At 42.9% G+C, this 72,089-nt stretch overlaps 1 protein-coding gene across 1 annotated transcript; it reads left to right on the forward strand.

Moving 5' to 3' along the window:
• The first annotated feature begins 18,368 nt into the window (after positions 1–18,368).
• On the forward strand, positions 18,369–52,084 carry UGCG (UDP-glucose ceramide glucosyltransferase). The gene is made up of 9 exons (XM_069962140.1): positions 18,369–18,790; positions 30,771–30,912; positions 38,033–38,135; positions 40,427–40,528; positions 42,159–42,271; positions 44,049–44,227; positions 46,429–46,515; positions 48,160–48,349; positions 49,270–52,084. The coding sequence occupies exons 1-9, from the start codon at positions 18,693–18,695 to the stop codon at positions 49,438–49,440; spliced, it is 1,185 nt and encodes a 394-aa protein (XP_069818241.1). The 5' UTR covers positions 18,369–18,692; the 3' UTR covers positions 49,441–52,084.
• Positions 52,085–72,089: the final 20,005 nt, after the last annotated feature.

Consider the following 72,089-nt stretch of genomic DNA (forward strand, 5'->3'; position numbering starts at 1 on the left):
CATCGACCTTATTGATGTTATCAACAAAACTAAGGCTTCTGGTCTTCTCCTAGGGCTGGATGCGGAGAAAGCCTTTGATAGGCTCAGCAGGCCGTTTCTTCGGGCTACGCTGGAAGCTTTTGGTATCACAAGGCCGTTTTTATTCACGCTCTGTATTCCAACCCTGGAGCTATGATGCATCTCCCAGATGCAATCTCCTCTAGGCTCACAATTAGTAATGGGACTCAGCAAGGGTGTCCCCTCTTGCCCTTGCTATTTATCCTCTGTACAGAGCTGTTGGCAGCTCTGATCTAGCTTAGCCCAGATGTTCAAGGTATAGTGGTGCAAGACAGAGAGTCTCTGTTCACAGACGACATCCTACTGATGTTGAGGGACCCATTTATCACTCTCCCTAACCTTCTCCCTGAAATACTGAAAGAATATGGTAAACTTTCTGGCTTAATTAATCAGACAAAAAGGAAGCCCTTCTAATTAATCTTCCTGCTGCTGTTGTAGATGAAGGGATAGTTCACTCCGATATCTAAGGACTAATATTACTGCCTCTTATGCGACTCTTTATAAAAATAATTTTACCCCGTTATTTAAAGAAGTGTCCGGTGATTACAGGAGCAAGAGTCGAATCCACACCAGGCATAATAAGTGCAGGAGTATTCAGATTTGCACACAGCGGTGCAACCAGAGATCATCCAGAGGTAGATGGCATAGTAAACATATACTCTTTATTGCAACGCGTTTCAGCCCTATATTGCCTAACATGGGCCTTTATCAAGCTTACAGAGCAGACACTACATGAACAATATATAGGCACATCTTAATGACATCATATTAGGCTTCCGGGTCAGTGACCTCAGGAAGTCCTGGGACAGAGGTAAACAAATATATGCACATGGCAGATTGTCACTATGTAAACAAAGGGCAAAAAAATATATGTAAAGTTCATCAACCCATAAGTCCATGAGATTCCTAAGTTCAAAAGTTCATAAATCATAAGTCCATGAATTCATAACCAGTTATTACCAGTAAATCAATACATAGATAAACAACCGTATATCTCCACATAAATAAATAGATTAATGTATGCGAAGGGATAATTGTACAAACTAATCATAAAGTGTATGTAGTCACTAAAGTACATGGTCTGTTTAGATAAACATGATTGTGTTCTTGTGTGGGTATAATTTATTGCTTACCGTGCTGGAGGACATCTGCATTTGCTTCTCCCACCGTCGGTGGTGACGTCCCCCAGTACAGCTGTGGAGTACACCCCTTTATGCTGCATATAGAGTTGTGCCTAAATTTTGCACCACCTATCCAGGTGAGTGGATCCCTGTAAAACCTACTTACCTGGTCAACTTTTATCACACGAGGAAGCGCCCCCTGTTTCTCTCTTTCTTATTAAAGAAGTGTCGTTATTGGTCTCTAAATGGGCCTCGCTTCCTCTCTCCCTTATTGGAAGGATCACAGCTAGGGATGAGCAAACTTTTGAAAAGTTGGGTTCGATCCGGCGAACTTTCGTGAACTTCGGCTTCATCCGAACCGAGCCTAAAACGAACCTTGCTGTAACGGCTGAATAATTGCAGCTACAATAGTGGGAGTCTGATAGGGTAAAGTTTCGTTTAGCCGCAGTAGCTATTACAATGAAAAAAGTGGAAAAAAATATGAATAAAAAATATAAAAAATAATAATAGTAATAAAAATAATAATAAAATAGTGAATAAAAGTGCAAAAATAGTGAAACAAAAAAGTTGAGGAGGAGGATGCGGCAGCACTTGATTACAATACTGGCCTGGGTGCAAAGAAGAGACAAGTTGAGGAGCAGGAGGAGGCAGCAGTTGATTACTCGCCTCTCAGGCCAGTATTTTTGAGAAGAGACAAGTTGAGGAGCAGGAGGAGGCAGCAGTTGATTGCACCCAGGCCAGTATTGTTGAGAAAAGACAAGTTGAGTTGCAGGAGGAGGCAGCAGTTGATTGCACCCAGGCCAGTATTGCGGCAGCACTTGATTACAATACTGGCCTGGGTGCAAAGAAGAGACAAGTTGAGGAGCAGGAGGAGGCAGCAGTTGATTACTCGCCTCTCAGGCCAGTATTGTTGAGAAGAGACAAGTTGAGGAGCAGGAGGAGGCAGCAGTTGATTGCACCCAGGCCAGTATTGTTGAGAGGAGACAAGTGGAGGAGCAGGAGGAGGCAGCAGTTGTTTGCTCGCCTCTCAGGCCAGTATTAAGAGACAAGTTGAGGAGCAGGAGGAGGCAGCAGTTGATTGCACCTAGGCCAGTATTGCTAAGAGGAGACACGTTGAGGAGCAGGAGGAGGCAGCAGTTGATTGCTCATCTCTCAGGCCAGTATTTTTGAGAAGAAACAAGTTGAGTAGCAGGAGGAGGCAGCAGTTGATAGCACCCAGGCCAGATGAAGACACAAGTTGAGGAGCAAGAGGAGGCAGCAGTTAATTGCTCGCCTCTCAGGCCAGTATTTTTGAGAAGAGACAAGTTGAGGAGCAGGAGAAGGCAGCAGTTGATTGCACCCAGGCCAGTATTGTTGATAGGAGACAAGTTGAGGAGCAGGAGGAGGCAACAGTTGATTGCTCGCCTCTCAGGCCAGTATTTTTGAGAAGAGACAAGTTGAGGAACAGGAGGAGGCAGCAGTAGATTGCTCGCCTCTCAGGCCAGTATTGTTGAGAAGAGACAAGTTGAGTAGCAGGAGGAGGCAGCAGTTGATTGCTCGCCTCTCAGGCCAGTATTGTTGAGGAGAAGGTGGAGGCAGTAGTTGATTGCATTCAGGCCAGTATTGTTGAGAAGAGACAAGTTACGGAGCAAGGAGGAGGCAGCAGTTGATTGCTCTCAGCCCAGTATTGTTGAGAAGAGACAAGTTGAGGAGCAGGAGGAGGCAGCAGTTGATTACTCTCAGGCCAGTATTGTTGAGAACAGACAAGTTGAGGAGGAGTAGGAGGCAGAAGCAGTTGATTGCTCTCAGGCCAGTATTGTTGAGAACAAACAAGTTGAGGAGCAGGAGGAGGCAGCAGTTGATTGCACCCAGGCCAGTATTGTTGAGAAGAGACAAGTTGAGGAGGAGGAGGCAGCAGTTGATTGCTCTCCCAGTATTGTTGAGAACAGACGAGTTGAGGAGCAGGAGGAGGAGGAGGCAGCACTTGATTGCACCCAGGCCAGTATTGTTGAGAACAGACAAGTTGAGGAGGAGGCAGGAGTTGATTGGTCTCAGGCCAGTATTGTTGAGAACAGATAAGGTGAGTAGCAGGAGGAGGCAGCAGCAGTTGATTGCACCCAGGCCAGTACTGTTGAGAAGAGAAAAGTTGAGGAGAAGGAGGAGGCAGCAGCAGTTGATGGCTCTCAGGCCAGTATTGTTGACAACAGACGAGTAGCAGGAGGAGGCAGCAGTTGATTGCACCCAGGCCAGTATTGTTGAGAACAGACAAGTTGAGTAGCAGGAGGAGGCAGCAGTTGATTGCACCCAGGCCACTATTGTTGAGAACAGACAAGTTGAAGAGCAGGAGGAGGCAGCAGTTGATTGCTCTCAGGCCAGTATTTTTAAGAACAAACAAGTTCAAGAGGCAGCTTCAGCAGCTCTTGATTGCACCCAGTATGTTTCCAAATAGACGGTGGGGGCATTAGTAGGAGCAGTATTCTATAAATAGTAGTATTCTATAAAAAGCAGTAAAAATAATTTTTTATACATGACAAAATGTTGATGTAAAGGTCAGCACAGGACAGTCAACGTTAAAAAAAACCCTGTAACATTACAGTTAGTCTAGTAGGATACGGATACTGTTAAATAGACAAACAACCTCACCCACAGAATCCATGAGGTGAAGAAAGGACATTTAAAAAGGCAGATTCAAGAAGGCTTTACCCCAGTTCCATTATCCAAAAATACGTGTCCAATTTTCATGTCAGGACACCGCACTGGCACTTGCTTTACAAATTGATGCAACTACTCTGGTGTCAAACCTGTTGAATCTGGGCCTATGGCTGTTGGCGAGACACATATATATTTTATTTATTTATTTATTTATTTTTTTAACACGAGTTGGATGTCCTAACACTGTGTATCGCCCAATCCAATGGATGTATGCTTTTGTGTTTTTTTAGTGCTGTCACTAGCTGGCTTAAAGGATAAGTCCCGGCTTTATAAGTTTCTGGGTCAAGTAAGGGCACAGAAAGTTATTGATTGCCTGAACTTATCTTTTAAAGTGGGTAGCGGAAAACCCCCTGATGGGGTATGGGAGTGACCTCCCACCCTCCCTTTTGTCACTCCCAAAAAACCTCACCCTATGGGTACCTTCACATATGGCTGCGGGTCTGCTGAGTAAAATCCACAGGGCATTTTTATACCGTTCAGCAAACATCGTTCAGTACTATGGTGCTGTCCGGACATACGCAGTTCGGCGCTGAACTGGGTATTTGCGTCCAGCCCCATAGTACTGAAGGTGGCATAAAATCAGCCAACGATGCGCTGTGGATTTTAGGCAGCAGAGAACCCTAAAAAAAACCTCCCATTGTAAAGGCACCCGTAAATAAGGCAAGTTAACCTGCCTTTTAGCAACTGTTAGTTGCTGTAACTAACTGTGGAGGTTTTTTATATCACAGTTGAAGGACAGCAGCCTCCGTGATATATACCCCATAGACAGCCTTATTCCACGCGTGACTACATGAGAGGCGTGACAGGGATATATATATATTGCATTTATTATGCTTCCAAATATTGCGCTACACACAGTGCATACGGATGGTATGTTGGTGCCTGTATGTATTTTAGCATCCAGTTATGGTCAGTCGGCGTATTCCTTCATTGGCTGGATTGTATACATGTGGTCTGTGGTATTTTTCAATATTCTATATGGGGGTTCTTTTGTATATTTATAGGGTGGATGTAGCGTGTATATTATCCTAGATGATGGCGCATGCGCATAATATTAAGTATTAAGTGGGACGATTTACTATAGGTAGGTTATAAACATTATCTGGATATGAAATGACGCACTGGGTGGTTATTGTGTGGTTTAACCTATTGTACTAATTGGGCATATATAGCATTATATTTTTGTGTGTATATATATTTATTTATCTATATCTTTCTATTGGTTTATGTATATGTGGTAACTGGTGTAGTATTATATATATATAAAAAATTCTTTAGTATATTGTATTTTTAATTATATTGTATATATTATGATACATCTTAGTATATTGCATATCACTTATTATCTATTTATATATTTATATTTCTATAGTATTTATTGGAATTTTTATTTATTTTTCACATTGAATCATGGTTTAAAGTTATATGTTACATCCATAGAACCCACTTCTAAATGTATGAAATATATAGGATTGAGAATGCAGATCATGTGGCTTTGTGTTTGATCCCAATAGGCTGGATTAATGGTTTATTCAATCTGGGGGGTGTTAGGTTCGCTGCCATTTACTCATTGATTTATACATACTACTATATTTAATATTGAAGGGTGACATCTCTCATGTGCGCATGTGCGGTGTAGCCCTGGGACGCGGCGGCGCTGACTAGGCTGTAGTGTTAGTGTTTGGATGGTGTCAATAAAGTTGAATCTCACACGTCACTGACCACATGACTGGGGGGCGGTGCCATCATCCTTAGACATGCGCAGTGGCCGGGGGATGACGTCGCGGCCATGTTGGAGGCACGGATCGAGATCCATACTTGATGAGGGGCATGGCTGTTCATCTATGGACATGGTAATTAACCTATATTGATTGAAAGTGCTATATATATGTCTAATAAGTCACCATACCCTTACCCTTGAGAAAGTCTCGTGACGGAGACGGAACGCGTGGGGTTTCTCGGACCCTGACATGGACTCCCCCCCCTCTGGTGATATTTGATCCTACTTACTGACTCCTCCATATTGTCTTCATATAATTTTTTCCCCTGTACCTATTTGTGTTGTTTTGTGTCCATCGAGCTGAGTTACTTAGAGACATTACTGCTCTAATTAGGACACATCCACATTATTTCATGTTGTGAGTCAGTATTACTTACCTTAGGGGGTTTATTATACAGACACATGTCAGTTCGTCCTGGTTCCATGTCTATTTAACATGGACCTGTGTATGTTGTGGTTTTAAGTGTTTTTAATTTGTATGTTGTGCACTTTTTGACTCTTTGTGTACCAATAAAATAAAATTTGCTATACTTTTCACATTTACATGCAGCTTTCTCTATTTTTTCGGGAAGTGCCACCCTTGTATGTATGACATGGCTTTTTCTTTGGTTGTTTATACCGTTCAGCAAACATCGTTCAGTACTATGGTGCTGTCCGGACATACGCAGTTCGGCGCTGAACTGGGTATTTGCGTCCAGCCCCATAGTACTGAAGGTGGCATAAAATCAGCCAACGATGTGCTGTGGATTTTAGGCAGCAGAGAACCCTAAAAAAAACCTCCCATTGTAAAGGCACCCGTAAATAAGGCAAGTTAACCTGCCTTTTAGCAACTGTTAGTTGCTGTAACTAACTGTGGAGGTTTTTTTATATCACAGTTGAAGGACAGCAGCCTCCGTGATATATACCCCATAGACAGCCTTATTCCACGCGTGACTACATGAGAGGCGTGAAATCATTCGCACACAGAAGAACCCCATCAGGATTTGCGGTGCAAGATTTTACTACTCTCATGATATCAACAAAATACCCCAAGAACAGTTAGTACCTGCTCACAAAACGGTGAGTAGTGTTCCTTGGCATGGGTGCCAGGGATGGAACCCCACAGCTATAGTTCACAAAAGGTGAAATCCCCACTTTGTGAAGCATAGCCGTGGGGATTATTTTAGGGATGGTACTGTTCTTGGGGGATGGGTTGGACGGTGCACCGGTGTTAGGCATTAATCTGGTGTGGAGTTGTTAAATGGCCAATACACCATGGGCATTAAATTTGGAGATGGGGATCTGTTTATTCAAATTTATCCGAATTAAGTAGAGAATTTTTAAGGTGATTTTTTTTTTTTAATTTGGGGTCTAAGGGGGGAACATTACTTAAAAAGTTAAATTATGGATTTTTACGTTGGGCACATATTTAGGATATTAATGACAGTTTCTTGGACACACGGATTGCCATGCAAGACGGGTGACTGATGACTTAGTCATTCACATCAGGCAGGGGGGTGGTATAATCCAATGTAACCCAGGCACAAATTATTTTCACAAAAGTCAGCATCTCAACACTGTGGCAAGAGAACCTCGTTCTTTGCGGTGTTACGATGTTACCTGCTACACTGAACACCCTCTCTGGCTGGGCAGGACAGCAGAGCCAAAGAAAACTCTGCCAGTTGAGGTCAAATCTCCAGTTTCTCTGCCCAGTACTGCACAGGGTCGGTGACACTTTGGGCCAGGGTACAATCCAGGTAGGCAGTGACCTGGTGGGTGAGCTCCTGCTGGTCCACACCATGAGTCCGGTGTTGTGTCCTCTCTTCAGCAGCTGGCTGCATGAAATCGCTCATCAGTAGGCTGTAGCGACTTCTCACACCTCCACTAGTGAAGGTGGTAGTGGAGCGCGCTGGTTCCCCCGAGAGGATGTTGTCGGGGAACCTGGCTGGTCTCGCAAGTAAGTTGAGACCAACTGACTGGTGAGTATGTCCCGATAGTACACCAATTTAACCTCCCTCTGTGATGGCGGGAAAAATTCTGCCATTTTGCGGCGGAAGCGAGGGTCCACCAGGGTGGCCAGTCAGTATTGGTCCCTCTGGTGGATGTCCACAATCCGGCTGTTATTCCGGAGACACTCCCTCAGACACCTTGCCATCTGCACCAAGGACAATGAGCGCCTCTCCTCTCCACTGTCCTCGGTATAGTTCTAGGGTCTGCTGGGTTCTTCCTCTACCATCTCATCCTCCATCTCCTCCTGTGATCAAGAGGCAGAGAAGCCAGGTGGCGGTGTGTGGAATGGCTGGGTGTAGACATCTTCCTCCTCCTCATCCTCCATCTGCACTTCATCCAGCTCTGGGCTCAAGGCGATGTGGGATGATGTCATTGATCCCATAGTCCTGCCTGCTCACAAAGAGAGTTGCGTCCTCAAAAGGGATCAACAATTGGCAGACTTCCCGCATTAACTGCCAGTGTGTGACTTGGAAGTCGCAGTGTGGCGTGAAGCTGCCTGATTGCCCCATAAGGTAGTCTGTAACGGCTGCTTTGTTTGTACAGGCGGTCCAGCATATGGAGGGCAGAATTCCAGCGTGTTCGCACGTCGTAGACTAGCCGATGTTGGGGCATACTGCGCTGTCTCTGGATTCTGAGCAGGGTGTTCCTTGCAGTGTAGAAGTGGCTGAAATGTTTGCACACTCTGCGTGACATCCTCATAAGGTCTTGTAGTGCAGGAAATGATCAGAGAAACCTGTGCACTATGAGGTTTATCACATGTGCCATACAAGGTGTATGAGTCAGCCCTCCCCGCTGCACTGCAGAGACAATGTTCCTTCCATTGTCCGCTACGACACTTCCCACCGTTAGCTGAATGGCTGACCCCACGTCGACTATCTCCTCCCTGATGGTCTGGAGAAGCTCCTGCCCACTGTGGCTCCGTTCACCTAGGCTCACCAAATAGAGGACAACCTGAGAGCGCCGGGCCTGACATCGTTGGTAAGACACCGCGGCAGGTTGGGCTGCAGTGGTGGTCGAGGCTGAACTTGTGCTTCCCAATGCTGGCCCCCTAAAGCACCGTGGAGGTGAGAGTGGCAAGAATGGGCCAACTTCCTGATAGTCTCCTGGGAGGATGTTGACCCAATGGGAAGTAACCGACATGTACTGGCCTTGCCCATAATTAGAGGACCAGACATCAGCACTCAGGTGCACGGTCTTGGACACAGAGAGTACCAATGAGTCGCCAACCTTTTTCTTCACATAACTGTGCAGTGATGGCCAACTTTGCCAAAGATTTAGTGTCGGCTGGGGATTCGCCATCTGGGGTGCGCACACGCCATGAAATCCCTGAAAGGCTGGGCGTCCACAAGGTTGAATGGCAGGGACTGAAGCACCAGCAGCTTAACCAGGTGTCTGGTCAGTTTCTGGGCCATGGGATGGCTGCTGGAGTACACCTGACGTTTAGCCATGGACTCTGTCAGGGATTGCTGCCTCATTAGGGGTGTAGATGGCAGTGACACTGCTGCTGCTGGCACCTGAGGCTGACGAGGCCTCAGTTCCACTGAGAGGATGCTGCATGATGGGATCTGCAGTGTATGGTGCATCCTGACAGGAGGTGGTATGTTGTCCCAAGATTGTCACCCCTACCACGACTGACCCTCTCATTGCACAGCAGGACGACAGAGGACCGTGGTTTGCTGACAGCCACGGGGGGGTCTTGCGGCTTGTTCACTGCCACTGCTGCCTGAGGGTGCCCTCTCAGGACCAAGGCTTAGAGGTAATGATCTCTGCCTGGTAGGTTGTCTTCTACCCCTCCTTCTTGTGCCTCGGTTCCTTGCAACAGTAAGATGTTGCTGCGTCGGTAGCACCTTTATTTCATCCCCTGATGATGCCGAGGATAATGCTGATTGAGGGTGCCACGTCTGATCAGCGACATCATCATCCTCACCAGTGCTACTATTACCAACTATATTGAACTATATCTGAGTGCTTCTTTCAGACATAAACTGCCTACACAGGACTGATCTGCAATCAGAGACACTGGCTGACAGCTGAGCGAGCAGGAGGCTGGGCAGCATTATTTATGAAGAAGAGGGAGAAGGAAGGAGTGGTAAGGTATGCCAGAGTGCAGCACAAACATTGAGCAGCAACTCCTGTCTGATTCATTACAGTAGAAAACCTGATCCACTGCACAGACAAATTACCAAAAAGTACCATACTGACAACTGGAAAAGTAGATTTGTGTGCCATCAGCACAGAAGTGATACTTAAACCTATGGATAGAATCTTGGTGGATGCCAACAGTGAGAAGGGGAGGTGAGGAGGTGGTGTAGGAGTAAAAGAAGCTGAATGTACATTTGGTAAGGTATGAGGAGAGCTAGGTGATGGCCAAGTTTGAAACACCAAGGGATGACAGAATGCGTACGAGGAGAGAATGGTAGACTGTATTAACCCCTTGCCGCAAAATGACGTTCCTGGAACGTCATGTAAAACAGGTAGTTCCCGCAACATGACGTTCCATGAACGTCATGGCTTCCCTGCCTCCCCCCTCTGTCCCTATAGAAGATCGGGCAGCAGGAGGATGCTATGTCACACAGCATCCTCCTGCTGCCTCTGCCCGGAGGGGAGCCGCGCTCCCCCCGGACAGTTAACCCCATAAACGCCGCGGTCAATGCGACCGCAGCGTCTATGGGGAGATCGGGCGGCGGGGGGAGGCTGCAGCACGTTGCCTCCCCCCACCGCCACAACAAGTGTGTCCCTCGGCCCCCTCCCCTTGTCCCCCGATACCGGAGATCACCGCTATTACCGTTATAGCGGTGATCTCCGGTATTGGGAATTACCGGCGCCGCCGATAGCTTTCATCTCCCCCTACCGTGAATCCACGGTGGGGGGAGATGAAAAATGTCCCCTCAGACCCCAGATCAGCCCCCCTAGTAGGGCGATAACTAACCCGCTCCCTCCCCGGGCGGCCATCAGATCCAAGTTGGCCGCCCCCATCCCTGCGAACAAACGATGTTTGTTCGCAGGGATGGAAATGAATAAATGATCAAAGCCCCATGCTCTCCGCCACCGAAAGGTAGGGGAGAGCATGGGGCAGTGATCGGGGACCCCCCCCCTGTGGTCCCGGAGCAGGCGATCGGCGGTATATACTATATACCGCTGATCGCCTGTTCCCAGTGCAAAGAAGCACTTTTTATCCCCTGTCACCATAAATCATTGGTGACAGGGGATAAAAAGTGTCAGTAAGTCGCCCCCCACCCCCCCTGTCACCCCCGTCCCCCAGTTACCCCCCCTTCCCCATATACTCACCTGATCCTGGGAGGTCCTTCCTCCTAGACGTCCTGGCTGGTTATGAAGTGCGCATGCGCTCCACAACCAGCCAACTCTGAAAATTTAAAGTGACAGAGACCAATTTGGTCTCTGTCACTGAACTATGATTACTGAGATAGAAAATATCACAGTAATCATAGTAATACAGTGAAAATGAATGTGTAAAAGTACAAAAAGTGACAAACATACAAAAAAATAAAACACACACTTTTTATTATAGTAATAATTGCAGTTTACTCCCAGATTACCCCTAACCCCCCCAGATTGCCCGTAACCACCGCACATTGCCCGTAACCACCGCACATTGCCCGTAACCACCCCTGGTTTCCCGTAATCACCGCACGTTGCCCGTAACCACTGCACATTGACCTTAACCACCCTCGGTTCCCCGTAATCGCGCCAGATTACACGTAACCACCGCACATTGCCACTGACCACCGCACGCTGCCGCTGACCACCGCATGTTGCCACTGACCACCACATGTTACCTCTGACATCGCACACTGCCTCTAACCACCGCACGTTGCCTCTAACCACCCCACATTGCCTGTAACCAACCCAAATTGCCAATGAGCCCCTCCAGATTGCCCGTAACCACGCCAGATTGCCGTAACCAACCCAAATTACATATAAGCACTTTAGTTTATCCGTAACAAACCCAGATTGTCCATAACCCCCTCACGTTGGCCGTAACCACAGCAGGTTGCCTGTAACCACTGCAGGTTGCCCGTAACCACCTCCAGATTACCCGTAACCACAGCAGGTTGCCCATAACCACCCCAGATTGTCCGTAACCACTTCCAGATTACCCGTAACCACAGCAGGTTGCCCATAACCACCCCAGGTTGCCCTTAACCACAGCAGGTTGCCCATAACCACCCCAGACTGTCCGTAACCCCCCCCCCCCCCCCCGCATTACCTGTAATCTCATTTTTTTTATTGTATTTTAGTAACTGCGCTGTTCTAATAACCATTACTAGCTGCGGTTTTGCTCCAGGAAATTGGCGCTCCCTTCCTTCTGAGCCCTGCTGTGTGCCCATACAGTGGTTTATGCCCACATATGGGGTACCGTTCTACTCAGGAGAACCTGCGTTATAGATTTTGGGGTGAATTTTTTCTCCTTTTCCTCGTGAAATTTAGAAATTTTAAACTAAACCAACATATTATTGGGAAAATTCGAGTTTTTCATTTTTAATGGCCAATTTTGAATACTTTCCTCTAATACCTGTGGGGTCAAAATGCTCACCACACCCCAAGATGAATTCTTTGAAGGATGCACTTTCTAAAATGGGGGGACTTATGTTTTTTTTTTTTTTACTCCGCTTGCGCTACAGGGGCACTGCAAACGCACCTGGCGCTCAGAAACTTCTTCAGCAAAATCTGCACTGAAAATGCTAATTGGCGCTCCTTCCCTTCTGAGCCTCGCTGTGTGCCCATACAGTGGTTTATGCCCACATATGGGGTACCGTTCTACTCAGGAGAACCTGTGTTACAGATTTTGGGGTGAATGTTCTCTCCTGTTCCTCGTGAAATTTAGAAATTTCTAACTAAACAAACATATTGGAAAAATTTTAGTTTTTCATTTTTACTCTCTACTTTTGAATACTTTCCTCTAATACCTGTGAGGTCAAAATGCTCACCACACCCCAAAATGAATTCTTTGAGGGGTGTACTTTCCAAAATGGGGTGACTTATGGGAAGATTTTACTCTGCTGGCATTACAGGGGCGCTGCAAACGCACCTGGCGCTTTGAAACTTCTTCAGCAAAATCTGCACTGAAAATGCTAATTGGCGCTCCTTCCCCTCTGAGCCCCGCTGAGTGCCCATACAGAGGTTTATGCCCACATATAGGGTACCGTTGTATTCAGAAGAACCTGTGTTACAGATTTTTGGGTACTTTTTTTCTCCTGTTCCTCGTGAAATTGAGAAATTTCAAACTAAACTAACATATTATTGGAAAAATTCAGGTTTTTCATTTTAACTGTCTAATTTTGAATACTTTCCTCTAATACCTGTGGGGTCAAAATGCTCACCACACCCCAAAATTAATTCTTTGAGTGGTTTACTTTCCAAAATGGGGTGACTTATGGCGTTTTTTCTCTCTGCTGGCACTACAGGGGCACTGCAAACGCACCTGGTGCTCAGAAACTTCTTCAGCAAAATCTGCATTAAAAAAGCTAATTGGCGCTCCCTTCCTTCTGAGCCCCGCTGTGTGCCCATACAGTGGTTTACCCCCACATATGGGGTACTGTTGTACTCAGGAGAACCTGCGTTACAAATTTTGGCATGCTTTTTTTCTCATGTTCCTTTTGAAAATGAGAAACTTTAATCTAAACGTATATATTATTGGAAAATTTTAATTTTCCATTTTTTACGGCCTAATGGTGAACACTTTCCTCCAGCCCCTGTAGGGTTAAAATGCTCATTATACCCCTAGATTAATTCTTTAAGGTGTCTAGTTTCCAAAAAAATCCATTTTGGAAATTTCATGAAAATTTGATAATTTGCTGATACATTTCTAAGCCCCGTAACACCCTAAAAAAGTAAAATATGTTTACCAAATTATGCCAGAATAAAGAAGACATATTGATAATGTGATTTAGTAACTAATTTATGTGCTATGACTTCCTTTTTTAAGAAGCAGAGAATTTCAAAGTTCATAAAATGCAAATTTTTCCTGATATTTTGATGTTTTTCACAAAAAAAGTGACCAAATTTTGCCACTAACATAAAGTGCCATATGTGATGAAAAAACAATCTCAGAATCGCTAGCATACGTTAAAGCATCACTGAGCTATAAGCGCATAAATTGAGACAGGTCAGATTTTAAAAAATTAGCCTGGTCATTAAGGCCAAAACAGGCTTTAGAGGCAAGGGGTTAAAGACAGAGTATGAGTGAAGGAGAAGGCGCACCGAGTATTGGTGTAATGCTTTGGCAGTTAACAGATCAGTGGCCACTTTAGTGAGGGCAGTTTTGGTGGAGTGGGAAGCCAGGCTGTAGGTCTGCAATGTTTAGCAAAGGGAACATTTCTTCATGGACAAGATGTGGTGGATGATGTCAAGCCCCTGCATTACATAAAGAGTACTATTCCTATTTCATTCAAAACTAAAGTACAGTGTGCTATATGTGTAAAATAATAAACTAAGGCACACCTACTTCTTGCAGTGAAGAAACAGCAGAAGTCCAGTAACTCTGCCAAGTTCAAATCTGAAACGTTTTTATTATATGAACACAATCCGCAAGATGAAGCCATGTGAAACATGTTGGCTTAACCTCTTAAGGACGCATGACGTACCCGTACGCCATGCGTCCGCAAGGGGTGTTCAGAGCGGGGCCACGCGGCGACCCCGCTCTGAACTGCCGCGATCCCGAGTGCCTCGTGTAGCCCGGGACCGCGGCTATTAGCAGGCTCGGTCTGATCGCCTTGCCCGCTAATCAGATGCAGCTGTCACAGTTGACTGCTGCATCCAATTATCTTCTGCAGCTCTTCCCTGGTGTCCCCCCATGGGGGCTTCTAAAAAAAAAAAAGAAAATTGTTTTTATTAGTAAAAAGCCCCCTCCCCTAATAAAAGTTTGAATCACCCCCCTTTTCCCATGTTTTAAATAAAAGTAAATAAATAAATAAATAAACATGTTTGGTATCGCCACGTGCGTAATCGCCCGATTAATCACATTCCTGATCTCGCATTTAAGCGCAAAAAAATCCCAAAGTGCAAAATTGCGCATTTTTGGTCGCATCAAATCCAGAAAATTTTTTTATAAAAAGTGATCAAAAAATCGTATATGCGCAATCAAGGTACCAATAGAAAGAACACCTCATGGCGCAAAAAATGACACCCCATAGACCAAAGGATAAGTATGGGAATGGAGCGATTTTAAGGAACATATATTTGTTAACAATGGTTTGAATTTTTTACAAGTCATCAGATAAAAGAAAAGTTATACATGTTATATATCGTTGTAATCGTAACGACTTGAGGAACATACATAAGTCAGTTTTACCCCAGGGCGAATGGCGTAAAAACAAATACCCCCCAAATAAAAGAAATGCGTTTTTTTTTTGTTCAATTTCACCACACATTGAATTTTTTCCTGGTTTCGCAGTGTACTTTATGCAAAAATTCAGCCTGTCATTGCAAAGTACAATTAGTGACGCAAAAAAATAAGGGCTTATGTGGGTTTCTAGGTGGAAAAATGCAAGTGCTATGGCCTTTTAAACACAAGGAGGAAAAAACGAAAAAGCAAAAATGAAACTTGGCTCCGTCCTTAAGAGGTTAAAGGGGAACTCCGGATAAGAAAAACTTGTTTTCTATTAAAAGTACATTAAAAGTTAAATATATGTGTCTATACAATGTATTACCGTATCTGTACGGTTCTGCCACACTGGTAGCTGATAGAAATAGGAAGTGAAGAATAATGGCATCTGTGCAAATCACATTGTCTCCTGCGCCTTCTGCTCTCCCCCCTTAGGAGACAAATCTTCCATGTCTCTGTCTCACATTGTGTGTGTTTGCTGGAATCAGGCTGATGATGCAGACAGGGGGCAGGGCGTGATGTCCCAGGAGGCTTGGCTGGATCCCCCATTCCCCTGAGTGATTCACCATCTCTGACCAGCCAGAAGCAGGTGTTGCACTGATTTCTCTGTGCACTGAACTTAGGGCTGTGTTCACACAAGTTGGAGTGTCATTGCAGTACTGCAGCGTATTCACAGAAAAATGATGCAGTAACACAAGTAAATGATGCTAAACGGCAGAGAAGATCAGAGCCTTATTGTGGGGCTCAACTTCAAAGAAAACAGATGCTTGATCATAATAAGTGCGTGGAAATGAAAAGAAAAAAAAAAATTCAAAAAGTTCTTTACTTTATTCCAATATCAGCATTACAGGTAGAGAATACAGCGTGCTGTGTGGTGTTACAGGTAGAGAATACAGCGTGCTGTGTGGTGTTACAGGTAGAGAATACAGCGTGGTGTGTGGTGTTACAGGTAGAGAATACAGCGTGCTGTGTGGTGGTTCAGGTAGAGAATACAGCGTGATGTGTGGTGTTACAGGTAGAGAATACAGCGTGCTGTGTGGTGTTACAGGAAGAGAATACAGCGTGCTGTGTGGTGTTACAGGTAGAGAATACAGCCTGCTGTGTGGTGTTACGGATAGAGAATACAGCGTGCTGTGTGGGTGGGACCACAAAGAAATCATAAATTACTGCAAATATTTCAGTAACACAATGAAAACTGCATTCTGTGAACACAGCCTAGATGTTCTGCAACAGCTTTGGGCAGGGAATAGGCGGGGTGGAGGACTGTGATGAACAGCTGAAGGAAAGCATTGCATTCTGGAACCTGTAGTACTGTGTACAACTGATAAACCAGAGAGTGCAGAAACACAAAACAGAACAAAACCCCCCCAAACAAATGGATTTTTGGTAGTTTCAAAAATGGAATAGATAAGTAATGCTTTATGCTTCTGCAGAAGTTTCATTTTTTTAACCTCTACCTGGAGTTCCCCTTTAATCTTGTGGACTGTGGGGGAGATTTATCAAACATGGTGTAAAGTGAAACTGGCTCAGTCGCCCCTAGCAACCAATCAGATTCCACCTTTCATTCCTCACAGACACTTTGGAAAAGGTGGAATCCGATTGGTTGCTAGGGGCAACTGAGCCAGTTTCACTTTACACCATGTTTGATAAATCTCTTCCTATGCTTGTATGATAAATACATTTCAGACTGAAACTTCGTTGCTGGACTTTCCATTTGGGCTGCCTCGCCATGCCCGGAGTGAAGGGGTGAGCTGGGATTTGTTCTATTAACTTCTCCTAGTCCTCCCATCTGTCATGCGCTCCCTGCTCAGCTGATGGTGTGAACACACTACAGCCCCTGTGGTTGGCAGTCTTAAAGGGGTTGTCCGGCGAAAAAAAATTATTCACAGAATAACACACATTACAAAGTTATACAACTTTGTAATGTATGTTATGTCTGTGAATGGCCCCCTTCCCCGTGTCCCCCCACCCCCACCCGTGTACCCGGAAGTGTGGTGCGCTATACATTACCTGTCGCGTGCCGACCACGGTCTCCGATCTTCAGCAGTGACGTCTTCTTCGGGAGCTTGGCGGATCTTCCCGAGTGCCGGCCGCCCTCTGCAGCGTCATCCGAAGCTCAGCCGTGATTGGCTGAGCATAACTGTGCTCAGCCAATCGCGGCTGAGCAGCTGATGACGTGGCCGCGTCATCAGCCGCTCAGCCGCGATTGGCTGAGCACAGTTATGCTCAGCCAATCGCGGCTGAGCTTCGGATGACGCTGCAGAGGGTGGCCGGCACTCGGGAAGATCCGCCAAGCTCCCGAAGAAGACGTCACTGCTGACGATCGGAGACCGTGGACGACACGACATGCGGTGAGTATAATGCACCACACTTCCGGGTCTAGCGTGGGTGGGGGGAAACACGGGGAAGGGGGCCATTCACAGACATAACATACATTACAGAGTTGTATAACTTTGTAATGTGTGTTATTCTGTGAATAATTTTTTTTCGCCGGACAACCCCTTTAATGGGTTCACAGAATGCCATTAGGCGGGCTGAGAAAAGCACCATAAGGGGAGGTAAAGAGGGGCCCCTGGAGGGGCAGAGTGTCAGTGCTGGACTGAGGAGGGTGTGCTTTCTTACACGCTAGGTCACCCCTTGTAACACATAGTACAGATGAGCGCATTAGTCAATAGAGTATACCATCAGTATAAAGGCGACCACCAGGAAGCCCACCACTGACTACAAGCAGCGGCCAAGGCAGGAAGCCGGGCATGAGGCCTGTGGGCCTACAATAAGCCACTGCCATTTTCCAGGGCAGATATGAGGACTATGTCAGCATCTGGATATTTGCCCCAGGTGAGGGAAGACACTGCTGCACCTCCTCCTGCAGGGGGCGCTCAGATACGGCCGCACACTGGGAGAGCCGGGAACAGACTGTGTGTATAGATACAAGGCCAAGGTAACCACATTCACCAGGCAAGGTGTGGCAGCGCCTAGTCACACTGCTATACGTGCACGCCACTGGGCACTGGCCGCCCTCCTTCTGCTACATACAAAGGGCACAATGCGCCTATTCTCTACAACGAGACTTTCCTGTAGGGCGACCACACCGAGAACAGCCAGCTCCGCATCTGCCCCTAGGACGATGACGACACCGTCTCCAGACACGTTCCACACACTTTCCGGCACCGCCTCTCTCGTGACGTCACCGCGCCTGGGTGACAGTAAAGTTTGTAGATCTACCGAGACAACCCCGCCCACTTGCTATCTGCAACGCAAGAAGAGGGGCGTGATCACGGTGAGGCTGGAGGGGCGTGTCCTCTTAGAGCAGCAAACTAGGGAGTGTAGTACGACGGTGGCGCTGAGTGAGCGAGCCGGACATGGGGCGGGCGTGGCGACTGAGGGGGCGTGGTTACGCGTTTGGCTGGGAAGGGTGGTAGAGCTGGAGTGCTGCTCTGGCGCCGGTGTCAGTTATCTCTGTGGGTCGTTGTACGGAGCAGCCGAGCTCTAGGAGCGGTGGGAGTCACCCGGGTAGAGCCGGAGAGAGGGCCACTCCATGTACTGAAGCCTCTGTCGTTCCCTCGTCTGAACAGTCCTTTAGTCTCCTGCTCTGCCGCGTCCATGTCGTGTGCGGTGACACATTACTGACACTCGTCGCTGAGCACCCTGCCCCGACTGCCCCAGCCGCGATACACAGAAACATCTAGTCGGTGTGCTCGCCCCGGTTATGGCCGTCCTGGATCTGGCCCTACAAGGTCTCGCCATCTTCGGCGTCATCCTTTTCGTTGTGCTCTGGTTCATGCATTTCTTATCCATCATCTACACGTAAGTAACGTTATGTATGTGTCTATGTGTACTATGTCTGTATGTATGGTGTATGTATGTATGCTGTATGTATGTATGTATGCTGTGTCTGTGTCCATGTATGTATCTATGTGTGTGTATATGTTTCTGTGTCTATGTATGTGTGTGTGTATGCTGTATCTGTGTGTATGCAGTGTATATGTATGTGTGCTGTATCTGTATATATGCTGTGTATGTAAGCATGTATGGTGTGTGTTTATGTATGTATGTATGTATGTATGGTGTGTCTTTCCATGTATGTATGTGTATATCTATTGTGTCCATGTATGTATGTGTATATCTATTCTATTCTGTGTCCATGTATGTATGGGTATATCTATTCTGTGTCCATGTATGTATGTATGTATGGGTATATCTATTCTGTGTCCATGTATGTATGTATGTATGGGTATATCTATTCTGTGTCCATGTATGTATGTATGTATGGGTATATCTATTCTGTGTCCATGTATGTATGGGTATATCTATTCTGTGTCCATGTATGTATGGGTATATCTATTCTGTGTGTATGTATGTATGGGTATATCTATTCTGTGTCCATGTATGTATGTGTATATCTATTCTATTCTGTGTCCATGTATGTATGGGTATATCTATTCTATTCTGTGTCCATGTATGTATGGGTATATCTATTCTGTGTCCATGTATGTATGGGTATATCTATTGTGTGTCCATGTATGTATGGGTATATCTATTGTGTGTCCATGTATGTATGGGTATATCTATTGTGTGTCCATGTATGTATGGGTATATCTATTGTGTGTCCATGTATGTATGGGTATATCTATTGTGTGTCCATGTATGTATGGGTATATCTATTGTGTGTCCATGTATGTATGGGTATATCTATTGTGTGTCCATGTATGTATGGGTATATCTATTGTGTGTCCATGTATGTATGGGTATATCTATTGTGTGTCCATGTATGTATGGGTATATCTATTGTGTGTCCATGTATGTATGGGTATATCTATTCTGTGTCCATGTATGTATGTGTGCTGTGTGTTTATATATGCTGTGTATATGTGCTGTGTTCCCAGGCTTCACCACCCTCTTATAGTGGGCTCCTGTCAGCTCTGTATACCACTCACACACCTACATGTATGCTCTCAGGTAGCCCCAGTCACATGTACAGGAAGACCCCCCCCCCCCTTCCTAGTGTCACATATAAATCCCCTGTGTGTGGCAACAGATCTGCTATGTGGGGCTCCCTGATGGAGACATAGGGAAGGGGTCCTCGCCCAAACTCTTTCTAGACACATGACAACCGCCTGTGTGGGCGCAGGTGCTCGGCCCTGGGAAGGTGGGCTCCTCTGGATGGTATGGATTATTTTAGTATGGCAGCAGGAGGAAGACGCTGCTTCCAGGAATGGGGAGGGAGCCTTTTCTTGCTGTCATGCTGCTGCTATTGACATTTCAAGTGTCTGCTCAAGCACTTTCCAAGCAGGAACATCTAGGCCTTTTTTACTCAGCTTTAGATTTCCATTTATAGTATGTGTGTGTGATATATATATATATATATATATATATATATATATATATATATATATATATATATATATATATATATATATATATATGTGTCTTTTATTTAAATGGATGGTTCCACATTTGGAGACATTGTTAATGCCAAGTTTCTGTTCTTATACTTGCCCTTGATCTCTAACCACTAGGCCCTGTATCATCTGATAGGTGTACTATTGTATGTACATTGCCCCCCTGGAGTCTATTCTGTGCTCTGCCCATACCCATCACCTGCAGGGACTATAACCTCTATGACACATATGTAACAGACTGTAGAAGAATAGTGACATGGTGTTTGGTGCAGTGTATACTGGTGGGACTTTGATTTAATGTCCAGTAAAGTGCTGAGTGCCCCGGTCGGTTCCTAATTGTCTCCTTAGATAACTCACCATTAACCTGTGGTCTTTGCACATTGAACCAGCAATTGTTGCTTCAATAAGATTATTAAACTTTGTGCTGTATCAACAGATCATGTGATGTGGCTTGGCAGAGGCTGGCACTGGCCGGGCACCAGTGTGTGACCTGGGTATACCTCTTGGGTCTTTTGTGTATATGCCTATAGTCTTCTGTATTAGAGGTGCTCTTCAGGTCACTCCTCAGTGTGACGGGCTCAGTCCCTCAGGCAGTTTTCCTTCCACTTGCTGTCAGCATCATTTCTCGGTGTTTGCACACACACATAGTTCATATGTTTAACACAGTTGCCCCATGGTTCTGCCAGTGGTGGCAATGATGTTGTGTATTACTAAAATGCAGCTGTTTTGTGCTTCTTTGAAAGCTGGGTAGTTATTGATATGGTTGCCTACAATCACTGCATCCAGCTATACGGAGCCTGGAGAATATTGGATGCATCTGTGTGTCACTGTGCAGATGTGGCATTCATAGCATTCTTGGGTGTCACTCGGCTTTCCTCAAACCGGAAAGGTTTGGCTAGATCTTCTTAACAACCTAATAGAGAAGAACAATGGACTTGTAAGCATACGGGAAAATGTTCACATGACCGTCAGGACAGATACAGTATTGTCATACATGTTATGTGATCCAGGAGGATCAGATCTCTGCACAAGTGGGAGAGGAAATTTTCCCCTGTAGTTTCTTATTGTTTCCTTTTACCTTGTGTAAGATGTGATCTTCCCTGTGATGAAAGATGTAGAGTAAGAGTGGATAGTGTAGTGAAAGTGGCGCTTTGAAGACGTCATGTGCACCTGCTCCGTTCAGCCCTGTGGACACAGTATAGGTCTCAGGCGTACCATGTCATTGGGACAGGGCCCGGTTACCAAGGTGCCACCCCCTTTATGTGATTCGGCTGGGTGGCTCCAGTGGCGATGTCCTTGGATACTGCTGACAGCTGTGCTGGGAAGGCTTCCACCTGTACAGGGAGGGCAGAGGCCACAGCTGTGCGGGTCGCCCGGGACCTGACACCATCTCATGGGATCAGCAGCACAGTTAATGGGATTATCCATGTCACTTTGCTATTCTGGCTGACAATCTCCGAGACAGGTTTCCGCTCTAGTATTCTAAGAGCTTTTATTTCATTCTTCACTACTTGTCTTAGCATCTTTTTCCATGCAAAGCTTTTCCTCTACACACAGTCTTTTAGAAGGTTTTCATGCGTCTGTCTGCAGTAGTTGGTGAAGGGGAGATTAACATGTGGGAGATTTGTTGCAGAAATATTCCATTCATCTTAATGTGGCTTGCAGAAATCCATCAGCTTGTGCAGAAACCACCCCATTCAGATAAAATGAGTGGATTTTTCAGTCACTGAAACAATGTGAGGACGTCATAAGATCAGTGTTCTGTTTGAGCAATGTGGTTACTCAGTGTAAAAATGCTCGCACTCAACCCTTAAAGCGATTCTGTAGCCACAATCTGACCCCCCTCCCCCCAAACCACTTGTACCTTCAGATAGCTGCTTTTAATCCAAGACCTGTCCTGGGGTCCGTTCGGCAGGGGATGCAGTTATTGTCAAAAAACAACTTTTAATCCTGCAGCACTGTGTCTTAACGGCCGGGGCTTACATTTGTATATGCATTAGGCTGGCACACCCTCTTCTCCCCACCTTCCTCATCATTAGGACTGCTCCAGGTAGATTGTCTCCTATTCATCAGTTGTGTGTATAATGAACATGGATCGTTAATACACCTTTGCAAAGCTCAAACAGCAGTAAATGTTCCTGGGTTATTCCCGATGATGAGGAGGGTGGGGAGGAAGGACGGAGAGGTGGTGCCAGCCTAATGCATATACAAATGTAAGCCCCGTCCCTTAGATACAGCGCTGCCGGATTAAAAGTTGTTTTTATTACAATAACTGCATCCCCTACCGAACGGACCCCAGGACAGATCTTGGATTAAAAGCAGCTATCTGAAGGTACAAGTCGTTTGGGGGGGGGGGGGGCAGATTGTTGGTACAGAGTCGCTTTAACTTGCTGAGCTCTCCCATTAGTGATCAAGCAGAGCATTTATGAAACATATTGCCTGATCATTAAGCGGTGTGGCTGTACATCTACAGCTCTACAGTCCCCTTTATCCTCTCCATGCACCCATTTCTATGATCATTGTGTAAAGATGTCAGAAAAATAATTACAGTCCAGACATTTCTGGAGTTGTGAATATGTCCCTGGACTAAGGCCTCATTCACACATCTATAGTGCAGCCCGCTTATGCACTATGAATGTGAACCAGTAGTGCTCACTGCTTTACAGATCTGTACAGCAAATCCTGGGCCGCACTTCGGCACTACAACATGTGGCTCGCAGCCCCATACACACGTACAAATGTGTGAACAAGGCCATTGAAAAACATTGGTCCTATGTTCTGTCCGCAACTGCGGACAGAACTACAGGCATGTGAATATGGCCTGAGGCCTTATTCACACGTCTGCAAAATTTGTCTGTAATTGCAGTCCGCAGTTACGGACAAATTTAGAGCCCATAGGTTTCTAGGTGCCTATTCACACAGCCACAATTTTGGAGGGGGTCATTTTCTATAATATAGTAGTCCATGCAGCTGTGAACAGTACTACGGACATGTAAAAATAGCCTTAGGGCTCAGCCACACTAGCGTTTTTCTTTGTTTCTAACGGATCTGTCTATATTAATTAAACGGATGAGCATAAACTGATCAGCAGACTGATGCAAACTGATTGCAAAATGTTCATCTTTTTTTAATGGTCCGTTTGTATTTTGGCTTTAAAAAACTGACTTTTGTACATCAGTTTGCATCAGTCAGCATCTGTTTTCTATCCGTTTATTTTTCTTCTTTGGTTTCTTGCTGCTTCTGCGCATGCTCAGTGCAAAAACGGATGAAAAAAACGGATGTGAACCTTCCGTTTTAGATCCGTCCTCATTGACTACAATGTAAAAAAAAAACGGAAGTGCACTTTCCGTTCGTGATCCGTTTTTTTAAGCGGAAAGAAAAATACTGCAAACACTATTTTTTTCTTCCGTTCAAAAAAACGGATCTTGAACGGATTGCATGCAAACGGAGCACACTAAATATCATGGGAGTCTATGGGGATTTTAACGGATCCGACAGTTTCCGTTTTGCTTACTCCAAAAGGTAGACGGAATGGTACCGGATGGTGCTAATGTGAACGTAGCCTTACTCTTTCTCTGCTCTAGTCGACAGGTATACTTGCATTAACCCCATTCTCTGCCCTAAACCAGCAAAGATGTTGGTGTTAACTACTGTACTGCACTAGATCACCAGCAATTTTAATATTAACTGTTAGGGCCCTATTACACCAACAGATATCTAACCTATTATCTGGCAGATTTTTACAGCCAAAGCCAGGAATGGATTTGAAAAGAGGAGAAATCTAAGGGCCCTATTACACCAACAGATTATCTGACAGATTTTTTTTTTAAGCCTAAGCCAGGAACAGACTAAACAGAGAACGGGTAATAAAGGAAAGACTGAGATTTCTCCTCTTTTCAAATACATTCCTGGCTTTAGCTTACAAAAATCTGTCAGATAATCTGTTGGTGTAATAGGGCCTTTAGTCATTCCTTTTATCACCTGTTGTCTGTTTATAGTCTGTTCCTGGCTTTGGTTGCAAAAACCTGTCAGATGTCTGTTGGTGTAATAGGGCGCTAACTGGCCTTTTACACACACAGGTATCTGACAGATTTTTGAAGCCAAAGACAGGAATGGATTTGAAAAGAAGAGAAATGTTTTTCTGTCTATTGCCTGTTCCCGAGTTTGGCTTAAAAAAATAAGTGAGATATCCGTGCGTGTAAAAGGACCCTTATTCTATCCTAGTTTACCATGCATACTGACAATCACCCCATTCACTGGCTTAGATGACCAGGGGAACTGCCATTAACCTTTTATATGCCCTAAATCACAAACAGTCTGACATTCCCTACTCCTATCCTAGACCCCTGAGAAGGCAGACATTAACCCTTTCCCTGCCCTGGACCTCCAGTTATGCTGTCACTAATATCTTCACTACTCCAGATTACCAGGGAAGCTGACATTACCTCCATAGCTGCCCTAGATCACCAGGGATAGAATCACCAATTGAAATTCATGTTCTAATAACACTGTAAGGGTGCCTTTACACAGAGACTTATCTGACAGATTTTTGAAGCCAAAGCCAGGAATGTATTTAAAAAGAGGAGAAATCTGTCTTTCCTTTATGAACTGTTCTCTGTGTATAGTCTGTTCCTGGCTTTGGTTTCAATAATCTGTCTGTGTAAATACACGATTAGATAGCTGTTAGGTTAGGTTATGGTACCTTTCAGTCTGTCATTCCAGAATGTAGAAAAATGCTTTTATAATTTGGTAAGAAGAGTCCTAGAGGCTTTCCTAGGCTCCTGAAGTGCAGGAAGCTGTAACACCATCCAGCCATTTAGGAGCTTGGAAAAGGCTCTTTGACTCCATGTACCAGAGAATAAAAGCATTTCTGTACATTATGGAAGCACCGCTGAATATATGTAAGGTATCATGTATCTCTTTGACCCAACAACAGCTACATTGTTAGCAGTTTGGAACACGAATTACAGCTGACAGATTCTCTTCAAAGGGGACCTGTCATTCCGGCTGCCGGGGTGAAGCTCGCCCTCTCGAAGTCCCGGTCCTGGACCCCGTCCTGCCGCCGAGAAATCCCCGCTGGAACCGTGCACGCGCTCACCAGAGATGGGTCTGACACCCATAGAGAATGACTGGAGCATTTCTTGGTGGCTGGACGGGGTCCGGGACTTCGAGGAGGGGGTGAGTATAAGGGGCTCCACCCCGGCAGCCGGGGTGACAGGTCCCCTTTAACTATGTCTTCTGATTATCAATAAGGAGCATTGCTAGAACACACAGGGAGATGTGAAGCTGATAGCAGTAGATTATAAAGTCCACAAAAGATGCCATCAGCCTAGGATCAAGGCTGATCACTGTCACTGTTACATGATGGTTATTCGTTGATGGAGCATTTTTAGCAACACTGATAATTGGCCCGTGTAAAAGGGCCTTTACACTTGCATATCATGGATCCCACTTACTGGCATCTGCCATACTTGGGGTACTGAAGTAGAAAGACATATACTGTGCGGTATATGTCCCTCTTACTGCGCCAGCTAAATGAAATGGCAATACATGAAATACAACTGACTATGGTGCAAACATCTTGAACAGAGGCCAAAATTACATACTTTTTGCCTCCATCAGGTATATGAGGGATCTGTTTAACATATGGGTTAGGACCTGTCCGTGAAGCCTAATGCAGTGTGAGGGGAGCCTAACACTTCTCTTCACACTAGGCAAAGTGAGAGTGACCACTTAATTTTTTTTTTTCTATAGGCCACCGATGATACAGACATTAACCTCTTCACTGCCCTAATTCTGTACCCTAGATACCATTTTACTTTCTCACATCAAGTGACCTGGCAACTCCAGAACTCCCTAAGGCGGCATCCTACTTTTGCAGCCGTGGGGAATCTTTGCTTTTGGGTACAAACACACAGGATGTAAATGCAGTGAAACTCGCTGCGTATCCTGTCCCTGTGTTGTCAATGGCAGGCAAAATCGCAGCAGGGATGTTTGTCCCTGCTGCGAGTTTGTCTGCAGCCCGCCCCTTTTGACCCCCCGGCCGCCGGAGCGTATACTTTACCTGGTCCCGGCTCCGGCGGTTCCCGGTGTCTTCAGCAAGCCGGAGCGGGGCCAGGTAAAGTATATGCTCCAGCCAGCCGCCTCCTTAACACATCCGGCAGCCCTGATCGTCCCCACAGCCGCCCGATCAACAACCCCACCCCCCGTAGCCCAGATCGCCCGATCCTCCCCACGCCTGCCCGATGGGGGCTGCCAGGGGGGGGGTGCGATCGGGGCTGTAGGATGAGTTAAGGAGGATGCGGGCGGCTGGCTGGAGCATATACTTTACCTGGTCCCCGCTCCGGCTTGCTGAAGACATCGGGAGCCGGGATCAGGTAAAGTAAAGATTTTGTCTGCCATTGACTACACAGAGACGGGATACGCAGCTGCGTTTACGTCCTGTGTGTTTGTACCCTTAGGGTTCAAATAATGTTGCCAAACCTGAACATTTTTACATATCCCCTCAACACTACTTTCCAGCCATTGGCTGCTGGTTGTAGTTCTCTAGGATTCTAAAGATGCCTTTGCACAGAGTTTTATCTGACAGATGTTTGCCAAAGCCAGGAATGAATTTGAAAAGAGGAGAAATCTCAGTCTTTCCTTTATCACCTGTTCTCTGTTTATAGTCTGTTCCTGGCTTTGGCTTCAAAAATCTGTAAGATAAATCTCTGTCTAAACAGGCCGTAAGTGTTAGAGATTTCAGAACTAGTCCGGACAGAGTAAGGTATGGGCTGACTGCTGTGTCCTTAAGAAGTGCTTTGTTGCGGTTGGTTGGTTTTCCCTTGGTATCAGTTGTCTGATTAATCAGCATCTTGCATGCACCAACACACATGAGTTTTGTAGAGTACAGATTGCTGTGCCCGCTGTGGATAAAAGCTGCCATGTAAGCATGGGAATGTTTTTGCCAAGTCGTAATTCTCAGTCATGCAATTGAGCACCGCATTATGCTTAGAATCTTGGTTAAAATGTTCTTGGTAAAATGTTACGTTCTATTTCTACACATGGCTTCTTTACTATTCGCCTGTAACTACTATCCTGCCCCTGTAGGCCTCAAGCAAACACACAAAAAAATACTGCAGTACCCTGCAAACACGAAGACGTGAAGATTAGATATGTGAATTATTTCAGTCTGCATTACTTCTATATTTGCTGTATGTGTAAAATTGAGGTTCTTGGCTTGTTACCCGTCTACAAGTGACATCATCAGATGCAACCAATGACAAGTCAGCCTTTTATTTTAAAGCATCGCAGTCATCTTTTACATGTCAAAAGTTTTGATCATTAGGGGTTTGGGTGTTTACACCCAACTGATCGTTGACCTAGCTGCAAAAAGCATGCACTTCACTTCCTGGTGTGCCCCTCTGTCCACCTAAGTGCAGTCTATATAAAGTCATTGGTGGGGGTCTGAACACCCAAATTAATGCAACATCAAGTAATTTTTTAAAAGTGACAGTAGTTTTTTTTTTTTTATAAAGTAGGCCTTGTTCCCACAAAGTGGTTTGTAAGCTTAAACTTGTGTAATAGATAAAAAAAGGTTCAATTCTCCCATCAGGCTCTGTGATATGTAAGTAACAGCAGATTTTTTGTGACCTGGTGTTGCGGACATTGAGGCGCTGAAGTTTTACGATTTATCACTTGTTGACATCTATTGCAATAAGTCTTGTTCTGCCAGGCAATAAAATACTGCACACAACTGCTTTTTGTTGGTCTCAGCAAGTCATCTGTGTGCTGGATTAGACCCTACCGAAAAGTGTGAACATCCTACGAGAGTATCGAGACTGGTTTACACAGTGCAGTGTGATTGTGTAAGTTTAGCTCCTGTTCACATTATATTTTTAGATGAAGTTTAGAGTACTGAGTGGGAAATTCTCTTGTAGAGAAGCAGGGATGGATGCTTAAAAGTGGTATGTCACCAATAGTATGGTATAAATATTGTATAGCTCATGACATGCATTTGATTTGATGCTATACAGTGGTCACCCAGAGGCATTTTTTTCATACAATGCACTTTTCTATAGAAGCAGTTCTAAGGGAATTCTGTTAGGGCTGTTTCTTTAACTATGAAGGACCTTCTTGTTGTAGTTTCTGAACTCACATGCTAGAGATTTGTTACAGATACTTAAGTATATAAAAAGTTGTTTTACTTTCCCAGTCCTCGTGATTTATTATCTGTAGAAGTTTTGTGTAACAAATTGGATGTGCTAAGAAAAGCTCCTTACGGAGATTCCAAACTAGAAGATCTCTTTGAAGGAATGTAGAGTCTTGCACTGAACAACCCTCGGGGTCCTGATTTATCACAGAAGTTCCCTGTTGCTTATGGCACTCTTGTAGCAGTCAGTACAGTATGTGTATCCTAAATGAAAGGTTCCCTTTAGGCTGGTTTCACACAAGCGCAATATTTTTGTGTCTGTATTACAACTGCAAGTCCTAGCCCACCCATACATCTAATGGCCTGCACTGACAGCATTGTAGAAAACATAGATTACTGCTATGCTTTCAGTTCTGGTCTGTAGTGCTGCAGTCAGGCAGGGACTTGCAGCCTTAAGGCCCTATTACACGGAACGATTATCGGACGTATTTGGCGGATATTGACCAATAATCTTCCTGTGTAATAGAAGGCAACAGTCAGCCAACATGAACGTGTTGAAAGACAAACGACTGTGATAGCAGCGATCTGCTGCCGTCGCTCCTTGGAACAGGAGTGGCGGCAGCAGACTGCTGCTATCCTCTGTGGGCTGCCGGACAATCTAGCGATCACCCGGGCAGCTCCCTGCGGCCTCCCCTGCCCTTAACCACACGCTGCCGGCACGTGTAATAGGGGCTTAAATACAGACACAAACCAACACTTGTATTATAGCTATCTACATCTGAAAAAAGCCGAAGCTTGCATTAATATGTGGTAGTAAACAGCCTGAGTTGCTAAACATATCCCCTGTATTATCCAGTACCAATACCATTAAGCTACCTGTAACTTACAGACTAAGGGACCATTGACATGGATATTGCAGACGTGTGAATGGCCCATAAGTCTTGTGTGATTGTGATGGTTCTTCCCCTCGTGCCACAGTTTCCTTCACTTGCGTACAGTTTGTCCACTTCCTGACGAGTAAATGTTCTGCTTGCACAGTATCACGCTCCCATGTACAATGATACAATTCAGATACCAAGTGATGATGCACACAGTCAGCTGACTAAAGGAAACAGCCAGTAATGACATCCTCTTGGCTAGGCACCTATGAAAAGCTCATTTTCCCTTTAGGGTATGTGGAAACTCTGTAATAAATTACACAACTAGCAAAATGGATAGCATTTTACTAAACCCACACGCTGTGGAATTCACACGGTGATTTACAACAGAATACGGGTGCTGTGGATTTAGGACACACATGGTCATATTTCTACATGAAAAAAGGCTTTCGCTGGGTGGATGAAGTTTGTAAAATGTCATCTGCCTGCCTGCTAGCTATCAGGAAAGAATTGTGAAAAGACTGTTCCACCCCACATTTTGGAAGTAATATGTAAGTTATACCTTAGAGGACCCATACAGTGGATAGTGAAGTGCCAGTTGGCTAAGATGCATCCAATATGCTCATACATCTAAGAGCTAATTCCAACAATCCGTGAAACCGGAAACCTGCGGACAGGCAATTGCTGTAGTGGACTCTGTCCTCGCCCAACACTATCTATCAGTATTATTCCGGTAGCAAAGAAAGTGTTTGAATCTGTAATGACACAGCAAGGTGGCTGTGTTAAATGAAGCCAGGCAGGGATTGAGTCCACTCCATGCTTTATGCAATGTGGCAATAAGCCCTAACAGTTGTTGGATTGACCTATATGTATGGTGATGACACAATGACATGCCTGATAACTTATTACTATATACCAATAATTTTTACTTATTTTGTTCCCATAGAGCGACAATTCTTCGCTCTGCACTGATGGCCACCCTCATGGGTTATTAAATTGATGTTAGACAAGATATTAGGTGGTTGTGTACCTGCCTGCTACCTTCTCATAAATATTGGGACACCACTCTCCACTGGATAAATATTAATGAGGAGGGGCAGATCAGAGCACTGAGCCCCCAGTGCACCAAAGGGAAGACTATTAAGATTATTAGAACAGAGGAGAGGAGGAATGTTAGATGCATACCTTCATCCTCAGCGCCCTATGTGCTGTGGGAGTGTAACAGCTGATTAGAGTCTTCCAACCTGCTGTTAGTTTCCCTTTAATGATCCTACATGCAGTTGATCTCTGTACATTCTGACCTGGTAGGTATACAGCGAGAAAGAGGTGGATAGCGTGGTTGTGCCACTAAATAACATATATCATTTTCATTGCAGGCAGCGACATCTCAACAAGAAAGCATCCGACAAGCAGCCCTACAGCAAGCTTCCTGGTGTTTCACTTCTTAAACCACTCAAGGGTGTCGATCCTAATCTTATCAACAACCTAGAAACGTTTTTTGAATTGGACTATCCGAAGGTATGTCCACTTGCATTTTATGATAGAATGGCAGACAAAAGCTGGCATAAATATTTTTTTTTTTGTGATTTAGATAAATTGACCCGGATAAGCTCCCAACTATACAGCACAAAATCCTGTGGTATATGGCAGAAACCTATGGCAATGAGTTGCTGATGTATACCACAGCGTGTCCCTGCCATTCCCAACCAATTTGTATGCCAAATGAAGTTCAAAAGTTACTAATATCAGAACTTTTGTAGTTGTATCACAAGAAAATCATATATGCTCCCAAATGTGCCAAATGTAGTCCTTTTAAACTATGTTCAGCACATTTATGTGAATGGATCTGGTGGGAACATGTTGTGGTATATGTTATCAATCCATTCTCCTGGATTTTCACCATATGCCACAAAATTTTCAGCGGTATAGGTGTGAACTTAATACGCATACCTCCATTGTTTGTTACGTAGTTATGTACATAGTACAGTGGGAAAAAAAGACTATCTGTCTAAAAGACTATTGTCTATAAAGCTTAACCAAGGAGGGGATGGTCAAGGGAATGGGGATGGATGATAGGTAGGTTCTGTACATATGCATTTATGTCATTTATGTCTACAAACTTGTCGAAGCCTGTTTTGAAGCCCTCCATGTTTTGCCATTTAGCTTTATTTTCCTTTACTCTTTACTGTTTGAATAGGAGAAATGCGAATATTGATCTTATGCTTTGAAATGTCTGAGGTTTGGGGGGGAAGGGGGTTAGTTTTGTTATCTATGCTGTATATCAGTACCAGGTTTATTTTATATGAAACAATGCTTGCCCTGCCACCATAAATATTCTCGCCACTCCTTAGGCTAACAATACTGCTGCCAGAGTTATAGTTCTGTGCTGCCAAATGTCATTCTAGTTGAATGCAGAGTAATGTCTAGGTTCACACTGCATTTTTGCATGCATTTCATTCTATTTCAGCACATTTAATTTTAACTTACACACTGCACTGGTCTTTGTGTTTGTTAAAAAAAAATGGATCAGGGTTTTTTTTTCTTAATAAGTCAGTAAGTCAATGGAAGACAGACTGTGCAGCATAGCATACATATGCATCCATTTTTGCCATCTGTTTTTTTTTCCCTTTAAACGTATATGTTAAAAATCTGATTTAAGTCACAAAGAAGAAAAGGGCGTATATGTAGGTAGCAGGAAATGACAGTTAAGGCCCTATTCCACGGAACGAATAGCGGCCATATTCAGCCTATAATCGTCCCGTTGAATAGAAGGCAACAATCAGCGGACATTGTTCCTGTCGGCTGATGGTTGCGTCGTTTGTATTTCAAACATGTTGAAAAGCTAACTACTGTAAAAGCAGCGTTATGCTGCTGTCACTCCGTGGAAAAGGAGCAGTAGCAGCAGACCGCCACTATCCTCTATGGGCTGCCCGGACGATCTAGCAATCGCCCAGGCAGCTCTCCGCGGCCCATCCCATCTCCTCACTGTCGGCCCGTGGAGTAGGGCCTTTAGGTATTGCAGTCTGCCGCCTTCTGTTTTTCCAATGCGTTTCCCTTGTACGGTGGTGACAAGTTCCTCAGGGAGTAGGAAGAGAGTTGAAGTAGATTTGTAAGGATAGACCTTAATTATTTTGAAGTTATGGCCATATCCAATAGAGTGCATCGGTTGTCCCAATCTGTAATATATGGGATGGCAGGGTGCAAGATAAGGGTCTCCTAATTTTTGTATTGTATCAAGGTGGCCCAGGTTTCAGATGTGAACTCCTCTGCGTTCTGAGAGGGAGTTAGGTTTAGGAGTGGCTGATGTAGCTGTATGCTGCCGTGTATGCTAATGCTAGGCTTCAGCATCCAGCTCCTGTGGATGTCTTGTCTGCCCATAGTACTTCTCTGAGTTTCGTATTAAGCTGTGGAGTGGTGTCCAGAGCGGGTCTGTGATGGTCCAGCGGATTCAATGATGCCTCGCAGAGGGTACCAGGCTCCGTCCTGGATTATTTAGTACATGACGTTGAGAGCGCGTCCTCGTGTTCTAACCCTGATGATGTCTTAAGGGTTACTCATGACTCCTTAGGGCTGTATCCAGCTTCAGCCACTGGTATTAAAATGCAGAGCGATCAGGTTTGGCCATGCTCGAGTAGTGCTCATATCTAACTTTTTTGCTAAGTGATGGGACCGAACTTTGTAAAGACAGACATCAGTCTGAACGGAGCTGTACTGTAGTGCATTGTAATGGAGCCACATAAGCAACAAGCCAGTATTTTGGTAGGATAGTTGGGGCCCATTAATTGCATTTTGTGTTTCACAGAATTTAGTACCAGAACTATGGATGCATCTTTTTTCCAATAAATGTATTAGAGAAAAGCTCAGATTCATTGTGATGGGCAGTCATACTAGATGATGTCTGCAGTCCTTTCTGGATATGGGGTCCAATGTGTTATTGGTGCTAGGTCTCTTTTTGCATACACAGTATACCATATTGGGTTCTGATTTATTGTAATCTACAGAATATACTATAACTAAAACCCTCTGTGACTCATAAATGCATATCATGTTTGTGGTCATTTAGAATAGAAACATATGTGCAGGAAATGGCTATGGTTAGTTGGAATGTCTGTAGAGGAAAGCTTTTTGCACAGATGCAGAACTATTGTAAAGTACCTTTTATAACAGGGCACATGATCAGTTGTATTTTTATCTGTCTGTACTATTCTCCTGTCATTTGCATCTTCCCATCACACTTTGCTCTGCGGTCATAGCAGCACGTCCTGCTACCTCAATGCTCTTGGTTTACTACACCTCCACTTAGTGCCGGAGAAGTATTGCTTTGCTGAAGCGGCATGTCTTTAAGATGTCTGATAAATAATGAAAGCAAAAGATGCCTACATAGAATACAGGCATACTTATACAGGATATAGGCCAGCTATACTAGGAGCTGTGAGGAGAAAAAAAAATGTCCGGCCCCAGTGAGGCTTGTGCACACTGCAGTGAAGGTTAAATTAAGTAGATAAAGAAAACTTAAATCCCAGCATGTTCCCTCTGAAATAATGTGCTAAACAATTTACAAGTGCATAGCCTTGGGCTGTGTTTCCTTAGGGAGTAGATTCCATTCCAGAAGAAACAAACCACTTGGAAGACCTTTACTTTTCTTGCGGATACCACGTAAGGATGTATGCTAGAGACTGCAAATGGATAGCAGATCAGTCACTAACTTGACTGTGGTGACCATGTCAAGTCCATGAAATGTCTCCTTAAGCTTGCATGCTTGGCCAGGCTGAGCTTGCATGTGTTTTGGATATGGAAAGGGAAAATAAGCTACTGCCAGACACCTTTTGTGGCAGCTTATCTTCCTTTAAAAAACAATTTCCAACTCTGTCACCCGATTCCCATGAAAGCGGCTAATGTGTATGGCCGGCCGGCCACCTTAAAGGGATTATCCTCAGAAAAATAACTAGTCCTTTTAAATCAAGTTGTTGAACATATTTTTTAGGCCTTATTTTTTTTTATTTTTTTTCCTTTCACATAAAGATCAGTAGATACAGTAGAAGATGACCCCAGTATATACATAAGATTGTATCAGACCATTCTCAATAGTTGATGTCTAGAGCTCAGCCTCCTCTCCTTCCTGCAGAGGGACCGCTACCCAAGACGCCTGGCCCAGCTCAGTCCCCTGGCTTTCCTTTCTCCTAGCCCCCCGGTACACCAATGGCGTCACTTTTGCACGCTGGGGGACTGTGCAAGACAGGCTTGTGGGGGCACGTACAGCTTTTTTTTTTTTTTTTGCTTTTTTGCTATCTGGCCCCATGAATTCTAGCTACACCTCTAAGTGTACCTTTTCCTTTTCAAATTTAAGTTAAGGAGTTTCGGATATAACACTGGTCCTTTTTCCTGTCACCTCTATATCTCCTCTGTTGCAGTCTTAAAGCAACATTCATTGCCCTTGCTTTTGTATACAGCCCTTTATGCATGCATTCATGCAGCTAATTGTCTCCTTCTAGCCCATAATCACTTGCAAAGGACATGGCGTGTGAGATGTCCACAATGATGGTGATCACTACTACTAGACCTGTATAAAGTGAAAAAGCCTTATATTCACAGCTATTGCTTTTCTGAAGCTTCTTTTACTGTTCATCTTGCCTTGCAAGCAGTTGTTGTAGTTGGTTCTTCTTTTTCTTTTTTTTTTTTTTATTCGGCTTTGAGGTTTTTTAATACATGAATAATTATTAATTTTTCTTTGCATGTAAGCCATGACGTGTGTAAAAAGGTACAGCCTGTTTAAGCCTTATTTTACAGGTCAGCCTTGCTGAAGACATGAAATCCATAAATCTATAAATGCTGTGGCATAATAAGTTGACTTCATTGATCTCAAGCTAAGGGTGGCACATAGGTGATTGTTGCATGTTGTAGAATTCTTCTCTCCATTGCTGTGGTGTAACAGTTCTCGTTCACAGCTAGTGATGCTAAAGTGTTATCATGTCTGTTTTAAGTTCCGAGAAGTGATGTCTTGGGGTATGATGTTTCCTATATACAGTATGTATAGGCTGACATACAGTGATCTATCACGAGTGTGCTATTGAATAGGGATATACAACTAGACAATAACTTGCAATCTGTCAGTTTGTTGACATTGATCTATGTTCAGCATTGTACAGAAGGTAATCTGATCGCGCCGTTCCATCTGTCAAGAATGGTCTGCAGATAAAGTCATTATCTCCAAGGTTTGATAACCATAGAGACAATGACCATTATCACAGCCAGCATGGGGAAATGTTGCCATGCAATAAGTATAACATATACATTGATCTTTGTTGAGCTAACAGGTTCTCCCTGAGCTTAAGTACAGGTTAAGGAGGTGGTTACTAATACGGCCACACTGTGTGTAATGAAAATAAGGGTGAGCTCACCGGCTTTCAGGTTGATGCGGAGGTAGTGACTTACCCTGACCTCACCTGTAATTTTCACACATCATTCTTATATAGAGTATTTATAGATTGCAGCAGGAAGGGAGGATAACAAGAAGATTACATGCTAGTACTTTGTATCTTTTCCATGACATGGTGCTGCTTTTTTCTAACTCCTATATTAATGTTCTGTAGTTATGTTGGGAACATTGGGTATCGCCTGGTTCCCAATTGTGTATAAGGCTCTTGTTTGTCTATTTATAATAATAAGATATAAATAGGCACTCTTGCTAAAGTGCTGATACATAGCTAACAGTGATTGATATACCATAACTTTATGTGACTGCTTAACATACTTTAGATGAATTGAAGCTACAGAAGTCATGCAGAAAAGTCCCCCAATTTCAGACTGTAAATTATAACTGTAGCCTCTGTGGGCTTCACGGAAATGCTACACATTGACTGAAGCAATGAGCTTGTAGAAGGTTAAGGTGGAGGTGCCCTTTTAAGGGTGCGTTCACACATACAGGATCTGCAGCAGATTTGAAGTTGCAGATTCAAATCAAACGAAACCTGGGCCATCAAACCTGCTGCAGATCTGTAAGTTTATATTAAAGTTTTCCAGTTCTAAGAACCTCAGGATAAAGTAGTGATCATGGGGGCATCCGGTTGTCTAGGCCTTGTATCAGTTATCCCATTAAAGGTCATTACGTTCATTCTCTCTCCAGTCTGCAATGGCAGCATAAAGCATAGCTATCATGTTTCAGGTTTCTGACATGTCTTTTGATTTGGCGGGGTCTGGGTGCGCAGATTCTTGCAGACCACTGAAATGACTTTCTATGAACTTTCTGACACAACACACATGACTTTCTGAGAGGAGCCAAGCAGAAATGAAATGGCACAGAACTCTGCAGAGCTCTTATGTTCCTTTCATTTAGTTTCAGCTTGGGGGTCTTTGCACCCGGATTCAACTTGTCAAAACACCTGATATTTCATGATAACAAGTCATAGGTTTGTAAAAATATCCTTGAAAGAGGACAATAGCTTGCACTTATCAGGAGATAAGGTACAATTTACTGTAGCATTCCATTAGTATATGACATTGCATTGCTGGGTCACTGGAGCCTATACATAGGTGTGGCTTCTTGTTACCCACATAATAGTGACACCAGAACAGTCAGTAGTACCACATATATCGATAAGTAGCGGTGGTTCTTTTTACCAGTGGTGTGATATAAACCGCACTTTGTGTTTCCTGGACTTTGTAACCGCTCTACAAGTTGAGACTGTAAATGAGCAAAGCTGATAATTCGGATACGTAGTTGTGCGTCTCAGGTTACAGAATAATTCACCGTGGCAGGTTATTAGAGATTATTGGCTCCTACCTAGCCTATCCATACACACCCTTGATGAATCAGTAGAATTGCTCTTTGCTACATTTGTGCCTTTCCTCTTGTGAATGCAGGGTAGGACTCCTGAAACTGTGAGCTTCAGACGCTCATGTATTGGGAATGTATGAGAGAACTGGGATTATTGTTCATTCCAATGCTGATGTGCTATCTTCATAAGAATGTGTTTTCTTGTGAGACTTCCGAGATGTGTCACTCTTATTCTTACCTAAGCTGTGGCATGCGTCTAATCCAGTGTTTGATAATCGAGCACATGTGGCCTAGAAGCTGAGAAAACCAACCCGGAAATCCTTCTGGTTACAATGAAATTTAGAGGATTTCACAGTTTTTTCCATTCAGTTTTCAGAAGTGAATGCAGCAGGAAGGAGAATTATAAATCCAGTCTGTATCTTCCTCATTCCTTTTACATCCACTTCTGTATGTGTAACACCCACTTTATAGTAGCAGAATGGGGCTTTTCTAAATTGGGTTTTCCCCACTATGATCATCTCATCTGGCAGCTGCTCCACGTTAAACACATTTCACTGTATATGAATCTTGTATATCCTTTTTTTTTTTAAATGTTATTTTAAAAAAAAACCTGCAGATCTCCTTGTGACTATGTGCAGCAATTTCCAGTTATCCTGTCTAAGTGAATTTCCCCTTGGTTAATCTGTTGTGCCTGACTCTCTTCCATGGTTCACCATGCAGATTGGCACATTTAGTAATTAAATTCCTAGAACCCACAGCTATATGGCGTTGGTAGGGTGATCTTCCCCATGGAGATCAGTTGCTAGGTGCGCATTCACTACTACAATGTAATATATAATGGCTTTTTCCCCCCCTCTTTTCCAGTTTGAAATCCTTCTTTGTGTTCAAGATGTTGATGATCCGGCTGTGGATGTATGTAAAAAACTACTTGGGAAATACCCCAATGTGGATGCCAACTTATTTATAGGTATGCTTTACTGTGATCTTCCAACATTTGCTTTGTTTCCATTTGGATTTTCTTTCTTAGGAATGCTTTGTCAACTATGTTATCCTGCATTAGATATTGTTAAAGAGACTCTGTCACCAAATGTATGCAGTCCTATCTGATGGCAGTGTAAAGTAGTGACAGATAATAGCAGTGTGTCACTTTTCAAATCGCAGTCGATCAGATGCCGTGCCGTGTGAGCCTGGAGTCCTCATGAGCTGCAGGTTACCCTCACCTTCAGATTGCTCACTGACAGCTGTACCCCCATTGGGCAGGGGCATTTTTTACACTCATGTTGTTCTTGCAAGTCCCAGCTAGACCACCAAGGTTAACGACACGAAATGACAGCATCATAGATCACTGTGATACTGCCAATTGTTCTGTCAGACTGTCCAGTCTGTTGATTCATAGTTGGGCTGGGAGTTGTGGCTGTAATATGGACATATACACCTGTTTTGCATGTTTGAAACCAGCCTTTTATAGTTCATAGGGAGAAAGCTGTCAGCTAGTGCAGAGGGGGTGCATTGGTAGCGAGTGGTAGCTTGTAATAACTGAGGACTCCGGCCCTACACTTAGGGTAGAAACACACTGGGCATATCCGCAGCGGATTTCTTGTTGTGAATTTGCAGTGAGATCCGCTGTGGATCCCTGCCCTGTACACTCTATGGGCAGACAAACTCGCAGCAGGATGCCCCGTTAACGCCCAGCCGCTGGAGCGTATACATCACCTGGTCCCCGCTCCGGCTTGCTTCAGGGCTCCCGGCGTCTTCATGTCCCGCTCAGCCAATCAGTGCGCTGCGACGAGGCAGCGCACTGATTGGCCGAGGGGGCCGTGCCGGGAACCCCCGAAGCAAGCCGGATCTGGGACCAGGTGATGTATACGCTCCAGCGGCTGGGGGTTAACGGGGCACCCTGCTGCGAGTTTGTCTGCCCATAGTGTGCAGGGTAAAGTTTGGAGGTTAACTGGCTCATTGGCAGTGGCAGGAAGAATCCTCTTCACTAGATACTCTATACTTCTAAGCTGGTATGGGCAGGATGTGTAACAGAGGCGCTTTGTTCATAAATCACTCTCCTGTGCTTTGTAATCTAATACAGAACAAGCTGAAGCACTATAAAAGCAATTGCTGCAATGCTGTTAGTGCACAATATCTGATATCTGTATTCCAGGATTTCCTTAGCTACCTTTCCAGGAATGGCTGGGGTGGGATATGCTTTGTCATTTTTCTTTCCATCTATAAATCCTTGTATAAAAGGGGTGACTGATTTGGTGGCTCAGCAATTTCACACTGATTCAGAATAATTTTTTTCTACTGGAAAACATAAATATACATATTTTTCTTCCTCCTAACCTCTCACCCCCACTCCTTTCCAAACTGCTTTTGACCCTGGAAGGTAAAGCTGATGAAGGCAAAACTCCTTGGATCTTCTCGGAGATGCATCCCACAGCAGTGTTTGAATTCTCTGGAAATCTGGCTTGTAAGACTCATGCTAACAGCTGAGCTCAGAAAAAACTGCTTATCCTGAATCCGACTGCCTTTTCCTGCCAGCAATGAATATTTAATAGCACTCTCTGCACCCTGCCATTATTTCCTGTCAGTCTTCTCAATATAAACTGGGGCATGCAAAAATATTACACTTGTAGATCAATGCTGCAGATCAGGGACATTAGTATATAGCACCATATGTACATGGCTCAATTTAGTGCTTCTAGAAGAAAACGTGATCAGTGAAACAGAATCTCACTCGCAACTGGGATTGTTTTTTTTGCTGACATGGACATACTAGTATGTATACAGCCTAAGGCCGCATTCACACAAACATAGTTCCGGCGCATTTTTGTGCCCGTACTATGGCTGCAAGTCCTGGCCTGACTATAGGTCTAATGACCCAAACTGACAGACAATATGACTGATTATAGTGAACTGTGATGCTGTCAGTTCAGGTTCTGGGCCTGTGGTCAGGCTAGGACATACACCTATAAAAATGTGCCTGAACTATGCTTGTATAAAAAAAACAGGTATGCAGGTCGCCTTTGTACTTTTAGAAACAACCCCATGAAAATGTGATAGTCCTTGTAATACGAAGATGGCTCAAGTGCACTATTACAGAAGCTGCTCCCACAGAGACCTACTCTCTGTTCTGGCTCCTTGATGAGGGTTTATAGTGGCACCCCACTTCTCTGATGTTCATATGTTGTCATAGTGTTTATGAACAGGACTTGTTTTATTGTGACAACCCCTTAAGGTCTAATTAGATATTTTTTTTCCTCCTAGGGGGTAAAAAGGTTGGCATTAACCCAAAAATAAACAACTTAATGCCAGGATATGAACTTGCCAAATATGATCTCATATGGATATGTGACAGTGGGATTAAAGGTATGTTGATCATTGAATATAGAGTTGAGTTATAGAGAATAAAGAGATATTGAGTATTGCAGACCAAAATATTATGGAGGACACATCATTTCCAGGGATTTCCTTCATTTGTGTGAAAGAAGAAAGTGGTTAATGCGTTAGCAACCTCCAGGTCCCAAGATGCACAGTTTCTCTGGAGGATGCTCAGATCGGCTGCAGTAGCCACCATTATTGTTTATTTAAAGCTTTCCTTTTATATGTAGTCACTTGAGGTCCATGTAGAAGAGATTTTGGCTCTGCTGCACTTTCACAAGTTTTATGAGACCAGCGGGACTTGATAAGATCTGTTTATTCTTCCATATCCTCCTGGTGAATAATGTTAAATATCCCAGACATGACAACAGCAAGCGTCGGCTATGGTCTCATTTAGTCAGGGGCCTGTCAGGACGGAAGGTATGCAGTTTTGCCGATTGACATTCCGCTGTGACTATGTAAGTGACGGCTCTGTTTTCCCCAAATTTGGAAATATAACCAAATTATTCCTATTGCAGAATAAACTTAAAGGGATACTCCGCTTTTTTTTTTCTTCTTTAAATCAACTGGTTTCCAGAAGTTATACAGATTCATAAGTTACTTTTACTAAAAAGCCTTCCAGTCTTTATCAGCTACTGTATGACCTGCAGGAAGTGGTGTATTCTCTCCAGTATTGCACAGTGCTCTCTGCCGCCACTTTTGTCCCTGACAGAAACCGTTCAGAGCCGTAGCAAATGCCCATAGAAAAACTTTCTTACTCTGGACAGTTCTTGACATGGAAAGAGGTGGCAGCAGAGAGCAGTGTGTCATACTGGAGAGAATACACCACTTCCTGCAGGGCATACAGCAGCTAATAAGTACTGAAAGGCTTGGGATTTTTTAATATAAATAGAATTTGACACCAGTTGATTTGGGAAATATATATATTTTTCCTCTGGAGTGCCTGTTTAAACTTATATTCACAAGTTATACATTTTCACAGAAGAGGGCTACATTCATCCACCTGGTTTTTTACCTCTTAGCTGAAAATAAACTTCTATGTGCGTGCTTAAGGTATAAAGAGTGGAGGCCCTTATGTTTATGTTTAATATAAAGATATGTATGGATTTATTTTTAGTTATTATTTCAAGAAATGCACACTACTTCCTTTTTTGTCTAAGCTATAGAATTACGTTTAACATTGTGGGAAATTTTATTTTATATTTACTTCCTTTTGTATATTAAGGAAGGCTGCCTGTCACAGTGTATGTTTTGTCAAGGTGTTTTGTAGGTTCTGTAATTCTTGGCAGGCAAAGCAATTCGTATTCCTTGTTTTATGCTTGTAAAATCTGTTGAATGTATTAATAATTTGCCATTTAAAGAGACAGATCCCTTTAAATGTTTTACATCAGCAATAGTTGGTAACACACCCAAACAATTGTGAGTAATGTGGAAGACCCTTTTTTCTAATTAATGTAGCTCATTCTGGCTATGGGAACTTAGATGATCCAGCTGTCATCAGGTAGCTGCCAGCCTGGCATATTTTCCTGGCAGCATTTCTTTTGGAGTTCTTTTTGCCTGTTACCCTAATTAGATTTTATGTTGGATTGGCTGGTTTATTTATTTTTTAATATTACAGTGAAACCAGACACCCTTACAGATATGGCCAATCAAATGACAGAGAAAGTTGGCCTGGTCCATGGACTCCCTTATGTGGCAGACAGGCAAGGCTTTGCTGCTACGCTAGAACAGGTAAGCTGTGTTTGGAGCATGTGATAATCTCTGAGCTATACTTCACCCAGGAAAGATGAAGAACAAGTTATGTGAGGTAGCTGACATATGTGGGTGTGTTACTGGAATTACACATTCCAAAAGCAGATAAGTTTATTTTTCTTCTCTTGAAACAATGATGTAATGTATGCAAATATGGCTGTGTGCTGGTATTTAGGACGGTGCACCAATGGCTCTCATGAGTTTTTTTTTTTTTTTAACCGTTTTACAGAGTATTAATCCAGCTTTGTCATACCACTGTATATTTAAAAACTTGTGTTAATGGAAAGATTTAAGGCTAGCGACACACAGTTTCACTACACTTTACTAAGAAAAAAACTAGAGATTTTGTGTGTATTGTATAAAATAAAACAAAAATCCCTAAGGCTGGTGTTCACACAAACATACTGTGGTCATGGGTCATCAGAAACATGTTGAGGCTGGGTCCTGCGACCAAAATGTGCCTGTGTGAAGCTGGCCTTAGGCTGGGTTTACATGTTGTAGCTCAATTCAGTATTTTTTAGCCAAAACCTGGAGTGAACGGACCACTGTTTGCAAAATACTTTTATTTTTTTTCTCAAATATATTCTAAGGAATGACATCAGAAGTAAAAAGTAACATGCTTATTGTTAACCCTAATGACCTTACAGTCTCTTCAACACTGTCCTTGCATTGTAGTATGAAGGAATTTGCTCCTCTACACACGTCTTTAGTACAAAAGGCTAGGTGACCTAGTTCAGATAGCTTTTTTTTTTTTAAGAAATACCTTCACGATTTCTTGTCTCCAGCCTGTTTAACAACCTCTGTATCATGTTTCAATACTGTCTTTCTAACCTGGTAATAGAAAAAAGATATGCATATTTATTTTCTTTCTATGTTTCCTGGAGTCATGGTTCCCCATTGATATTAGACCTGCAGGTGGAGTTTTCCCCTTACATTCAGGAGCATTCAATGAAGGACAATGTAAAACACAGTTCTTAGATTCCCCATGACTTCCACATATTACGTATACAGGCAATTGTAAAGGCACGTGGTGTTGCTGAGAGATTACAAATTCCATGTAGTATTGCACACTTTCTGCTGGATCACACCAGGTTGTCAAATGGGCATTTCTAGTAGGTAATATGTATTAGACAATAGCCATTTTCTATTGTAATATCCTGTAGTTTTCATAGACTTCACCTGGGTGTGATCTTTCACAGGATGTGTTAACACTTTATTAATAATGTTTTACACCAGTGCTCCCTATTTCTAGTCCTCATGGCCCACCATCAGATCATGATGTGGGGATATTCCATACAAAGACCACCTGTGATCGTACCTGATGAGTATAATTATATTAACTGTGAAATACTAAGGAAATTCTGAAAACATGACCTTTCAGTGAGCCATGAGGACTAGAAATAAGGACCACTGGTGTAAAACATAATTAATAAAGGACTGCAAATGAGAAGCACTGGTTTGCACATTATGGTTATCACCCCTGAATTAGTAAGAGAGCCATATTCTGTAGGACTTTGTTCACATCTTTGATGCTGAATCCTTCCAGTTGCAATGGTTTCTTTTTATAGCAAGGTAGAGGGAGCAGACAGTAATTATGTAAAGGTGTGAACTAGACCTAAATGCACTAAATATAAATTACATAGACAATGCAATTTGGTTATGTAGTAAGTTCCTTGTTTTAATAAATTGTTCAGTAACCGCATCATTACAGCAGATGTATGTCTAATGCATAAAACATTATTTTCTTATTGTTTAGGTTTATTTTGGGACTTCCCATCCGCGGTCATACATTTCTGCCAATGTTACTGGTTTTAAGTGTGTAACAGGGATGTCATGCTTAATGAGGAAAGAGGTTCTGGACCAGGCTGGTGGGCTTATTGCATTTGCACAGTACATAGCTGAAGATTATTTCATGGCCAAGGCAATAGCAGATCGGTAAGTCGTGTGCAGTGGGTTGACAGGTTACATTGGAAAGGAACATTAAATCTAAAAGGGGATACATTGGTACCCATGTTTATTGGTGTGCAGGATCCAAAAGCCAATATAGATTGAGACCTGGAGTAACGTTTAGGCTATGTTCTTACACAATATTTTTGCTCAGTATTTTGCAACCAAAATCAGGAGTGGATTGGAAACACAGAAAGACTATGTTCACACACTGTTGAAATAGAGTGGATAGGATTGCATACTACTCGCGGTGGAATTGTCACCCCGCGGCGAATATGTAAGAGGCAGTGCTCTTAACCCCCCGCAGCCTGTTGCATACATTACCTGGTCCGCGCTCCAGCTTGTTCTGTGGCTTCTGACATCCGGCTCAACCAATCAGTGCGATGTCCCGCCGCAGCACACTGATTGGCTGAGCCAGATGTCCAGACGCCGGGGGCCACAGCGAAGCGGGGACTGGGTAATGTATGCGATCTGCAGGAGGTTAAGGGGGCCACCCTAAAGCTGTATTCTGTATTCTATCCACCAGCATGATTGACGTATATGTTTGATAAAGACAACATAACTCAAACATTGCACATGTTGGTATCTATGATGAAAAAACACAGCTTATGGGTGCCTTCACACACACTGGATCCGCAGCAAAATCCAGTGCTCGTTCATCCCAATGAGAATACATAATCACAGCGGGATTGACATCCCGCTGCGTTTATGTAGGTTAACCACCGGCCGGAGCCTACATTACCTGCTCCGCAATCTGGCTTGCTTCGGGGGTTCTCTCCAATCAGTGGCTGTGGTGGGGCAGCGCACTGATTTGCTGAGCGGGACGAGCTGACGTCTGGAACCCCTGAAGCAAGCTGGATCGCGGAGCAGGTAATGTATGCTCTGGCCAGCGGGGGGTTAACTTACATACACACAGCGAGATGTCAATTCCGCTCTAAGTATGTATTCTCATTGGGATGAACGGGCACTGGATCCGCAGCGGATTTCGCTGCAAATTCGCATTGTGACATCCGCTGCGGATCCGGTGTGTGTGAAGGCACCCTGAGGCAGCAGATCCGCAGCAGATTTGATGGCCTAGAATTGATTTGCTTTGAATCTGCAGCTTCAAATCTGCTGCAGATCTATGGGTAGCTTCACATGTGCGGTTTTGCAGCGGAATATAAGTTCTATTCTCCTTCCTCTGTTAGAATGTAGCTCCAGCCCACATAACCTAGCAGCTGCTGTGCTAATACATTACCTGTCCGTGTTCCTACCTGCTTCTCCAGCTCCCTCGTGTCCTGCTCAGCCAATCAGTGGCTATAGGAAATACACTATAGGCTATAGGAAATACACTACAGAGTATTGCAGCAAATTTTGATGTTTAACTTGCAGTGTGAAATCTGCTGTTATACTGTACGTGTGAGCATTTCCCCCATTCAAAAACTGCCCTATTTTTACCTGTTCACTTATTTTATTTAGATCAAAATGATGGCCATATTTTGGTAGTATTTTATGGTGTGTGAACATGGCTCATCTTTTTTCTTTAGGAGAGTCTAGTGTGTATGGCCAATGTTTCTAGGCATAAATATGTAGGTCTTTATTGAACAATGTTTTCCTCTGTTGTAAATGTAGCTATGTAAAACGTCAGTCATACCTGTAAATCAAAGTCCATAAGGTAAAATGTAGAATATAGAGAAGAATAACCCTAACAAACCTTGTGTAATTGCCTACTTCTTACTAAATAAGCATTACTTTGTAACATTTAGGGGGATATTTATTAAACTAATGTAAAGTAGAATTGTCTTAGTTGCCCCTAGCAACCAATCATATTCCATCTTTCATTCTTTGGAAAATGAAAGGTGGAATCTGATTGGTTGCTAGGGGCAACTGAGCCAGTTTTACGTTACACCAATTTGATAAATCTCCCCCTAAGTGTACTGGAGGTTTAGAAAGTTTTTAAGGCCATCGAAAACCTATGGAGCGCTGTTGGCGTTGTCTGTGAGCTACTTATTCAAAGCATAATAAAGTTGTGTATTCTGTAAAGCTTGGCCCCTAATCCAGATGTGGCATTAGCCAATATAGGAGGTCCCAAGCTATAGATTAGATAATAAAAGAAGACAGGCCATTTTAATCTTATTTCTGCAACCACTTTCCTATACATTTTCAAGTTTAATAGCATCTTTTTTTCTCTTTTTGTTCCTTTTGTTTAGGGGTTGGAAGTTTGCTATGGCTACACAAGTTGCCATGCAGAATTCTGGTTGTTACTCCATATCTCAGTTTCAGTCTAGAATGATAAGGTAAGTCCATATAACCTTCATAAATTATAAAGGTACTTAAAGTAAACCAGTAACTCAGTCCATTTGGCCTGTAAAATCCCTTTATGGTGCGTTCACACCTACAGGATCTGCAGCTGATTTCAGTTAAATAACTGAACACAGCATTAAATCTGCACCATCAAATCTGCTGCAGATCTTGTAGGTGTGAACGCACCCTTAGGGTGTCTTCACACTTAACGAATCCTCAGTGGATTTCTCGCTGTGGATCCCTTCCCTATAAAGTCTTTGGGCAGACATACTTGCAGCAGGATGGAAATCCTGCTGCCAGTATGTCGGGAGTCCGCCCGTTAACCCTCGGCCGGCCGGAGCATATACATTATCTACTCCACGATCCAGCTTGCTTCGGGGGTTCTCAGTTGCACATCCCGCTCAGCCAATCAATGTGCTGCCCCGAGAAATCCGCTGCGGATCCGTCGTGTGAAGGCACCCTCAAAGTATACTGGGCCATTAGGGCCCTATTACATGGGCTAAGCAGGCTATAAATTACCACATGTAATAGGCCCAATGATCAGTCAATGATCAAGCAAACGCTAGTTTGTCAGCTAATCGCAGTGTTTTGACAGGATGTAAAATCATTCTTCATCAACAGCACGTTGATCACCTCATGTATGTAATGGAGCATGTGCTGCCCATGAATGATGACAGTATATGGCTGCACAAAAGATCCAGACCCAACTGTTCAATACTGAAGCATGTAATAGGAGATTTGAGCTAATATCGGGCTGGTTTATAGAGCTCCAACTGGTAGAGGCAATATAATGGACAAGAAACACAAAAAATTTCTGTAAAAACTAAAAGTAGACAGTCTTCAATAGCAGATTTTTCAACAGCACCAGCTGTTTAAAGACTTTCTACTCTTAAGTTTAGACCTACTACTAGTTTGTATTCCGTGAATTGGTCCGTTTATCTGAGGCACATGCTGACTCACACCCTGAAACTGCTGAAAATCCTCACCTCCTGGTCCACTCTGTTTCCACTCCTCTGTCTTCCCCCTCCCTTCTGAGACAGGTCACATGATCTCTGTCTCTTGCCAGGTAAGCTGTTACCTCATCTTAAACGGCATCCCGTGAGTAGTATACGAAAAAGGATACAATTTTTTTTTTTTTTCATCTCGCTCTCGATAGATATAGATACTGTGTTTACTATGAAATGCAAAAGTGTTGCACTGTAAGCAAGCACCGAACTGTAGATCGGTCCTTTCTTACCGAGTCTATACACAGCTCTATACTCGTGCATGTGGGCTTCTCAGACATTGTTTGCAATGTCCGTGCAGCCCTTGGTTTTTATAACCAAAATAATAAAGTTTAACTTACCTATGCTTCCTGGTTTCCTGCAACCTTTCTCAGCTGATGATTGTCTCTTAATCTTTATTAAGTGAAACGATATCTGCATGAGTCAGCCCAATTCAGCAAATAATTACTCTGTTTAATAGGGCCCTTACTTGTAAATAGGGCACAAGAAAGTATGATGTGTAATTCCATGTAAGCATGAACCTTATAAAGATCTGGTTTCCGTATAAAGCTCCTACATGGTTGCTGCTTTCTCCTAAAGCAGTTTGCTGCACATAGATTTATATAAACTTAAACTGATTTTATTCTTTTGCAGATGGACTAAGCTTAGGATCAATATGGTACCTGCCACAATCGTATGTGAACCTATCTCTGAATGTTTCGTGTCAAGTTTAATTATTGGTTGGGCCGCACACCACATCTTCCGATGGGACATCATGGTGTTCTTCATGTGTCATTGTTTGGCTTGGTTTATATTTGATTACATTCAACTACGTGGTGTACAGGTGCGTCCTGTTTTGTGTTGGATCACTATTTTTTATGCTTTCGCTGTCCTTTTAAGAGGATATACTTTGATCAGCTATAACAATAAAGTACAGACAAGTGGCATAAGTAGATAACACTGGTGACTAGAGATGAGCGAATGTACAGAAACTGCGAAGAGCTTAGTTATCTCTGAAATCCACTCATCAGCCTGCTTCCATTTAACTGACCGCCGCTCCTTCCCGGGTGCTGAGAAAAGCTGGACCCAGTCCAGGGAAACTGGGAGAAGTTTTCCTGGTCTGATTAGGCTTTTCTCAACACCTGGGGAGGAGTGACAGTCATTTTAAAAGGCAGAAGGCTGAGGAGCGGATTTCCGAGATAATCAGTTTGCTTCTTTATTTCTAGAGCTGAGCGAATTTACAGTAATTACTACAGATGAGCGCATTTACATTACAATGTTAATCGATTTGTTTGCTCGGCACTTGGTTTATACGCAGGCTGCCTTTGATCTCTGTGCCGCTCCACCTGGGTGCCTAGAAAAGCTGGATCCAGTCCTGGGAAACCTCTCCCAGTTTCCCAGGACTGGATCCTGCTTTTCCAGGCATCTAGGGTAGAGCGGCATGGAGATTAAAGGCATCCGGCGTATGAGTAGACTGTTGAGCAGGCAAAGCAGTTCATTTGTAATGTAAATTTGCTCATCTCTGGTTACTGTAAATTTGCTCATCTTTACTGGTGATCTCGTCACAATGACACTTGTCAAGAGGTGGGAAGTATGAGCTGCAATGTGTAATCTATATAAAAGTGAAGTTCCATTATTACACATAGTATAATTACTGGTGCCACAGCCCCTGACTTGTTGTTGAGGTTTATGAATCATGTCGTTTTGGAAAGTGACCTTGTCTTTAACATAGAGGAAGTAATGTGTTTTCTTTGTCTCCACCAGGGCGGGCCTCTTCCTTTTTCAAAACTGGACTATGCAGTTGCATGGTTCATCAGAGAGTCTATGACAATATATATCTTTTTATCTGCCCTTTGGGATCCCACCATCAGCTGGAGGACGGGAAGATATAGATTACGATGTGGAGGCACAGCAGAAGAAATCCTAGATGTATAGTTTTGGACCTTTAATTGTATATTTAAAAGAAAAAAAAGGAAGAAAAAAAGTATTATAAATTATGTTTATACGAATGCTTTTAAAGAAAGAAAGAAACTACCTTTTGAATAGTTTTTACATGTATGTTTTGCTCTCTGATCCTTAATTTATTTTGCATGGCACTTGTATCTGTGAAGATGAGATGTTTGTGATCTGGGCCATATAGGGGCTTTTTTGGGTGACAAAAACTGAATGAATATAAGTGCTCTGCAGTAAATGGCATTGAAGGCAGAAGGCTAATAGTGCATTATATCTCAATATGAAGACGTAAGTGGAAAAAGGTTGCACGTTTTGGTTTTTTTTTTTTTTCTGCTTTTCAAGGAACAGTAGGTCAGTAACAGCAATGCATTTGACCTCTAACCTGAGAATATCTGTAAAGGTAGAAAACCTCCACACACTGATTCACTCCTACTTTAACAAAACATGGCTCCATTACTGGACAAATTATTGGGCTACCTCTTAACATAACACCAGTTGTGAAACTGTCAGTATATGAATGGTAATGTGAAAAATGCATTAGCAAAAAGATATTGATTCTACACATTGGAGGCTGCCATTTTGTTTGAGTATTTTTAGAGAATGCAAGCTGTGGAATCGGTGGGAACCAGTGTCCCTGTATCAGTGTTTTATGATCGATGAAATCATAACTTCCCTGCAACGTGGTAGTTTGCATTCTCATAAATATTAGCTTTTTGTTTACACTGTGACTGGTAAATGGAAATGTGGTCGAGATCTGGAAGTGAAAGCTGGGTTCACGCTCTGGGATCATGCTGTGATTTTTAACTGGGAAGTGGGAAAGGTCTGCCTTTTATACTTCTCTTTTCTTTGGGATGTTTTGATCTTGTCCACCCCCACCCTCCCCAAATGACAGCACCACAATATAACAGTGTGTACGTAGCTTTAGTAAGGTTGGATTGTCTTCCTAGCTGTTACTGCACTTAACCAAAAGTAGACTGTTTGATTGCTCCATATGGCTCATCATGCTCTTGAAGGCCATTGCTCAATATTTTTCCCATTTGGGAATCTTGCTAATCTCAATGCTGTAACTAGCCTTAGCCTTTAACTCCAGACTTCCTCCTGGTGAGGTGATTTTTGTTACTTTTTTTCCTTTTTTATTATTTTATTCTTATTCTTGCCTAACTGTTCTGCTTGTTTCTCTTTATACATATGATAAAATGCAGTTTAGTAATTCACTCATTGAAACTATTTTCTTACTCCACATAAAATTGCTAAAACGAGTCATTTTCTGACCTGTATTTAGTATCTTTTTAATGCATGTATAATATTCAAAATGAAATACTCAGTAAATATTGTAAATATATATATATTTAAACCTGTACAAAAAAGTGAGGATGTATTTGACGTACCTGAAAAGCTGTAAACAGTCTTAATTTATTAGCTCTCAAACACGTCTACTGCTGGGTTGTCTGCTTTATACAGTTGGATTGTGTGTGTGTTTGTTTAAATCTAGGCTCTTGTAACAATGTGAATAGATGTAAATGCATGCTGTATATTATTCCTTGCTACTGTAATGTTTGTACTTGGTTGTTTCCAGCTGTTATGTCTGATCTCCTGTATAGCTCTGGTGAACTGGGCATATTTTGGTTGTGTATATGCTCTTGAAAGAAGTGAACAGGAAATGCATAAGCCTTTAAATTGTGTACATGTACGTACGTCTTATGTCACCCCCATCTTGCTTCATGCTATAGATAAGCTGGCTAGTGGTCTCACTCTTTAATAACTTTTTTATATTACTTTTATGTACAGTATATAGCCGGAGAACTTAACCATCTGTTAAAGCAATAATTACCTCTTCTAACATTTGTATCGGCACTTACCTTTCTATTACTGAGCCTATAGATATATATGTTGTAAGATGTATATGTCTGCCCAAATGTCCCTTTCCCTGTAAACTATTCTTTGGCTGAGACCATCCTAGCCAGCTTAATATTTTGCCTTATGACATCATGTTTTTGGTTTGAAGGGCATCTGTTTTGCTTAGGTGGGGTGAGGCTTTTGTTGCATGTTCGCATTCTTTACATGAATCAGGGATGTGATCCCCCGATGAAATGGCACATTGCAAGCCAGTCTAGTTGTGACCCACATGAGCTGTTCATAAAATAAGCTTCTTTATTTGTTATATTTTGTACTTTTTTTGTTTTGTTTTTAATGCTTAGTGAAGTTTGGTTGATGCCATCCAATACGCTGCTAATCCCCATCATACACTGTACTATCTGGAAGCTTATTAGTGTATGCAGTGTATCTACAGACTGAAGGCTGGACAGACTTCTAGGTTTTTTATGTTTTCTACATATAACCATAATGTTTTGCACTTCTCGTACATCTGCTTATGGAAGCAAAAAGAAAAATGAAGCTTCCTTGAAGCGCACAGTTGAAGCTGTTTTCTGTTGGAAATTTGTTGCTTTCAGCAGTATGGGAGTATCACAAGCAGAATTTTTGAATTCCAAATACTGTGTATAATTTAAAATGGTCTTAGTAGATGCAAATGAGAAAACGTGTAGAATATTTTCAATGTTTATTTAAAATAATTGTTTCTTGTTGGTTGTTCAAAACGAAAATAAACTTTCACAATCAAAAGATGAAATGTGGTATTTGGTCATTTGGTCTTTCGAATGATAGCAGTCACCCAGAATTACTTCCAGTAAATTGTTTATCTGCTGTTGCTTTCAAATTAACATGAGCAAGCTCTTAAACTCATTCTTCTACCGCAGGAACATTTTGGTTTATTAAAGGAAATTACTGTTTCCTGTATTTGGGATATTATTAAGCATTACAGAACATATTTTATTACTGTTTGGGAAAACTTTAAAATAATATCTACTATATATAGATCTGGCAAATACAGTGTGTGTGTGTGTGTGTGGGGGGGTTATTCCAAAGAATTGCATTTGTATCTTCACTAGTACTATAACCTAGTACCAAAAAAGGTATAAATTACCAAGTTACCAAATTTCATGCTTTACAGTTCCTAAGGGCCCACTAGAGAAACCAATAAGCAAATTGCCCTGTAGTGAGCTAATAGAGTATGTTCACACCACAGAATACGCGCAGAAATTTTAAGTGAAGGCCACACGGTTGACTCACAAACTCAATCTGCCGTGTGCCCAAAGTATTGATATGTCTTGGCCTCCGCTTGAAATTTCCGCTCTAATTCCGTAGTGTGAACATAGTCCATATACGGCTCTTGACTCTACTGCATTTAGCCCTACTATAGTTTAACCCTCTTCCCGTCAGTAATACGTATATATATACGTTCCTACTGCACATACCCCGTGCAGTAGGAATGTATATATATGTTCTTGACTGAGGGGCTTACTGATGTGTGCAGGACCGCTGCACTGAGAGCGGTCCCGCACACATCAGTGCCTGGAGTCGAAGGTAATGAGAGGCAGCTGTGATCCGTGCATAGTCCGCTCTCAGGCAGGCTCTATACATAGATCGGCGTACATAGATCGGCGATAACACTGAGCTATTGTATCAGTACATACAATCTATTGATTGCATGTTTTACAGTGAAAAAAGTGTAAAAAAAAATGTTTTTTAAAGTATTAAAAAGACCTTATAAACCCCCCTCCCAATAAAAGTTTAAAATAATTCCTTGCCCATTTTAAAGAAATATTAAAATAAATAAATAAACATATTATATATTGTAGCATGCAGAATTGTCCGATCTATTAGAATATAACATTATTGTTCCGGCACGGTGAATGGAAAAAAAAATACCAGGATTGCTGATTTTAATAAATTATATATCAGGAAAAAAATTTATAAAAAGCAGTCTAAATTTTTCTGTTACACGGTACACCAATATATTAAAAACTGGAGATCATGGTGCAAAAAAATGACACCCCAACCAGCCCTGTAGGTGGAAAAATAAAAGCGCTATGGCTCTTAGAAGGCGGGGAGGAACATTGCATTAATTTGACCCGGACATCTGTGCATCAATGGGCTCGGTCTTGAAGGAGTTAAAATTTTTTGATTCACTCTGATGTGAATATGGTTGTTTTATGGGGGTAAGTAGACACTCAAGTTTTATGCAGAATAGCATTTTAAAACCTCATCAAAACATAGAAGAAATTCTGCGTGAAAATTGGCATACTGCAGATATTCAAGTAAGCATGCATAATCCAACAGATTTTTACTGGTGGATCCAGACTGTAAATTTTGGTGCCAGTTTTCAAAAGTGCAACAGAAACTCTCAGAGTTGAGTGTCCTCTGCTGTGGTCTGCATACTTACTACTGTTGGTGCTGCTGTACACTCTGCAGCTTGTTCTGACTCCAAATCCACATATATATCCATATATATCTTTGTAATCAACATGGAGTCAGAAGGTGCTGAATTTGCTGAGGTCGCAGTTTCAGAGGCTTCTGCAGTATGGTGGGGTGGGAGGGGTCTATTTTTCTATTTGAGTAGGAGAATACCTAAAAAAAAAAAAATTTGTCCTAAGAGTAGGGACTGTCCTATATGCAATAGACTTAGTAGCTCCTATGATAAGGCTTTATGTGGTGGATGCACGAACAGAGTCCTTGATGAAGAATATGAGAGACATGATAAGAGATGAGATCAGGCTAATCAGTATCTAGTGACCAAATTAGCAGAACAGCTACCTGGAGTACCACTCACACGTTCTTCCATCATTATAGATGCTATCATAGGGCAAAGAGAGAGAACATAAATTAATAACTGGTAATTTATTTTTTTTGAGCCCATGACTGCACCCAGCCTATAACCCGCCCTTTATAGTACTCTTTAAAGTCCTTTAGAATTATTATAAAGGTTTGTGCATATGTAAAAAAACAAAATTTTTAGAGATAGATTGAGATCTATGTAGGTATGTTGTGCTATATCTCTTTGAAAGCCTCGCTCCTGGGGCCTTGCTAAGAACCAGGGTTGGAGGGGCATTTGCTGCTTTTTAAAGATCCAGGGATCCTGTTTCCTGTCCAATGGGAGTAGTAAGGGTGCAGTCATGGGCTCAAAGAAAGTAAATTACTGGTTAGTAATAGTACTCTAAGAATTATTATGCTCTATATAGTAAAATTGGTGTGGTTCAACACTTGTAGACTACAAACATCTGTGTTTTATATTGGCCTTTAGTGTAAAGCAAGAGTAGTTTTGCTAGTATGACTTGTTTAGCACCCATAGTGTTGACATGCAAATGCCAGCAGCATGTCACCTGAGTATGCATTATCACTATCTTTGCATATGCCTGCACAGAAATAACCTGTCTAAATATTTCAATAATGATGCCTGATTATGTGAGAAATGTACTTAATGCACTGCAGTGAATGCAAATACCATGCAAACAGCTTTCTGATATCCACTAACAATATATACAAATAGAGTCTGACTGTAAGGGTATAAACCCACACACCGTATATGCAGCGTATTTACTGCTGCGATACGCAGCAAACTCGCAGCAAACTCGCAGCAGATTAGATCTAAATAACTGAACACAGCATGAAATCTGTACCAACAAATCTGCTGCGTATTTGTTGCGTATCTGCTGCATATACGGTGTGTGGGTTTATACCCTAAAATATTGTATTCTATTGGTCATGCAATTAAAATTTTAAATTATGCAGAAAGTTAAAAAAACTGATTACAAAATGGGTCTTAACAGTTCAGCTCAGAAAATGTTATGTCTTAAGGTACAAAGGAAGCAGTTTTACCCTACTGCCTAAGGCATCCAAGTTCTTTCACGTAGCAAAAAGCGTTTAAAGAGGTTATCCAGCGGTTAAATTTTTATATATTTTGCTGCACCGTGGGCAGTGATTGGTTGTGCAGGCTGTCACTCCCAGCTCCCAGACAACTTATTAACACACATTACAAAGTTATATAACTTTGTTATGTGTGTTAAGCATAAAACCGCTGCACTACCCCTTTGTGTGAACAGAGGAGGCACTTTGTGGAAGTATTCAGAGTGCTATGATGAGATGCCCACACTGCACCCATGGGAGCTTGTAATATCAGCTCTATGAGGTGTATTTATTGCCTGTGAGCTCCATGCTTTGGTCCGTTCAGGATCAGGATTCTTATCAACGGATAACAGACTGCAGCCCCATCAGATACCAGGGAGATCAGGGTCACTATATCATGTATGTAACATGTCCCAGAGCTGCCTCCTCTCACCACAAATATCTGACCAGGCCCCATACCTGCTCTAATACACTCTGCTAATGCTTATACAATGGAGAGGCAAGCAAGTGCAGTAAATAAGAGTGAATGGACTAACCAGGTAGCTTAAAAGTCACTTCTGCCAGAAGCAGCCAGGAGGGAAAGTGGAGGAAGCGCTTGTTACCAGACGAGCTGACTGAGCTGCACCTGTGGGGTCCTCCTGCTGATCAGCCTCAGGACCCTGTGTGGACTGTGGCTGCCTGCACTGTATCTTGAGTTCGGGGCCTCACAGCAGGGGACACAGACACAGCAGGGGACCCAGGAAGTTATTAGTTATGCAGATCTAATGTCCCACTTTGTCAGAAAATCCAGTAATGTAGTGTGAGGTGGAGTCAGCCAAATACCTATAACTCCTGCCTTCGTATCACACAGGGAGCACAGAGCAGGGATCTAGAGGCTCCTAACACCCCCTGACCCCTGCACATTCTGCACTACTGTCAGCAGCTTTTAAAGCGAAAGGTGCTATGCATGTGCGAAGTTCCATACACTCCTCACCTCTGTCAGGCTAAAGCTACTAACAGAGGCATTGTTTATCAGGTGAGGCTGGCGCCCCCTTATGGCTTGTGTCTGGGGCAGCTGCCTCCCCTTGCTCCCCACTCTCTACGCCCCTGCAGTAGACTGTCCCTCAGAGCGGAGGAGGGCCAGACTATATGCTGCTGCAATATCTGGTCCACGGGGAGCTGTTGCAGCTGGAGGATGGTGCCAACGGCTGCCATGCTGAGACAGTCTTTCCCCTATGAGGTGGAGTGGAGGATCATACTGCTCATCTGTCTCTGGTCCAGGGGAGGAGCATTGGGGGTGGCTTAGGATGGTGGAGTTATAGTTCTACCACAGCCGAACAGGATCAAGCTGGGGTTTGTAGTTCTATCACAGCCACACAGGAGCATGCTGGGAGCTGTAGTTCTTTTTTCTTTTTTTTTCCCAAAAAGTTTTATTTTGCATTACTAAAATTCAGATCACAGAGATTACAAAAATCAGGGACATAACCCCGACCAAGAACAAGTATGCTGTTTTTCGTAAAGAAGCTTACGTCACTTTTATATCTTACATCATTTTTCTTCTCTATGCATCTGATTACTTACTGGTTTCCTCTCTGAACTGTGACCCTGCTGTTACCAAGCAACAGTGCAGACGCTTCCCAACAATCCTCTTGCTTGTGTGTGAAGTGAAAAGCTACCCAGCAATAACTGGACAGATCAGAAGACTTGAACTACATTAACCAGTTATCTTTCATTTATTTGGGAAAAAACTCTAAAATAGCCTAAAAAGTTTAAATATTTGCATTTTTCTAGGTTTTAATTTTTCTGCGTGTAAGAAATTATAACCTCGCAAAACATATATGAGAATTCTCCTTTCCAATATGTCTACTCTGTCTACATTATTTCATAAGCATCCTTTTTAGGATGTTATAGGCCTAAAATTTACCAGCAAAGCTTATAAATTTCATGTACGGTAACCATGCCAAATATTAAGCACACTAACAGGAGCGATGGTCAGGTACAACAGGGGTGACTATAGATACAGTAATGGGGTTGGACAAGTCTATTCCAGCAATATGGGAAACAATTAGATATAACGACAGAGGACAGGGGCAACAATACAGGTAGGAAGGGGTTAATAAGCCCTTGTTGCTTGTTAGTGCTTACTTCTTCACCAACTCTAAACTCCTTCCGCACACAATGGAAGATATCAGAGACAGGAAAGCTGTCAGCAGACAACCCTATATACTCCGCGTTTTGCCCAACTGTAAATATGATGGACAAATCACAACGCTGGCTGGTTGCCAAGACCTGTTTCTGCTCGTTGACATCATGCTTGGCGATAGTTGAACTTATTAACGTGCATGCACATGGGGTTGTGCTGTACATGCTGTTCTCCAAGACATATTATTTAGCTAGAGAATTTAAGTGCCTGTCTTTAATTCTAAGAATGCTAGTACATTTTGTGGTAGCATCTTATGGTATGTGGTAAACCTGTGCTTTGTCGTAAACAGGTTTACCTTAGATTGCTGATGATTCTTGGCACATAAAGATTAAGTGCAGACAACCAAAAGTTTGCATAACAGCACCCTTTGGTTAGCTGCACACCTAACTTGTACAGTAGCAGCAAAGTGGAAGAGCTTTATGCTGGGTTTACATGGAACGATAATTCGCCCAATCGAATGATTAACGATTTTGAAGCAACGATTTTATTTTTATAACGATCAGCATTTAGACGCAGAAAAATCGTTAGACGATTTGTAAGAAAAATCGTTATTGCGATCGTTTTTAAGATCATTTAAGCCCATCTTTCACATAGGGTGAACCTTTGAAAGACTGTTTACACGAAGCGACTGACGGACGACAATTTGAGAACATGTTGAAAGATCAAAATGAACGATTTTTCGCTCATCGCCTGATCGTTTGCTGTGTTTACACAAAACGATTATCGCATTTGTTGGAATTAACCCCTTCCCCCGTAAAATATTTTTGGCAAAATTGTAACTCCTCACATTCAAAGTTATATCATTTTCCTATATAATGAGCCATATGAGGGCTTATTTTTGCAGGACAAACAGACCTTTTTAATGACATCCTTCATTTTTATCATAAAACATACAGCAAAACAAAAAAAAAAGTTCTGTACCTATTGAGGAATTTTGTTCCAACATTGTTCATTTTGCATTAAAACTGATATGTAATCTTTATTCTTTAGGTCAGTATGATTACCGTGATAGGCAGTTTATAAACTTTTAGCACTTTTTTCTTTTTTACTTTTACTTTTTTTTAGCACTTTTTCCATTTTAAAAAATTAAGAATTTTAGAAAAACAAGGCTTTGAATTGCCATATTCTGACTTTATAACCTTGTAACTTTTTACGGAGTACCAAACGGTATAGAGTACCAAACTTGGGTGAATAGGAAATTTTAATTGCTTTTTATTTCATTTTATCTTATAAATTATATCACTAAAAATCAGCAATTTTGGAGTTTTGTGTTATTTTTAATTCTAGACGATCGCTGTTTGGGATCAATAATGGTTTATGATAATAATTTAGACAATTCTCCATGCAGTGATATCAAACATACATCAATACTCTGCTGATTAGGTCTGTCTGAGGCAGACTCAATCAGCAGAGATATATCCTAAAAAGACCACCTGACCTGCCTGGGTCACTATCAACAATTTCCTAAACAAAAGGCTTACTACTGTTTAATCAATGTAAATCTCTTTATTATCTCAAATAACAATAAAATCACAACATGGAGTAAAATTCATGCACACAAGGAGTACTGTCAAGATATACAAAAATAATATAGATACAACAGTGTATCCATAAGATGTAAAGGTATCCACTACTAGTGTGAACACTGCCTACAGGATGGTATTGGCTTTGGTGCTCTGTATTGCACTTAAATGTCTCCTGCTATTGCACTAAACCCAGATAAATGAAAGTATCTAAACAGTAGTGAGAAAGTTCTCCAAACAATAAATACACTAACTGGGAAGGAAAGACAGTACCTGATATAACTGTGTGCTGCCACGTCTTTTCCGCCAGTACCGTCCCAATAAGAGATCACGGTATGGCGTGAAATTCTCCAAACTCTGTGAGTGTACCTCAGGGTGCACTTACAGATTTAGGGTACGTGCACACTGCGGAATGGTGAAGGATAACCCTTTGTGCATTCCGCAGCTGGCACTCACCGGCGGACTGATGGAGGTGCGCGTCTCCGCCCGTGTCATAGATTCCATTCTATGCACTGCCGGATTCCGTTGTCCGTCCAAAGAATGAACACGTTCATTCTTTGGACAGGGGGCGGAATCGGCCTGTGCATAGAATGGAGTCTATGACACGGACGGAGACGCGCGCCTTCATCAGTTCACCAGTGGGTGCCAGCTGCGGAATGCACAAAGGGTTATCCTTCTCGATTCCGCAGTGTGCAGGTACCATTACAATGTATGAAGGAAGGGACACCCGAATCCTGCCCCCAGATGCCCCCCATCCTCGGAGTTAGTGGGAAGATCGTTTGGGAACTGATCTTCCCACTGCTGGATAAAGGTTACCACCTGTACGGGGATAACTTTTATACCAGCGCCCCCCTCTTCCGATCCCTCACTGCCCGAGCTGCTGTAGCTTGCGGCACGATCCGAAAATATCAGAAGCAGTAATAGAGCCCTAATATTTAGCAGCCATGGAGCGGACCCAGCGCTTCTGGATATGAAGGACCCCGTATCGCACCAGGATAACATTTTCCAGGTGACGTCCCCCATAGTGGAAAACAGGAGACCCCAGAAGAAGTGCAGAGTGTGGGGTAACAGGGAGATCAGGAAGGACACCATTTTCCAGTGTGACACCTGTCCTGATCACCCGGCCTCTGCATACTGGATCACTTCAAGGCACACCACACGTCAATGGAGTTCCACATTATCTAAATTCTGTCCCTTATTCCTATTTCAGGGGTCACGTTGATCCAGGGATTATTCTGATCGCCATTATGGAGTCAGGAAGGAATTTTTCCCCTGTGATGAGGCTACTGTCGTCTGCCTTACGAGGTTTTTTTTTGCCTTCCTCTGGATCAACACAGGTTGAATTTGATGGACACCTGTCATTTTCAACCTTATAAACTAATAATTGGCCTAATACCCCCAAATAAATTAGAATTGTCCCTTTTCCCCAGCTAAATAGGTATGGCCGCCATTCCCATTAGAGGATGCCATGATGCAATTACAAAGCCTCTGTGCGGCCAGGACAGTAGAAACCCCCACAAGTGACCCCATTCTGGATACTACACCCCATAAGGAATCTAACGAGGGGGGCAGCGGGGATATGGCCCCCTGGTGATAGGCACATTTGTGGCGTGAAAATTAAAAAAATGTATTTTTTATTTTCAAGGTACATGTTGCACATATGTGCCCCTCACCAGTGGGGTCCATATGCTCACTGCACCCCCTTGTTGGATTCCTTATGGGGTGTAATTTCCAGAATGGGGTCACTTGTGGGGGGTTTCTACTGTCCTGGCAGCACAGGAGCTTTTTAATTGCGACATGGCCTCCATCCTCCATTCCAGCCTCTAAATGGCGCTCTGTCCCTTTGGTGGCTTGCCCTGTGCCCATATGGCACATTATGTCCACATGTGGGGTATTTTCGTACTCAGGGGAAATTACCCTACACGTTTTGTGTTCACTTTCTTTTTTAACCCCTTGTGGAAAAGGAAAAAAATCAAGGCTAGACTAACATATAGTGTAAAAAATGTTGCATTTTTACACTAAATTATTGATCTTGTCTTGATTTTTTCATTTTCACAAGGGGTTAAAAGATAAAAAAAACACTAAATGTGTACAGAAATACCCCACATGTGGACATAAAGCACCATGCGGGTGCAGGGTAAGCCTCCAAAGGGAAGGAGTGCCATTTGGCTTTTGGAGGCTGGATTTGGCTGGAATGGATTTCGAGGGGCCATGTTGCATTCAAAAGGCCCCTGTGTTGCCAAGACAGTTGAACCCCCCCACAAGTGACCCCATTATGGAAACTACACCCCTCAGGGAATGTAACAAGGGGTGTAGTAAGCATATGGACCCCACTGGTGACGGGCACAAATGTGGAACAATATGGCGTGAAAATAAAATATTAAATTTTTTACACATATAATGTTGGTATAGCCTTAAATTTTTCATTTTCACAAGAGGTTAAAAGAGAAAAAAAAACACACATAATGTGTAGAGCAATTTCCCCCGAGTCCATTAATACCCCACATGTGGACATAAAGCGCCATGTGGGTGCAGGACAAGCCTCCGAAGGTAAGGAGCGCCATTTGGATTTTGGTGGTTGGATTTGGCTAGAATGGATGATGAACGCCATGTCGCATTTACAGAGCCCTCGTGCTGCCAAAACACTGGAAACCCCCCACAAGTGACCCCATTCTGGAAACTACACCCCTCAAGGAATCTAACAAGGGGTGCAGTGAGGATATGGACCCCTTGATGATGGGCACATTTGTGCCGTGAAAGTGAAAAAATGAACATTTTCACTTTCACGTCACATTGTTCCACATTTGTGCCCATCACCAGTGGGGTCCATATCCTCATTGCACCCCTTGTTAGATTCTTCGAGGGGTGTAGTTTCCAGAATGGGGTCACTTGTGGGGGGTTTCCAGTGTTTTGGCAGCACGAGGGCTCTGTAAATGCGACATGACCCTTGAAATCCATTCCAGTAAAATACAGCTTCCAAAAGCCAATTGGCGCTCCTTCCCTTTTGAGGCCCGTCCTTCGCCCGCTTGGCACTTTATGTCCACATGTGGGGTATTTCTGTACTCGGGAGAAACTGCGCTACACGTTTGGTGTTTTTTTTTCTTTTATTCCCTTGTAAAAATGAAAAATGAAGGCTAGAACAACATTTTAGTGTAAAAAATAGAATTTTTCCTTTTTTACACCACATTGTTCTGAAAATCTGTGAAGCACCTGTGGGGTCCAGATCCTCACCGCACCCCTTGTTACATTCCTTGAGGGGTGTAGTTTTCTAAATGGTGTCCCTTTAGGGGTGTTTTTTAGGTTTTGGCACCCCAGAGCCTCTGCCAACCTGAAGTGGTACAGTCAAAAATGACCAAATATAACGGAGGCGTTGAAATTCACTAGGCGCTCCCTTATATCTGAGGCTTGTGGTTGCGTCAAATAGCGCAATAGGGCCACATATGGGGTATTTCTATAAACTGCAGAAACGGGGCAATCAATATTGGGGTTCATTTCTTTGCTTATAGGTTTATCATTATGAAAGATATTGGATTACAATAAAATCTCTGCACAGAAAATAAAAATGTTCAAATTTCTTACACACTTAGCTTTTATTTCTGTGACTCCCCTAAAGGGTTAAAAAACTTTCTGGATGTGCTTTTGCAGAGTTTGGGGGGTGCAGTTTCTGAAATGGGGTGCTTTGTGGGGCTTTGTAACATACAGGACCCTCAAATACACTTTAAACCTGAACAGGTCCCTAAAAATATCTGATTTTGAAATTTTACAGAAAATTTGGAAAATTGCTGCTAATGTTTTAAGCTTTCTATTGTCTAAAAAATGAAATATAGTTTAATAAAAGCTACCAATATAAAGTAGACATGTTGCTAATGCTATTTAATATATAATTTATGTGGCATAACCATTTTCTGTATAAGCAGAAAAGTTTCAAAGTTGGAAAAATGCATTTTTTCCCAAATTTTCACGTTATTTTGGTGTTTTTCATAAAGATTTGTTATAAGTATCGACTCCATTTTACCAGAAATGTAAAGTACAATATGTCACGAGAAAACAATCTCAGAATCGGCTGGATAGGTAAAAGCATCCCGAAGTTATTAATGAATAAAGTGACACTGGTCATATTCATAAAATTTGTCTCTGTCCTTAAGGCCATTTCAGGCTCTGTCCTTAAGGGGTTAAAGCGTAACTGTTATTTTTTTTATTTTATTGCAGAAATCAGTAGTATAAGCGATTTTAAGAAACTCTGTAATAGGTTTCATTAGCCAAAAAAAGCCTCCTTCTGTACTCAAGAAGCAATCTCCCAGCCTCCCCCCCCTGACTTCTTATCTGTGCATTATCAGGCAAACACGTCTTCATTACAGAGAAGCCAGTGAAGACGGGCTCTGCTCTCTCCATTGTAAGCCTATGAAGGGGGGAGGGGCTGAGGGAGATGAGGGAGCAGGAAGAGGTGACATGAAGGTCAGCTATTTGTAGACTGGGCACCTAAACCGCAGGATTCAGGGGTCAGAAAGGTCACTGCTTATCTATGAATTTACTGAGAGAAGATTGCAGGGTGTTGTGCTGTGCAGGACTGCTCCGTGCTCAGTCACTCCTAACAGCCCCTCCCCTCTCCATAGCCACATAATGGACACAAAAATCCTGCTGCTTCTGAAGTGAGGGGGGAGGCTGGGAGATTGTTTTTTCAGTCCAGAAGGAAACTCTTTTGGTTTATAAAACCTATTACAGAGATTCTTAAAATCGCTTGTACTGTTGATATTTAATGTTTTCCAAAAAATTATCCTGAAATGACAGTTACGCTTTAAGGGTTCGGGTGATCAGATCCACTATATCCACAAACTGGAATAATTTCTTACTCAACCAATACCGCACCAACAGCAGTGTCATTCCTGGTGACAGAGAAGGTAAGAGCAAGAAAGAAATAAGAGGAAGTCCCAAGAGTATAGACCATACCTAGATGCGCATGTGGCCCAGATATGTCTAGTATAAAAGGATCAGGCCGAGCATGGAAGAAGTAGAAAATACAGGTGGGCTAGCAGACCACAAGAAAGAGTTTGGGTGGATTGAGGCAAGCCACAGCTTCTCTATCACTGCCCATAGTTAGTATGAAGCCCAACCTGAAATATGACGGAGGTCTGTAGCCCAGTAGTTATGAAGAATATTAGGGGCTGCTAGTCCACCCTGTGATTTAATGCTCATCAGTACAGAATTTGGAATTCTATGACGCCCATTCGCCCATATGAATCAGAAAATGGCTACTTGGATAGACCTTAGTTCTTGCAAAGGCAATTACTACTGGTAAGGTCTCAAAGTAGCACAAAAGCTCCGGCAGGATTTTCATTTTCACTGATGCTATTCAGACCAGGAGGGAGATATATTGAGAGCCCCATTTCCCCAGAAGGGCCCTAAGATTCTTAAACAGCTGCGGCTGTGACTCATTGCAGCATACAGTGAGTTGTATGTAGGATTGAGCCTTATGCTGCGTTTATCGTACGATTAACGATATCGAAAGAACGATTTTTTTTTAGAACAATCAGCATTTAGACCGAACGATTTATCGTACTGAAAAATCGTTTTGCGATCACTTAAGCCTATCTCGCACGTAGGTAAAATCTGTGAACGACTGTTTACACGGAACGATCTGTGAATTTTTTGCGAACGACGATTTAAGAGCATGTTGTAAGATCAAAATGAACAATTTCTCGCTCATCGATTGATCGTTTGCTACATTTACACCTACGATTATCGTTCGAATTCGATCGTTATTGTGCAAATTCGCATGATAATCATTCCATGTAAACGCAGATTTATGCCTAGATATTTTAGGGAATTGGTAGACCATTTATATTTAAAGTTGGCCTGCACTTGCAACACCAGAGCATCAGGGAGGTTAATCGGGAGGGCTTCTGTCTTGGCCATGTTAACCTGTAGCCAGAGAGCAGTCCAAAGGAAGAAAGGAGATTGTGTAAAACAGGCAGAGTGGTAAGAGGTTCAGTCAGATAAAGGAGAATACCTCAGTCTTTCCTTTATGACCTGTTCTCCGTTCATAGTCTGTTCCTGGCTTTGGCTTCAAAAATTTGTCAGATAAATCTCTTTCTGTAAACGCACCCTTAGATGTGGAAATGCTGCAAATTTTCTACACATGGGTATACCTTTATATTAGATGTACACAAATGTGGTAACTGCCAGGCCTGTTTAACCCCTCAATGACTAGATAAATAGTAGTTTACCATTGAAGACCAAGGCACATTTCTAGACACTTTTTTGGGGGGATGGTCTAGTTAAAGGGGTTGTTTAGTAAAATAGTTCAGCGTACAATATAAGTAAGTGTACCCACTGCACTTTCTGATGCCTCCATAAGCATATACAGGCTCAGTGGTGAACACTGAGGGCGGGGCATGGTCACATGCTCCTCCATGTCTGCCATTTTATGGGCAGAATGACCACAGAGCAGTACAGCACAGTCTGGAGGACGGGGTGTGATTTTACCTGTATGAGTACACTTACTATAATACTGTACACTAAACTATTTTACTATAAAGTGGTAAACCCCTTTAATTTCGGAAGTGAATTTGAGAGGCCTGTATGTTAGAAACCCACATAAATGACCCCATTTTAAATACTGCGCACTCAAAGAATTCACAACGGGATTAAGGAGTCTTGTTAATCTTTTAGGTGGTTCAAAGCTAAGTGGAGGTCCTGAGTCTGCTATTTTTTAAAATATTTCAAGTGTGTCCATAGTGCTCTGACTGACTTAACCCTTAGGGGACACAGCCAGTTTTCATTTTTGCGTTTTCGTTTTTCCCTCCTTGTGTATATAAGGCCATAGCGCCTGCATTTTTCCACCTAGAGACCCAAATGAGCCCTTATTTTTTGCGCAACTAATTGTACTTTGCTATGGCAGATGTAATTTTTGCCTAAAATGTGCTGGGAAACCATAAAAAAATTATATGTGTGGTGAAATTGAAAAAAAAAATGTTTTTTTTTTTATTTGGGGGGGGGTTGTTTTACTCCGTTCGCCCTGGGGTAAAACTGACTCGTTTTATATGTTCCTTAAGTTGTTACGATTACAACGATATGTAACATGTATAACTTTTATTTGATTTGATGGCCTGTAAAAAATTAAAACCTTTTAAAGAAAATATATGTTCCTTAAAATCGCTCCATTCCCAGGCTTATAGCGCTTTTATCCTGTGGTCTATGGGTCTGTGTGAGGTGTCATTTTTTGCGCCATGATGTGATCTTTCTATCGGTACCTTGATTGCGCATATATGACTTTTTGATTGCTTTTTATTACAATTATTCTGGATTTGATGCGACCAAAAATGCGCAATTTTGCACTTTGGGATTTTTTTGCGCTGACGCCGTTTACCGTGTGAGATCAGGAATGTGATTAATTAATAGTTCGGGCGATTACGCACGTGGCGATAGCAAACATGTTTGTTTATTAATTTATTAATTTATTTTTATTTATAAAATGGGGAAAGGGGGGTGGTTCAGACTTTTATTAGGGGAGGGGATTTTGTGTTATTAAAAATACATTTTTCTTTTACTTTACACATATAGTAGAAGCCCCCCTGGGGGACTTCTAGTATATGCACTCTGATCTCTCATAGAGATCCATGCAGTATAGTTATACTGCATGAATCCATGAGATCGGTGTTCTATTGCTTTTGGCAATGCCGAGCCGGGATCAGCGCCATTACGGCGCAGACCCCGGCCCGGGATGGATGCGGGGATCGCCCCCCCCCCCGCAATCGCGCCGCAGGGGGGCGATCCCCCCACTAGACCACCAGGTATGGAGATTAGCAAGTATTTAGAAGCAGCTGTCAACTTTGACAGCTGCTTCTAAGTACTTAATTAGCGGGCACGGCACCCGGGATCGCGGCAGTTCAGAGCTCTGAACTCCCATAGCGGCACGAGGACGTTCAGTAACGTCCTGGTGCAGCTATGGGTTAAACACAGGCCTCGGAAATAAAGAGCCACCCTGTGTATATTTTGCCCTTTTTTGTTTTGATCTTTTAGGGTGTTTTACAGGAACCATATTTGGTTTGCAAAAGAGTTGAGGAGCCAAAGTACAACTGGTACTGCAAAAAAATATTCCCACTGGCTGAGACTGGACAGATCCGGCTGATTGGCTGAGCGGGCTGTCAGTGAGTAGGGACCCCAAAGATGCTTAAGGAGGGCATCAGGGGAGTATGGACAGGTAAAAATGGCTGTTTTGTCTTTTACTGAAACAGCAGCACTATATTTTAAAGCCTAACTATAAAATATTTTGACCATTTTGTTTTAGTTAGCTTAGGTCATAATAATAATTTTTGCAATATACAGTAATAATCTAAATTGGACAGTTTTTCTAATACATGTGGCTGAATGTGCTCTTAGCCCTCTGTCTGCCTCTGCATTATTTCTCCATTCCTGCTGGCCACGCTCCCCTGGAGATCTGTACAGATTCCAGACATCAAGCACCTGACAGGCAGCTCTCACACTGTAATCCCCTCCCCAAACCCATTGTTATATGTATTGTAGGGCAGGGCTGTTTTGGCTAGGGGGCACTGATCGCAATACATTAGTATATACATTAGTATAGCCAACAACACTAACAGCTCTGCAACATCATTGAGCAGAGGAAATAGTGGATGAAGCTGACAGAGCAGGACAGGCTGAGAGAGGAGGGGGACAGAAGCTCCTGAATCCTGGGTCCATCAAGACGGGGGGCCCAATGACAGAGGGCCTGTCCTGGCAAATGTAAATCCCGTTCCGATAAGCCCCGCCCCTTCCGATAAGCCCCGTCCCCGCGTCTGCCGCGGGTGGGGTACCTGATCACTGCCAGAGTACATAGTTCAAAGGGGCTGTAAATTATCTCTGCCAGTTAGAAGTCACCCTGGACCCTGAAATCAAGTTTGTCAGAGGTCACCCAGCTTTCCCAGGACCCTGAACTCAGTATGTCAGAGGTCACCCAGCTTTCCCAGCACCCTGAACTCAGTACATCAGAGGTCACCCAGCTTTCCCAGCATCCTGCATGTCAGTATAATGGAGGTCACTCAGCTTTCTCAGCATCCTGCATGTCAGTATAATGGAGGTCACCCAGCTTTCCTAGCATCCTGTATGTCAGTATAATAGAGGTCACCCAGCTTTCCCAGCATCCTGTATGTCAGTATAATGGAGGTCACCCAGCTTTCCCAGCATCCTGTAGTCAGTATAATAGAGGTCACCCAGCTTTCCCAGCTTCCTGTAATCAGTATAATGGAGGTCACCCAGCTTTCCCAGCATCCTGTATGTCAGTATAATGGAGGTCACCCGGCATCTTGTAGTCAGTGTAATGGAGGTCACCCAGCTTTCCCAGCATCCTGTATTTCAGTATAATGGAGGTCACCCAGGATCCTGTATGTCAGTATAATGGAGGTCAACCAGCTAACACCTTTAAACGACTAACAGTTTATTACTTACAGTATATCACTATCATGTGTAGGCCGAGATAGTCTGATTAAAGGGGCTCTCCAGGGTTAAAAAATACATAGCTGCTTTCTCCCAAAACCGATAATATGTGGTATTACAATTTGGTTCCATTCTCTTCAGTAGAACGGAACTGCAATACCACACGCAAACTGAGGACAGGGGTGGCGCTGTTTCTGGAACTAAGCAGCTATGGGTTTCTAATCTTGGAAAACCCCTTTATTTTTATATGGATAAAATCATTGGTTGGGGGCCACTCAGACTCACTGGCTCCCCCTAGGCTGAACCCCTAGCTAGGCCTGGTGTAAGGTTGCCCTGATCCCACCGTCATACCACATATGTGCAGCCATTATTCTCAGCCATCACTATGCAGCCATCTTTGTAGTGATATATACACATCCCTGCTTGTCTTGTAGAATTGTAACTGTCATAGTGCCTGAATATACCAGTATTCCTACAATTTACATCATGTCCTGCCATATGAAGGCTAGCAGGGCATGCTGGGAGCTGTAGTTTTAGAGAGGCATAGGTTGGAGAACCCTGGAGTATATAAACAAGTTGTCCCAACTAGTTGTCATTACAGATCACCCATCTTCCATCACCTGATCCCCCACCAGCAGCCCACTGATTCATAGTAGAGTTTGCTGTGGTGTGAGGGAGAGGGGAGGCCACGCCCACTTTCTGACAGCCAGGAGAAAAATGTATTTATATATCTGAGCCAAATAACCAGCAATATCTCATAAGCTATTAATGCAAGTTAGGGCTCTTTTTAAAGGGTAACACGTGGGCTTTTTATTTGAGTAATATCCTTTTTTGGTCACTAAAATCATAGTTGCGCTTTACGTTTTACAACACTATGGACATTCTCTTGGTGGAATGAATATCCATTGCAAGTAAGGAGTGCCACAAACTTAAATGCTAATCAGAATTGCAGTGGATTTCAGTGTGAAATTCGCAGCATGAAATCCTCTGCAAATTGGTACATGTGTATGTACGTTTAATCAGGGGCGGATTAACTTTACCATAGGCCCCGGGCTGTTCACCAAGCCTGGGCCCCCCCACCCCACTGTAACTATGGCAGCACTAGCCTGGCGTTCATAGTACAGGACAGATAATGTCATGATGTCCTGATTTGTGCAAAATTGCCATAAAAAACAGTGACAATCATGGCGGAAGTGTAGCCAGAAGACAGTACACCATGGAAAGTATAAGTCTTTTTGGGTGGTCATGGGCCCCCCAGGAGCTCAGGGCCCCGGGCTGCCGCCCAAAACGCCCCTATTATAATCCACTACTGCGCTTAATGGGTTGTCACATAACATTTTCCTGTGCACTATTTTGTGTTTTGCTCCTGGCATATTACATAAAATGTGCCCGTAATAATTTTTACCTGGTCTAAAAAAACTATAATTAAAAATATTGTAGAAGAAAAATGAAAAACAAAGTCACAAACAAGTTAGATGAGAAGTTTGCTAGAAATTAGGGAGTTTCAGGAATTGTAAAATCCATATGAATAGTTTATAATAGTTAAAAGGAGTTGGCCACAACAGCAACTCCCTGTGTGCCTTCCCTTCTCTAAGCTGGGCTGCCCTGCTCTGTGGTAAGTCTGTCCATAAGATCACCGACATGGAGGAGCATGTGACCATGCCCTGCCCCCCCAGTGTCAGCCATAGGTGTATACAGGATCAGTGGTGGACACTGGGAGGTGGGGTATGGTCACATGCTTCTCCATGTCGGCCATTTTAAGGACAGTCTCACCACAGAGCAGGACAGCACAGCCTGGAGGAGAGGAGTCTGATTTTAGCTCTATGAGGTACACAGGGAGCTGCACTGAGTACACTTACTGATTACTGTATACAGAACAATTTTACTATAAAGTGGCCAACCCCTTGAACCAGTAAATTTCAACAGAACATATTGAAAGTTTAGCACTTCTGTGTTTTGAAACCACTCATGGTTTTGGCTAACACATACTGATGCAAATGCTGCTGTGTGAAAGAAGCCAAAAGCAGAAAAGGGGAAATTTTTTCTTCTTTTTTTCTTTTTACACATTTAGATATTGTTCTAATTCTTCATAATCATTTTGTTATGCATTTGTCTTCATAGAGAAAAAGCTTTGACAGTTCAGTAATTCCTGAATACATAGTCCAAGAGTGCTATGTAAATGCATTTTGGCACTTAGAATGAGTAGCTAAGGACATTTAACACAACATACGCATCCACAAGCTACTTGAAACACAAAAACAAAGGTAGCAAGCACTGCTGCCATAGCAACTTATTTCACTACAAGAACAGGTTTGACAGAGGACAAGCTCAGAGAAGATGCAGCTAAATCTTGTGGTCAGGTTATCAACACTGGTGCCTAAGGCCTCATTCACATGTCAGTATATTTTTGCTGACTGAAATTTGTGTTTGCATTTTGGCATCCACAAATCATCCATAGTGCACATCCGTGTGGTCCGCATTTATTTTGCGGATCCGCAGATTTTTCAGTGTTGAAAGTGTTAATAAAGTTGTTCTATTAAAAAACACTAGGTTAACACAACACCTCCAAAAAGTGACATGATCGCTCAGCGGCCATTTTAAATTGCAATTTGTGGTTTAACTTTGCAATGACAGGCATTATTTTTCCATTAAATATGCTGCGAAACCGGTAAAAAATCATTTGTGTGGTCAAATAAAAAAAAAAGGAATCTGCTTTGATTTCAGGGAGTTTCACGTTTGCCCTATGGTAAAACGGACATGTTATCTATGTTCCTCAAATCAGTATGATTACAACGATATGTTACTTGCATAACTTTTATATTATTAGATGGCTTTTAAAAAATTAAAACCTAAAATTAAAAAAAAGTAAATGTATTTAAAATTGCTCTATTCTCATCCTTATAACGCTTTTATTTTTTGGTCTATAGGGCTGTGTAAGGTGTCATTTTTTGCACCATGATTTGTACTTTCAATCAGTACCTTGTTTGCATATATGCAACTTTTTGATCACTTTATATTACATTTTTTCTGGATTTGATGCGTCCAAAAATGTGCAATTTTGCACTTTAGAATTTTTTTGCGCTTACGCCGTTTACCATGTGAGATCAGGAATGTGATCATTTAATAGTTCGGCGATTACGGACACAGCGATACCAGGGGTTAACATATCTAGGCCATACTTCACAGAGTGTCTCTCTTGTCATCCTTTTTATTGATCTAGTTGTATATATATTTTTTAACCTGTCTGTCAATATATTATATATGACTGTGTATGCATTAATTTGTTTATTTTTTCTTTTCTCTCTAGATTTCTTACCACCGGCCTCTCTCCACTATGAATTCCCACTGGGTATTTCCACAATTTCCAACATTGTGTAAAGTACCTGTGATCTGATCTGGCAGCATCTGAGGGGATTAGTGATGCCCGAGGACTGGCTCAACATCACAGAGGGGTTTGCAGCAGCTCCCCAGTTCCCTAACCGCATCGGGGCACTGGACAGTAAACACATTCATGTTAAGAAGCCAGCTCCCTTATTTTACAATTATAAACAGCATTTCTTGGAGGTCCTCTTGGCCTTGGCTGGCAGTGCTTACCAGTTTGTAATTGTGGCTCTAGGGGCCTGTGGTAGTTCAAGTGATGCTGGTGTCTTCAGAGCTTCCAGAAGGAGTGACCTGTCTCAGTCTGGCCAGATATCCCTTCCAGAATCCAAGACTCTGCCCGCCTAATCCTGATTTCCTGCTCCATATGTCATAGT

This window comes from Dendropsophus ebraccatus, chromosome 3 (assembly GCF_027789765.1).
Source record: "Dendropsophus ebraccatus isolate aDenEbr1 chromosome 3, aDenEbr1.pat, whole genome shotgun sequence".
Lineage (NCBI taxonomy): Eukaryota > Metazoa > Chordata > Amphibia > Anura > Hylidae > Dendropsophus > Dendropsophus ebraccatus.

Coding starts and splice junctions, on each gene's coding strand:
- UGCG (XM_069962140.1), top strand. CDS start 18,693: ATGGCCGTCCTGGATCTGGCCCTACAAGGTCTCGCCATCTTCGGCGTC. Junction 46,516..48,159: donor TTTCAGTCTAGAATGATAAG/GTAAGTCCATAT, acceptor ATTCTTTTGCAG/ATGGACTAAGCTTAGGATCA. Junction 48,350..49,269: donor TTCAACTACGTGGTGTACAG/GTGCGTCCTGTT, acceptor TGTCTCCACCAG/GGCGGGCCTCTTCCTTTTTC.